The 72,089-nt window shown below is 44.9% G+C and overlaps 1 protein-coding gene across 1 annotated transcript; it reads right to left on the bottom strand.

The window, feature by feature from the left end:
• Positions 1 to 19,887: 19,887 nt before the first annotated feature.
• LOC309615294 (protein FAM135B-like) lies at positions 19,888 to 60,758 on the bottom strand (the record flags this gene model as incomplete). Its single annotated transcript, XM_082364700.1, has 5 exons — positions 19,888 to 24,406; positions 27,654 to 27,827; positions 33,206 to 33,276; positions 40,682 to 40,880; positions 60,742 to 60,758. 5 exons carry the CDS (start codon positions 60,756 to 60,758, stop codon positions 23,890 to 23,892), a joined length of 978 nt encoding a protein of 325 aa, XP_082220826.1. The 3' UTR covers positions 19,888 to 23,889.
• Positions 60,759 to 72,089: the final 11,331 nt, after the last annotated feature.

The following is a 72,089-nucleotide window of genomic DNA, read 5'->3' as shown; positions in this document are numbered from 1 at the left end:
GTTCAAGAAAGACATGGTTCCTTCCTCAGAGCTTTTGTGGTGATGGGGAGACAATGGGAATAAAACATAGGAAGTAGATGGTTACTATGAAATAACCATCAGGTAAAGACATGAAACTCACGGGCTCCTTCTAGGCAGGGTTTCAAGTTCAGGGAATTCTCGTTTCTGTGATAAAAATGATCTCTCTCTTCCAAATAATAGTGAGACTATTAATGGAAAACATACTTAACCTCCACCCCTTCATACGAAGTATAATTGATAAACTCTAATGGGTGCAAATGTATTGTTGATGGAAACATGGTAACTCAGATTACTTCCAAACATCTGAGCAATGAGACTGGGGAAAAAGAAAAACTGAATCCATGTAAGTGTAGCTCTTGAGTTAAAATTCTTTTGTGCACATGAGCAAAAATAGCAATAATTCAACTTCTATTCCTTCTAATTGTAGCTGTACTAAAAATAATGAGAAAAATAAAAACAGCAGAATGAAAATAGGAGAAGAGGTCTAGCCTTTATTCAATATTGACCATGTGCCAATCACTTTAAATACGTTAACCATGAGAACAACTCATGGGGCTAGCATTATGTTCTGCTCAGAACCACAATTTAGTTTAGTGCAATATACAAAAGAGAGCAACCGCTTCAGAACTGTATAGAAGTGCGTTAGAATTTTGGTTCAGATAAGTGCTCTTAGGAACACTGTTTGGCCTCTCAGATCCTTAGTTTCTTCATCTATAGAGTGGGTTTCATAATAAGAAATGTTCACGGATGTTAAAAAGCTCAGAAGAGATCCTGTTTGCAAAAACTGAACCTCGTGTACATCACATAGTCCTTGCTCAATAAATATCCCTCTCTAGTTTCTCTGGGTACTGGATTTCTTGCCTCCTAAAGTGTGCTACAGCTGTTGAGTCTACACTCCAGAAATCCTGTTCAATGACCTGCATCCCCCAAAGACACACACACACAAATAAAGTGTTTCCCATCAGACTAAGCAACACAGCCAAGAAATTTCTTACCAGACACTGGCAATATGCCCTTCAAAAAATTAAACTGAACCAAACTAGAAAATAAAACCCTTTATAAAATCCCAACGGCAAATATAAGTTGAAATGAGTTGAAAACATTGCAGGCGATGATAAATATCACGTGCTTACTTACCAAGCTAACTCAGCGTGCGTTATATGGGAAGATGCCATTAATAATCACACAGCTGAACACTAGTGATTTGGTCTCCAAGGGAACAGAAGGTACTATCACACCACTGTTCTTTGATGGATCTTTTATTATTTCAATATTTGAAAAGTGATTTTTTCAAGATGATAGAAACTATCAAACATATTCAATTATGCATAACACTGGAGATAGAAAGTGTGGAGTTTTGGAATATTCCATTGGTCCTGCTCATTTTTCAGCAAGGGAAAAAAGGACCCTGATTAGGAGAACTGGCTGATCTTTTTGGGGAAAAGATCACAATATTCAGTTTTCCTGTAATTTCTAGAAATGCTAAGCCTGGAACCTGCCCCTGGTGGCTTTCATCGTGGGGCTGACTTCCTGCCTTTAGTCATGTTACAAAAGCCCACCAGGTACCAGCAAATGCTCAGAGCCCTGTAAACTCGGGGAGAACACTCAGCAATCATATAGTAAAGAGTATCAAATCTGTTGAAACGTTTGAGTTGGAGATTGAGAAAATATCAAAAGAATAGTTTAAGGTAATAAGTGATGAAGACCATACCATTCCCAATTAGCCAAAAACAAACAAAAAAAACCAGAGTTGTCCTTGAAGTTCCTCTCCCTCACCCAGACCTATTTATTCTCCCTCCAAAATGCCTCTCACTCTCAACACTACTCATTTCCTGGGATCATTACCTGGGGGCAGGTTCGGTCCTGGATTACTGCAAGGGTCACCCATACCACCGCCTGTTTCCCTGTTTCCCTCCTTCCCTCTAGGAGCTATCGGGTGACAGAGACACAGGTATGCCTGTGTATGCCGGTGCTGGTGATAAGCTGTTAACAGGAGCTAGTACATGGACAGCAACTTATGCAAGGTTGACCTTGTCCCTTGAACTAAGTGACACACTTTAATATATTAATACATTGACTTCTTATCCCCAAACTACGAATTTCCCACATTAATATAATTTATTTATTTATTTATTTTTTTAAAATATAATTTATATCTTACAGATGTGTTTTACTCAGGTATAGAGAGAGTAAGAGACTTGTCTAAAATTACACACACACACACACACACATACACACACACACACTCTCTCTCACTCACTCACAGGGTCGAGAACAGAAAATTAGCAACCTAGATCCAGAGTCCAGGGTTCATGGAAGATATTGTAGACACTCAAGCAGGTATATGATTTGAAATGCTTGGGTTTCCCAAAGATGACAATATTATAACGAGAGCCCTCTGGCACATGGTTGAGTCATCCTTCTAGCCTGGAATCCGGAGAAGACTTACTGTTTCATTCAGACCGGCATTCTTACGAATGTAGTTCAAATATCACTCCAACCAGCAACTGAAGTGCTATTCTGGGACACTGTGGAAAGGCCCTACTGTGTTCAGCTGCTAGTGAGAAACACATAGCCAGTTGTTGAGCCTGGAGACTCCGGAACACTGCCTGGGTTTGTATTCTAGACCGCTGCTCACTAGCTCGTTCCTTGAGCTTTCTGTGCTTTAGTTTCCTCAACTTCAAAATGACTCCAAGAATAACCTGGTTCATAGGCTGTCATTAAATTAAATGAGTAAATAAATATAAAGAACTTAGAAGCGTGTTGGGCACATCAATTATGTTGATGGTGGTGATGGTGGTGGCGATGATGGGGATTAAAATAAGTGATGTGTTTACCCCACAAAAGACTCCTTCGGAAACTCATTTTCAAGCCTTTTATTCAAACAGCTGGTGTAGATTTCAGCTCATGGTTTACAAGGAAATAGAAAATAGAACAGCAACAACAAGAAGTACCTGCACATGTATCATTGTTTAAAGTTTCCACTAAAGGTCGGGGGGGGGGGGGGGGACGGGAATAACTGCTTCGGTCAACATTGAGTAACAGAGACCAAGTTTACTCTCCCACTTGAAATAACTAAAACTCCACATAAACTATATGAAACAACAGTTTTCAGATACTGGGCATCAGGCTGCCTAGACTAAAAGTGAGCCCTACGACTGTCCTGACAGACCGCCGGCAGGGAGTTTCCATGGCATGAGGCAGGAAAGTGGAATGCAAGTAAATCCTGGTAGACTCTCTGAGTTGAGGAGATGGAGCTGAGAGCACAAGGAGGTCAAGGGGCCCAGAGCCACAGGACAAAATACTGGAGAGGAGAGCAGAGCAAACAAGTCCCAAAGCTCCTACACAACCGAGAATAACTGGTGTAGCAACAAATCAAAGTGGAAAACCTCACTATTTACCAGACAGGTAGAAAACTCAGAAGGGCATTGTCCTAGTAGTTGGGTAAAATTGCCCTAAAGACTTAATTAAGACTTCTCTGGTCCTTCCTAACAAGGCTTAAAAGCAAGTCTTGGTGGGGGGAGGGGGTTGGTCAAACTGACTTCAAAAAACTTAAGTACATCTCATAACAAAGTTCTAAATATGCAAAATATATATAGTATTTTATATATATATATAAAGATCTATATCTATATAAAGATACAAATATCTCTATAAAGATATATCTATATAAAGATATAGATATATAAATATAGCACTGAACATGAAAAAGGTAAATTCACCATGCCTGACACTGAATTACCAGGCATACAAAGAATCAAGAAAATACAACACACAATGAGGAGAAAAATCAAGCAATAGAAACAAATGCAAAATGGCACAGATGATTAAAAAAAAAAGTTCTCAGCAAAGAGAGTTACAGCGAGGAAAAGAAGGTGAGGCAGGGAGTGGGAGGTGGAGACATGGAGGAGAGACAAGAGGAGCTGGAGAGAGAGAGAAGGGGAGTTGAGAGGTGGCAGAAGCAGGAAGACCACAGAGAGGGGGATAAACAGAGCGAGCCACCTAAGTGAGGGGGAAATGAGGGACGCGACGCCTGGCTAGAGGACAAGGCAGATTTAGGGGCAGGACCAGGAAGGGACAAAGCAGGACACAAAACGTGATGACACAGGGAGATCAGCTCGGTGCTTTGTGACCACCTAGAGCGGTGGGATAGGGAGCATGGGAGGGAGACGCAAGAGGGAGTGGATATGGGGATATATGTATATGTATAGCTGATTCACTTTGTGATACAGCAGAAACTAACACACAATTGTAAAGCAATTATACACCAATAAAGATGTTAAAAAAAAAAAAACCATGATGACAGAGTAGAAGAGCAATCACCTGCTCTACTTGTTTTTAACTCATCACAATTATAATGTATGATTTAATGATATAAGTATTTATTTAATATATACACCTCCCCCAATAAACTCCCCCAGGGCAGTATCCTGCTTGTCCATGACAGCAGGACAACACAGCTCTTACTGCAGTCTTACCAAAGCTGAACAGATACAGAAACATAGCAAGGGGGTCAAGTTACTGAATGTGTTAAAGAAGAAAAAGAGTAAGTATTGCTGGGGCTCTGAGTCTCGGAAGGTTCACTGACTTACTCAAGAACAACAAAAAAAAAAGGTCATGAAGAACCTAGTGGCAAGACGGGAATAAAGACACAGACCTACTGGAGAATGGACTTGAGGATACGGGGAGGGGGAAGAGTAAGCTGTGACAAAGTGAGAGAGTGGCATGGACATATATACACTACCAAATGTAAAATAGATAGCTAGTGGGAAGCAACCGCATAGCACAGGGAGATCAGCTCGGTGCTTTGTGACCACCTAGAGGGGTGGGATAGGGAGGGTGGGAGGGAGGGAGACACAAGAGGGAAGAGATATGGGAACATTTGTATATGTATAACTGATTCACTTTGTTATAAAGCAGAAACTAACACACCATTGTAAAGCAATTATACTCCAATAAAGATGTTAAAAAAAAAAAAGAACAAAAGCTAGTAAAGGGCAGAGTCCCATTTAAATATGGGTTTCTTTACTCCAAGTGTAGGCCACGCCTAAGAGCCAGAACATAAAATGATTCTTTTCAGTAACTCCTGCCAAGTCTTTAACTCCTCAATGAATAGTTATGCTCAAGCTACAGTTTTTATTTTCTCAGATGGAGCAGTTATGAGTACAGAGAGGGGCTCAGGGTGCATCTCTGCTATATTTAGGAGAAAGAAACATTCTATAAAGCTGCAGGTGAGGGAGAAGCAATGGGATGGACAGGGTGGGGACATGCCAAGAACGTGAGGCTCTTACACACTGTGGACCAGGTCTCTGCATAGGTAGCTTCCAAGGCCAGGCACACAGGGGTTAGACAGAGTCTGCCACACAGGGCTCTCCTCTGCAGCTTTGTACTCGTGTGATGTGAGGCAAGTTGGTCCACCTCTCTGAGCCTCAGTTTCCTTGTGTCCAAATTCCAAGTGGTGATGTTTAGCTCAGAGGGTTATCATGGGCATTAAATAGGATAAAGCACAGAGAGCATCAAGAATCGTGTAACAATGGCTGTTCACCTAGAGTCCCTTTTCGGGGGGCACCTGTTGGTCCGAAACTACACAGTGAGGAATAGTTACTGCCCTACTGCCCCCAATACTTGCAATCTAGAAACTCAAAGTCTAGCGAGAGACTGGCTAGAAAACGAGCAGTGACAGTGAAATACAAAGTTTGCGATGATAAGAATGAGCAAGAAGATACTTGGGGTCCCAAGAAGGGCCTCCTAACCCAATCTGGGGTCAGAGGAGAGGGTGGGAATTGGAGGAAAAAATGTTACAATCAACAAAGCCTAATTAGAATATGCAGAATCACATATGTTAAAGCTTGGATCGCCTTCTTCATAGACATGAAACAAATCCCCACTTAGCCAGGGATCTTACTGAGCTTTCCTCCAAGTTGAGCACCTGTATGTGTGCATTATCCCAAGCTCAGAGAGGTGATGAGCTCAAGGACTAGAGTGACAGAGCCTGGGTTTGTACCCAAGTGAGTCCAACTCCAAAGCCTGTACCTTTTGGTTCATCCAGGAGACCTCGACTCAAGGATGCTTCAGAACCACCTGGGGAGATTTTTTTTAACTACTGCTCTCTAAACCTCACTCTAGCTGGGCTGAATTGGAATCTCTGGAAATAGGGCTCAGATATGCATAATGTTTAAAAAGAAAGCTTCCCAGGAGATTCTGAGGTGCACTCCTGGTTAATAATTATCTCCAACAGCAGGGGCAGCCCCAGGGAAAGGCTCTCTCTGCCTGTGACCTGGTATCATGTTCAAGATTGTTTACTGCCAATAAGCTACTAAGAAGTGCGAATGTGTTGGACATCTGCTGTCTATGCCTATGGTAACAAATGTACTGACGGCTAAGAAGCCATGGAGCTTGACAGGCACATGTTGGCAGTGGGTAGAGTGGCCTTTGACAAGGTAGGTTTGACAGGCTGAGCTGAACTACAAACTCTCTTGAGCCAGCTTACTGGGGGTGAATGGCATGTATGTCAGCTTTTAGGTTGCCTATCTGAATTTCCCTTTCTTCCTTTTTAATACGAGTGTACCTTTAGTCCAGGATGAGACTTGGGAAAAGGAGGAAGGAAGGGAGAGGGTAGCTAGGCTTGCAAGTGCTGCCTGCAAGTGCTGCCTGTTAGTGGCCCTTCCTGGGCCAGCTAACATCTTAGACCGAAGAGAGAAGCAGGGTCCTCACGGAAATAAGTGTGCACTGCCCTGCTAGTCTGCTGATTGGGTTCAAACCAGAACACGGCTACTTTGTGGGGATTGCTTCATCTTTCCTGCAAAAACCACATTTGCCTATGTATGCGCTCACCTGTGTGTGTGTGTGTGTGTGCACACATCTCACTCACATGGGCAACAGTGTCACCAAAAAGTCAATCAGCCAGCTGCTATGTGTTTTCATTATTGGAGGAAGGCATTTAAAGGAGTATCACTGGGTTCACATCCCTAAGTGCTCTCTCCCAGCATTCCATCTGTTATGTCTTCCTTGTTGGTACCCTCGGCATGGGGCCTGCGAGAAACTGAGTCCAAAATTGTCACCACCAAGGATGCCTGGTCCTGGTACTGGAGACCTTTCATGGTCTGGCCCATCTTCCACTAAACCCTACCATGCATTCTAGATCTCAAGACCACACCACAGCCTCTAAACAGGTTTTGCATGTCAGACTTCTAGTCTTTGATAAACATAGATTCCTTCCTCCAGAGATCCATAGTTATAGTCAGGGTAGGTCAGACTGTGCTGCAGTAACAAATAACCCTGAACTCTCAGTGTGTAACGCTACCGAAGCTGAGTTATCACTTATGCAAAAGTTACTGCGGGTAAGCAGTTTTTTGTGAGCAGGTGTCCTAAAAGCAGGGACTCAGGATCCAGGGTCCTTCCATCTTCCTATGCTCCCACCTCTAACACGCATTCTCCAACATTTCCACAGAATGAATGGAAAGCATAGAGCACCATGCAAAATATTTTTAAGGTACATGCCTTATGTATTCCACTGGCTGGAATCCAGGCATATGGCCCCAAACTAACTGCAAGCAAGGCTTGGAAGGATATCTTCAAATGTGCGCATTAAGGGGAAATGAGATTGGTGAGAATACAGCTCAGCTCTACCACCACTGTCATCCATCACCAACCATCTGTTCCACTCTTCTTCCCACACCTGCAATACCTTCATACCAGCAAACAACCCTAATCTTATGGATCCACTACATCATATTCCAACTGCAGGGTTTCCTGAGTGATGGGAGGTGGTCATGACAATAGGTCTGAATCGGGCTCTTCCTGGTCCAACAACTAAACATCTAAAAATACAAATTAACTGTCCTTCATGATGCACAATAGGAGAGGGTAACTAACATGGGCACTCCCACTAGAAATGAAGAAGAACGGGAGACACAGAGCAGACATAGGTCTACAGAAATCTTGAAATCCTGCTGGGCCAACAAAGGGTAGGCCCTCTGGTTGGATGTGGGAAAGCCTTGATGATGCACACATTCTGCTACTATTTGGAACTCCTTGGTCCATTCCCCTGGATCCATGTAACTAGTGGCCCCTGGCTCTGCCTTCTGGGGCACTGAGGGGGCAGTGGGGGACATGAGCCCTTGGGGGGATACAGCATTCAAAGTCTATCTCTTGCTCTATAACATCGGAGGCCCAAGGGTTGAGATTATCTCTGAATAAAGATCGTCTTGTAGACTAAGATGGTGGTTTCTTCAACAATATAATTTTCTTAAAAACCTAGGCTGTCCAAACTTCAACACCCATTTATGATAAAAACTCTCCAGAAAGTAGGCATAGAGGGAACTTACCTCACCCTAATAAAGGCCATATATGACAAACCCACAGCCAACATCGTCCTCAATGGTGAAAAACTGAAACCATTTCCACTAAGATCAGGAACAAGACAAGGTTGCCCACTCTCACCATTATCATTCAACATAGTTTTGGAAGTTTTAGCCACAGCAATCAGAGAAGAAAAAGAAATAAAAGGAATCCAAATCGGAAAGAAGAAGTAAAGCTGTCACTGTTTGCAGATGACATGATACTATACATAGAGAATCCTAAAGATGCTACCAGAAAACTACTAGAGCTAATCAATGAATTTGGTAAAGTAGCAGGATACAAAATTAATGCACAGAAATCTCTTGCATTCCTATACACTAATGATGAAAAATCTGAAAGTGAAATTAAGAAAACACTCCCGTTTACCACTGCAACAAAAAGAATAAAATATCTAGGAATAAACCTACCTAAGGAGACAAAAGACCTGTATGCAGAAAACTGTAAGACCCTGACGAAAGAAATTAAAGATGATACAAACAGATGGAGAGATATACCATGTTCTTGGATTGGAAGAATCAACATTGTGAAAATGACTATACTACCCATAGCAATCTACAGATTCAATGCAATCCCTATCAAACTACATTTTTGGCATTTTTCACAGAACTAGAACAAAAAATTTCACAATTTGTTTGGAAACACAAAGACCCCGAATAGCCAAAGCAATCTTGAGAAAGAAAAATGGAGCTGAAGGAATCAGGCTCCCTGACTTCAGACTACACTACAAAGCTACACTAATCAAGACAGAATGGTACTGGCACAAAAACAGAAATATAGATCAATGGAACAGGATAGAAAGCCCAGAGATAAACCCACACACATATGGTCACCTTATCTTTGATAAAGGAGGCAAGAATATACAATGGAGAAAAGACAGCCTCTTCAATAAGTGGTGCTGGGAAAACTGGACAGCTACATGTAAAAGAATGAAATTAGAACACTCCCTAACACCATACACAAAAATAAACTTAAAATGGATTAAAGACCTAAATGTAAGGCCAGACACTATCAGACTCCTACAGGAAAACATAGGCAGAACACTCCATGACATAAATCACAGCAAGATCCTTTTTGACCCACCTCCTAGAGAAAGGTAAATAAAAACAAAAATAAACAAATGGGACCTAATGAAACTTAAAAGCTTTTGCATAGCAAAGGAAACCATAAACAAGACGAAAAGACAACCCTCAGAATGGGAGAAAATATTTGCAAATGAAGCAACTGACAAAGGATTAATCTCCAGAATTTACAGGCAGCTCATGCAGCTCAATATCAAAAAAACAAACAATCCAATCCAAAAATGGGCAGAAGACCTAAATAGACATTTCTCCAAAGAAGATATACAGATTGCCAACAAACACATGAAAGAATGCTCAACATCATTAATCATTAGAGAAATGCAAATCAAAACTACAATGTGATACCATCTCACACCAGTCAGAATGGCCATCATTAAAAAATCTACAAACAATAAATGCTGGAGAGGGTGTGGAGAAAAGGGAACCCTCTTGCACTGTTGGTGGGAATGTAAATTGATACAGCCACTATGGAGAACAGTATGGAGGTTCCTTAAAAAGCTAAAAATAGAATTACCATATGACCCAGCAATCCCACTACTGGGCATATGCCCTAAGAAAACCATAATTCAAAAAGAGTCCTGTACCACAATGTTCACTGCAGCTCTATTTACAATAGCCAGGACATGGAAGCAACCTAAGTGTCCATCGACAGATGAATGGATAAAGAAGATGTGGCACATATATAGAATGGAATATTACTCAGCCATAAAAAGAAACGAAATTGAGTTATTTGTAGTGAGGTGGATGGACCTAGAGTCTGTCATACAGAGTGAAGTAAGTCAGAAAGAGAAAAAGAAATACCATATGCTAACATACATATATGGAATCTAAAAAAAAAAAGGTCATGTAGAACCTAGGGGCAAGGTGGGAATAAAGACACAGACCTACTAGAGAATGGACTTGAGGACACAGGGAGGGGGAAGGGTAAGCTGGGACAAAGTGAGAGAGTGGCACGGACACATATACACTACCAAATGTAAAATAGACAGCTAGTGCGAAGCAGCCGCATAGCACAGGGAGATCAGCTCGGTGTTTTGTGACCACCTAGAGGGGTGGGAGAGGGAGGGTGGGAGGCAGGAAGATGCAAGAGGGAAGAGATATGTGGTTATATGTATATGTATAACTGATTCACTTTGTTATAAAGCAGAAACTAACACACCATTGTAAAGCAATTAAACTCCAATAAAAACGTTAAAAAAAAAAAAACCTAGGCTGTCAGTGCATTTGTTTCTAGTCTCTTCTATGAGCTCTTAAATCTGCTTCATTTCTTTGATTTTGTCTTCAGGTTTCTCCTAGAAACTGAATGGAAGCTGACTTAAAGCTTTCTGGGTCGGTATATAGGAGATTTGGGGCGTTAATCTGATTTTTGCCCCAAGTTGCTGTCACTTTATTTAACTGAGAAGTTTTCCTGGGCTCTGTCACTCAAAGTTTGTTTGTCTGTCAGTCTGTCTGTTTTTGTTTTTGTTTTTTAAAATAGTGATCTTAACACTTGTGTTCAAAAAGAAATAGGCTTGGGCTTCCCTGGTGGCGCAGTGGTTGAGAATCTGCCTGCCGGTGCAGGGGACACGGGTTCGAGCCCTGGTCTGGGAAGAGCCCACATACCGCGGAGGAACTGGGCCCGTGAGCCACAACTACTGAGCCTGCGTGTCTGGAGCCTGTGCTCCACAACAAGAGAGGCCGCGATGATGAGAGGCCCGCGCGCCACGACGAAGAGTGGCTCCCGCTTGCCGCAACTAGAGAAAGCCCTCGCACAGAAATGAAGATCAACACAGACATAAATAAATAAATAATAAATAAATTAAAAAAGAAAAAAAAGAAATAGGCTTTTCCGACTTTGCCACTCCTAGAATTTCTGCCCAGACTTTCTCTGTTCCTTTCCATGCCTGTTTGAAGGACAGCTCATTCCTTCCGGAGCTCACCTGTTTCTTGTAACATCTCACGAAACACAGCCGCACGTAGCGCAGACACACTTCTAATGTTCTGTTTTCCAACCTCTTCTCCCAGAGCAGCAGTTCTCAATTGGGAACGATTTTGTCTCCCAGGGACATCTGTCAATGTCTGGAGATATTTTTGGTTGTCACAAATGAGTAGCAGGTGCTATTGGCATCTAACGGGTAGAGACCAGGGATATTGCTAAACACCCTGCAATGCACAAGCAGCGCCCACAGCGAAGAATTACCCCACGGTGTCCCCAGATGTCCCAAAATGTCAATAGTGCTGAGTTTGAGAACCCTCCCCTTAGACATACAGCTCAGCAGGCCTGTGGTCTGCCTTCCAAGTTCTCAGAGGTAACAGTTTACCAGATGTCCTACCACCCTGGAACATAGATCCTCATGGGTCCATCTTCTGATATCAAAGTCTCCATGTCTAGATGCCTGATTGCTAAAGTCAGTGCCAGGCATTTTCTGTTTGCACTGTGCCTGACACACAGAAAGAAACACGTTTTTCTTCATTAATACTAACTTCTGTAACAAGCAACCGCTACATCTCTGTATCTTAATGTCATTTTTTTTTTCTTTTCTGTTTTCCCAAAGTCTGATACAGGTCAGTGGCTCTCCAGTGTGGCTCTCCTCCAAACAGTGTCTTCTGTTTTGTGCCACTGACATCTTAAACACATGACCCCTGGGGTCACCACTGAAAGGAAAGAAAGGCCAGAGAATCAAGCAAGATGTTTTAAGAGTGGGGGAAAGAGGCCTATATCGCTTCTCCTCCCATTTAAATGGCCAGAACCTAGTCCCAAAGACTAAACCTAAATGCGAGGAAAATAGTCCTTAGGGACACCTAAAAGAATGAAGGAGATTTGGGACCATCTCCAGTCTCTTCCACACCCACCCGAACACCAAGGTTCTGTGTGTCCTAATTTAGCGCATCTGCAGGGGGTGGTCTCTGCTGGGGTCACACAGCACCGACATTGGGGGAAATCCCTTCTAGACGCTCCAAATTCTGTCTCCTATAGCAGTGACCCTTACACTAAGACCACAGTAAAGAGAAAAGGCCTTCTCTTTGACGTCAAGACTTCCACTGGGGGATATGCGCCCAGCTAGATGTCAAGAAAGAACCAAATGAATAACCACTATTCTGGGCAAAGTCAACTACAGGCCCTCGCCATCTATCAAGAACCGGCTGAGAGATTTGGGTCCCACAAATCCATTCGCAGTGAAACACTTTAAGTTCAGTCTTTGTTTCCACATTAACACAACACTAAACATATCTTGGCAGGGTTAGAGTTAACCCCCGGCCAACTGCCTTTCTGGCTGTAACTGTGCCCCCCTCTCAAACTTGGTCATCAGTATTTACAGTGGTCAAAGCATCTGGGACACCACCCCCCGGATTCCCTCCTTTCCCTTCCCGGATTCCCTCCTTTCCCTTCACGTATGCTTAGGACACGTGGTGGACCCTCCCACAGCGCAGATCAATGCCACGGTCAATCCTACACTCTAGCCTCAAATCACCTCGAACACCTAGTTCTGGTGAAGAACCACTGTATTCTCAGGAAGCCTCATTCTCTTGCGTCTAGTCACCCACAGCTGACTTTCCTTATGAAGCCATTTTTCTTAAATAACAAATCACCTTTCTAGAAAGACTGAATGTGGGATGGAGACCGGAGACCAGCAGAGCTGCGTGGAGACGTGGATGCTAGAGGTGGGCTGTCGGGCTGCTGTGATGACAGCAACAGCGGCTTTGGTTCAAAGAGCCCAGGCTCCCTGCCAGACACTGTCTGGGTGTTTCAGATTCATGCCATGCTCGATCAGCAGTCACCCTGCGCGGTCAGCCCTGTTATCCTCTGAACAGGATGACAGGATCCCACCTGTTACCTGCAAGATCCCAGCTACCTGAGCAGCCTCACTCGTACCCCTCGCCCTCTTGGTCACTAGGTCCCAGGCTCACTGGCCAGAGCAACCTTTATCACGCCACTTTTTCTCACCTCTGGGCCTTTGTCACAGCAACACTTTTTTTTTTTTTAGCCCCACTGCGCATCTTGTGGGATCTCAGCTCCCTGACTAGGGATTGAACCTGGGCCACGGCAGTGAAAGCGCCAAATCCTAACCACTGGCCCACCAGGGAACTCCCCTGCCATAGCAAGCCTTTAGCTCAAACATTCTTCCTCCTCCAGGGCCACTGTCGGCCCACTGGATGCCTCTGTGCTATCAGAAAGAAATTTCCCTCCTAGGTGGATGAATTAGGGGAGGAAAAAGGTCCCTTGTCTGGGTGGACACAACCCTATTGATGCACAGCTTGGCAAGTGGAAAGTGGGTGGGATTTCAGCCCCAACTCACCTGCTCCACCGGGCATCTATGTACAGTGTACAACTTACACAACTGTACATGGCAGCCCTATTTCCCCCCTCACTTTTCCTGGCTACGTCTCATCCTTCACATCCCAGCCTACATTCCCTTTGCTCAGGGAAGCTGCCCTGTACCTCAGACCAGGTCAGATCCCCCCATGCGGCTTCTTTGCATTCATGACAATATTATTAAGAATTTGTATGTTTTCTCTCCTTTCTTCCCTGACAACAGGAAAAACATACCACTTGCTTCTATCTAAATTCCCAGACTTAAGTATGCAGTGCATGTTGGATATGCAATGAATGCTTATAAAATAAAGGACCAAATACAAAGTTTGCACATCCCGCCTCAATGCAGGTGTCTGGAACTAAAGCTTATGCACTTTCTCCCCTGCCACCCTCCTTCTCTTGGCAATATTACCCCACTGCTGGTTCTCAAGCAAGTGAGTGACAGAGACGATTCTCTTAACTAGTAGCCTGGCAGGCTGGTGGTGTGTTAGACATCATGTAATGGGAACCTGCCCAAGAGCCCAACTCCCTCTTTCCTGCCCAGGCAATGTACAAAGCCTCGATCTCTTTCAGCCCCTAATTTCCTTGATGTAGACTCCCCATGACCTGTCATGACATCCACAAAGAGGGCAAAGGCAGGCACATGGCAAGGAGCTCTGGACACTGTCAGCTCGCTCCTGGGTTCCTTAATTCCTTTTCACTTAAAACTCTGGTTACTGATCAAGTCTATCATCTGTCTGTTTCCTCAAGGGCATGACCTGGGTTTACCCTGGGGAAGGGGGGTAAAATGTGCTTCGAGTGATTTAACTGTGAGTGTTGAGATGAACGACTATGCCCTCACAGAATGCTTTCAAGTGGAACAAAGAGACTCATTAAACAATCATTACATTTAAGCAAAATAAGAGAAGTATGCCCAAAATACAAATATAGGACAGACAGATTAGTGGCTTAGGGTTATCTGGGGTGGTCAAAGAAGGCTTCACAAAAAAGGCAATGACTGAATTGGGTTTTGAAGGCTAAATAGGAGTTCTTTGGGTGGAAAGAGTGATGGGAGAGGGTCAGAGAAGGATATTCTGGGCAGAGAGAATCACATATATTCCCTTCTGTGAGTTAAACATTCATTTATTAAATGTAAAAGCCTAAATTAGGGTCGTCCATTAGAACCCTTGACGGACAACTAGTACATCTACTTAATTTGCAATCTCTCCATCCTACTTCAGTTGCAACTCTGACATCCATTTATCTTTCCACTCTGCTCAACTCACCTCTGCGTTGTCTAGGCAACTATTCTACTCTTTCCTGGACCACTGCAACAGCCTCCAACCTTGCCTCTCTGGCCTCAGCCCTCTCCTTCAATCAGTCCTCTGTACAGCAGCAAGAAAGATAACCCATCCTATTGTGCCAATTCCCTGCTTGTAATGTTTTTGTGGCTAACCTAGTTCACAGGGTCCCTAATGATCAGATCACTGGTGACCTTCCTGGCCCCATGTCTGTTCACAATGACCTCCCTGGAGTCCCCAGATGTGCCATGCCCCTTCACTCCCTGCCCTTGGCCCTGCTATTACCCTTCCTCACCCCTCCCCTCCCCTCAACAACTGACAATCCATTTATTAGACTCAGATCAGAGATCCTTCACTCTGAGAAGTGTTTCCTGACTGCATCCGACTCTAGGGAACCTGGCCTTCCTTTATGCTTCACTAGCAGACCCCTATCCAAAGACCGACCCCCTGCAGGGTGAGGTCCTCCTCTCTCTCCAGGCTGTGCTTGTCTAACTCATCACGAGGTCAATGAAAATAGGTGCTCTATAGAAACATGTTAAATAAAGTAATAAATCAAAGCTTCAAGCCAAGGATATTCTCTCTAAAAAAAGAAAGATGAGCCAAATGACTTCGAAGGTCCTGAAGGTACTGATGTCTAGCCCTGGAAGATGGAGGGCTTGGGAAGACACTAGCCCATGGCAAGAGATGGATCTAGACCCAGTCCTGCACCCTGTTACCTACTAGCTGAAAAATCGACTTACATTTCCTCCTGCAGAGAAGCCTGCCCTCAATCACCCTGATAATCTTGAGACCACCCTGTTACATGTTCCAGCAGTGCTACAGCACTGTAGATGATTCTTCCTTAATGTTTATCTTGCATGAAATTACTTTTTCAATATTTTTTTCTGGCAAAATTGTCAATTCCAGGAAACGAGGGATGGGGCTAATTTGTTCATGATGACTTCACTCATCCTCCCGCTTGAGTATTAACTAAAAGCATTGTCTGAAAAGGTGCAAAAGGAATGGCTTAGACTCAGGCTCCTCAAAAAAAAATTATTATTATTTGCAAAAAAGGAGCACACTTTAATATAATTATTGATTCAATAGATACCTGGGTTAAATGCTTGGTGCCGAGTGTGGCAGACACAGCCCCAACACTTACAGGAGGATTAAAGGAGGCGAGCAGGTGAGAGATGATTCCAAGTGGACAGAAAGCAGGGGTCAGACTCAGCATCCCTGGGCTCATGCCCCAGCCCTGCCAGGGACCGGCTATCTGACGCTGAGCAATTCGCTGAAGTTCTTAGAGCTTTAGTTTCCTCAACTGTATCATATGAATCTGTGCAGGGAGCTGAGAGGGACCATAATGAAAACATCCAGCGCAGAGCCTAACACGAGGAAGTGTTCAATATATCTAGCTGATATAATTATGCTAGAAGGTAACTGTGATTTGCGGTGTCACCATCACACCATCCCTGGGGTGGGGAACAGGAGGGCAGAGGAGACGGTCGGGAGAGAGGGATGCTCAAAGGGGGAACCACCTTTCCCACCTTGAATCCCAGGCACAATTCACAAAGTGAGCGGCTTTCTTCCTCTCCATTAAGACAACGAGAAGAAAACAGGCTCGGAGTGGTGAAATGACTTGTCCAAGCTCTCATAGTTCATCCATGGAAGAACCCGGCCTTAGCCCTACCAGGTCTTCTTCCTCCGAATCTGGTGATCTTGCCTGTATGCCCTGCTGTGTCTGCATCTTGTATTCACTTGGTATGTGTTTACTGAGCGTCTGCTGCACTGGAACCTGAAGATGCAGTGGGGAAACGCAGGGCAGTCTGGGAAGGGATGCACTTACCTCATCTTTGCTACCTGACATCCCCCATCCTGCCTAGACTCTCTGGAGAGGGACAAGACATCTGAAAGCAGGCAATGTGGAATAAAGGCAATTTTTCACTAATGAAAAGGGTGGTGCATAAGTAAGCAATACTATAGACTTTTGCATGAAAAGCCCATTTCCACTGATTTATATCCTCTTTTAGAAATGACCTGTGCAATCATGTTGGATCCATATGCAGACTGACGCAACCTACCACATACAGAAAGCCCATCATAGCCTGTGCACCATTTAGCAACCTGCTATTTATTGCACAGGATTTTAGTAAATGAGAAAATCACTTAAATGAGAAATTTAGAACTATTTAATTTTAATGGAGTGGGAGAACACAGCAGTGTTTGCCATCTTACTTCTCAAAATAGTAGAAGGCACTAAATACAGTTTTTGTAAAAACTGTAACACATGCTTTCCTTTAAATAACTACTGTTTTCCTGGTAGCTTCTAATCCTTCCCCAGGTAGTTAACCTTGGAGCACGGCATTCACACATTTCAGACAGCTGTTCTCCGCACCCTCTGAAACCTCTCCGATTTCATTCACGTACAAGTATCTGTGTAGCATGCTCCATGTGTAGGTATCACACTGGTGAAACGAGTCTTGACAAAGCACAGGGCCAGAGAGCTGAATTCTAGGTTTGCACTTGTCCATTTGGGAGAAGTTATCTGAGCTCACCAGACTCTGCTTTCTTATGCCCATCATCAGGAAACAAAAACCAAGGAACAATCATGGTTCTCGGGGCCAAATTATGACTTCTGTGGGCCCCAGGCACTTTCATCCACTAAAAAATAGATTTAAAATTATGTTTGTATGATTGCACTGATACGAAGATTAATATAATCCATATTGGATTACATCCATCTTTTGGTTCTGATTTTAAGTGAAATTAAAACATTTCTGTTGGCCCCTGAAAGTACTGTGGGCCCTCAGTACTGAGCCTACTGTGTCTGATGGCTAAGTCAGCTGTGGTCACATCTTATGTAAAATCAAGAATCTGATGAGATCTCATCGCACCTCATCTGTCCCTCCAACATTAACTGAGCACTTACGATGTGCCAGCAACTCAGATGGGCACCAAGGGCAACAGAAATGATAACATCCCACCAGGCAGGTCAGGCAGCCAGTTTCCTTAGTGCTACGTCACAAATTCCTTGTACAGAGCCTGAGACATAGTAGGTGCTTGATAATTATCTGATTAGCAACCAAACCAATGGCAGTGTCTCTACTTACGGAGATGTCACCATCCAGAGTCAACCTAATGATGTGTTAACAGTAATAATGAATGTCTGTGTCTTACCCTCATGACTCCAGATCCTCAAGAAAGGAAGATGTTGACAATAACAAGCGTATATTTAAAGCAAAGGGTAAAGAGCGAAGAACCCAATAAAAATGGAGCGGAAGGAAAAAGAGGAAGCACATGCCTGGGAGAGGGGAGATTTGTGCTTGGAAGTCAGGTCCGTGCCTCACTTTCCCTCCCACCTCCATGCTCACCAGACCCACGCCTCCCATCAGTGAGGGCAGGGCCATCATGCAACAAGGCTCAGCACAGAAGGGCTTGCAAAGCCAAGCCCTGTGTGTGCCTGTGCTGTGTGAGCATTATTCCCTTCAAGGAAGATGCTGTTCTTCAGTTCTCAGCAATCTGACTTAAAAGGGAGCTGACATTTCCTCTCAATGACACACGTTCCTCTGTCTGGGGAACCACCTTCTAAGGGAAGCAGAGGATAGAGGGATTTCACTTTGGTGGCCAAGGTACTCATCTCAGGCACAGTCATCTGCTCTGGCAGCACAGTTTCTGTGATCTCCACAGGAGAGCACAGGACTGGGGAGGCTCAGAGCACCGGCGGGAAACAGATCTGTTGGAAAGTTAAATGCCTAACCATCTGCATACAAGGGCTTTCGTTCTCTCGCATTCTGATGTTCTCAGATTCCACGATCTCAGACACTCGTTCATTGAACAAAGGCTTCCTGAGCATGCACACTGAGCCAAGCACCCCCCCCCGGGGAACAAAGTAGAAATGCACCTGCCCTCGCAGAGCAGACAAACCAAAGCCCCTTCTTTGGTTAACCATTAACCTAGTGGCTGATGACGGGTGGTGGGCTGGCATCGGGCTGACTGAGTTAAAACGCCAGCTTGGTCCCTGCCCAGCTGTGTGACTTTACAGATGTGGCTTAACCTCTCTCTGTCTCAGTTTCTTCAGATGTCAATGAAAATAGGAAACTTTTTTGTGGAAATTGACAGAGTCCATGCGCATCAGTGGTTTAACAGAGTACCTCATTGCAGAGCAGGTGTTCAAAAATGTGATTTCAAACGATCAGCATCACACTTTTCACACGATCGTGGAATTCAAAACTTTTCAGTTCTCCTTTGCCTCACACACTGGATCTCATGACCCATTGAGGGTAAGGACTGAGTTTTATTTGTTTTAGCCCCTGCAGCACAGAGATGCTAGCACAGAGTAGGGGCTAAGTAAAGGACTGGCAGACAGATAAACAGACAGACACACTGATGCCCCTGCCTGAAGAAGCAGGGCTCTGAGAATGAGGAGAGTTCTAAAGTCTGCACCTCTCCACCACGTGGCCATTCCTCCCCCACTTATTTCAGTGAGAAGGAAGGGGGTATGCAGCTTCCCTGGACCGAGAAAGGGATTTTCCTAATTTTGAGTCACTGGATTCCTGATCTTCAAGAAGAGTCTGTCAGACTCTGAGCATTGATTAAATGTGATGGTTAATTTCTCATGTCAGTTGGGCCCATCTATGGCACCCAGATAGGCGGTCAAGCATTATTCTAGATGTCTCTGTGAAGGTATGTTTCAGAGGAGATTAACCTTTAAATCATTACACTCTGAGTAAAGCAGATTACCCTCCACAATATGGGTGGCCCTCGTCCAATCTGTTGAAGACGTTAAAAGAAAACAACTGACGGCATGCAAGACCCGCCCTCCCCACCCTAAAGAAAGAAGTTGGTCATTTGGTCAGCAGAAGACCTTTGGACTTAAACTGTAACTCTTCCCTGGGTCTCCAGCCAGCTGGCCTGACCTGCAGATTTTGGACTTGCTGGCCTCCACATTTGCATGAGACAATTCCTTACAATAAATCTGTCTGTCTCTCTGTTTCTCTCTCTCTCTCTTTATATATATGAATATATGCACAGGCGAGATCCTATTATCCTACTGATTCTGTTTCTCTGTAGAATCTGAATGAATACATCAAGCATACGTCGTGTCCCCAGTTGTACCAGGCAGTGTCAGGGATATCACAGTTAAAACAGCATAGCAAAGACTGAAGGAGGCCTCCAGCACGATCTCATCCAATCCTCTTTCTAGACATTGAGAAACTGGGGCCCAGAGAGGGCAAGTATCTGGCTCAGGGTCACACAGCAGGGTAGAGCCAAGAACAGGAAACATCTAAGATCCTTTGTTCCATGTCCTATCCACAAGACAACGTTGTGGTTCTTGTAGTAACGTTTGATTTCATTACGTGGATAAATTCAAAGAAAAATAAGACCAGCAGAGGATTTTATTGTGCCAAGCTCTCCGCTCCAGGCTTTTATATGCTTATTTCATTTAATCTTCTCAGCAACCCTGTGAGGCAGGCATTAGTATCCTCTTTGACAGATAAGCCATGAGTGGGAGAGGGAAAATAATTCCCCTGAGGCAAAGCTGCTGGCTTTTGGGGGAAGGGGACGTAAGCTCTGGCTCCAACCCTGAATGTGAAGCTCTCGCTGCCTAAGATGCTGCAGGAAAGAGCAGAGCTGCAGGACCAGAGGGACCTGGGCTTATGGGAAAAGGGGCGTGACACGTCACAGCAACCCTCACCTCCCCATGATTTTCCATGCCAATGGGCTCATTTTGCTGTGAATCTCTAGTTTCTGCACATGTCTCTGCACAGAAAGGCTTATTTTGAAGGGAACACCTGTTCTCTAATCGCTCCAGCTGATGCTGCAATCTGCGCGGACTTCGATGTTATTTGCTACTGCGCTGGGCTTCTTGGGGATTTGGGAGGCACAGCCCCCAAGGGAGGCGGGGGAGTGGATTTTATTCTTTGCTTGGCAGCCCTTGCCAGGTGGGAAGGCACAGGATGAGCACGAGGCTCTGAGCCTGCATGACCGGATGGGACCCAAATGGAAAATGCACAGGGAAAGAATCAGGTCCTGAAAATACCCCACTGAGCTGCGAGCAAGTTCACCGCTGAGCACCCACAAATAAGCTATTTTATGTGACTCTTGTAAAAGTCAGGGATATCTTCTTTGACACACATCCCCAAAAATAGCCAAGAAAAGAACAGGGAAAAAAATTCTACTGTATTGTGTGCCCGCTATGGGTCTATTTCTATACTGTTTTTACACGTACTAAGGCCTAAAATCCCTTCTAAGATACAGGTATTATCCCATTTTAGAGTTGAGGAGCCTGAGTTTTTACAGGGTGAATAGAATCGCCCACGTCACAAAGTACTGAGCAGAGCAGGTATTCGAAACCAGAATCTTCTCTCTGCCATATCACTGCGGTGACGCTCGGCCTCTTCAGATGTCACCGAAGTAGAGATAGGCTGAAATGGTCTACAGTGTTCCCTACCCCACCCCGTGCCAGGTCCAGGGTTTCTGCCAAGGGCAGCGCCGCTTGGCGCCCATATGTCCACGGAGATGTCTCACTCTCCTGCTCTCCCGCTGCTCTCTGTCTGCTGCCATGTAAGGCAAGGAACACCTTGTGGCTCAGCCCTCTCACTGCTCAGAGTTCTATATAGACACGATCATGCACTTGGATCAATCGTTCGTCCAACACACATTTCCTGAGCACTAATTGTGTGTGCCGGACATGGTGCTGGGCCCTGAAGGTGTGGAGCTAAAGGCAATGGCCTCTGTCCCCAACCACTCAGAGCCCAGTGGAGGAAAGACAGAGATGCCTAGAGTTGACTGTGGTGAAAACATTTGGGAGAGGGAATTTCTTGCTAGGAAATCAGAGAGTGCTTCACGGAGGTGGTGGCAACGGAATGAGGCATGAGAGGCTGTGCAGACAGGAAGGAACAGAGAGTTCCTTCAGGGCAGACACCAGATCACCATCATCCCCATGTGCTCCTGTGGCCCCAGCAAAGGCCCTTGTCTTGGGATGTAAGTGTCAAAAGATGCTTTGAACTGATCTATGACCCCTGATGTTCCAAACCATGTTCCCTGGAAAATAGAGTCTGAACTGGAGATGTTCACATGGATCTACTGGGGAGGCTCTTGGAGCCAGAGGAATGAGAAGCAGGACTGGACAGACGGAGAAGCTGGGCTGTGATATGGTCACAACAAAGCCTTCCGTCAAGCTCTGGCGGGTCTGGAGCAGGGACTGACCTGAGGCAGGGGTCGGGGGTGACCTAGGGGAGGCACACATCAGGCCCCTGATGATGAAGGGTCTGCGCTTGGCCTTGGGGATACAGAGGGAGCAGGAAGTCCCTGGCTTCCATACCTCCCCATCCCATCCTGGAGCCCTGAAGCCGTCCATGCGCACAAGGTAATAAGGAAATGCCCACCCCTGCTGGCTGGGTCTCTGCCTTCCTCTCCCTTGCTACCGTCCCCAGGCCCTTTGCCAATGCTCAGGACACTGGTTCCTAAGGCTCGGGGGCTGCCCGAGGTCCTGCATCTACAGGAGCCCACCTGCACAGCAGTTCTCTTTGGCTCTAAAGTCTGTGCCCTCCTGGGCAGGGAGCTCAGTCCTGGGTTCAGGTCCCCTGTCCCTCAGGAGGGTCTTGGCAGTTTTCTTCTAAACTCCTCTCCTGAGAACAAGTGACACAGCCGCCAGGACCAGATGGAGACTTGACGGTAGGCTTTTGCGGCCAGACCTCCTGGTTGGGCTCAGAGCTGGGAAAGGTGATGTCACAGGAGAGCCAGCTGCGTGTAGGACCTGACGTGCTGGAACGTCTGAGGACAGGGCTTGGCTGCACAGGGAGACGGAGCATCTCTTTTGGGGGCTGGCGGAGTGGACAAATTTTCCCACTTACGACACGGGTTGTATGATGGTTAACTGTGTGTGTCAACCTGACTAGGACACAGGGTGCCCAGATGTTTGGTTAAACATCATTCTGGGTGTGTCTGTGAGGCTGTTTCTGGATGAGATTAACCTTTGAAAGAGTAGAATGAGTAAAGCAGATTGCCCTCCCCAGTGTGGGTGGGCAACATGCAATCCATCGAAGGTCTGAGTAGAACAAAAAGGCTGAGTGAGAGAGGGTTTCTCTCTCTTCCTGTCTTTGCACTGGGACATAGGTTTTTCTCCTGCCTTAAAACTCAGACTCAGGGACTTCCCTGGTGGTCCAGTGGTTCAGAATCCGCCTTCCAATGCAGGGGACGCAGGTTCGCTCTCTGATCGGGGAACTAAGATCCCACATGCCACAGGGCAACTAAGCCCACGGGCCCCAACTAGAGAGCCTGTGTGCCGCAACGAGGATCCCGCATGCCGCAACTAAGACCCGATGCAGCCAAAATAAACAAATAAATGTTTAAAAACAAAACAAACAAAAAAACAAAAAAACTCAGACTCAGATAGGAGTTTACACCATTGTCTCTCCCAAGTCTCTAGGGTGCAGATGTCACATCGTGGGACCTTTCATTCTCCATGATAGCATGAGACAATTTCTTATAATATAGAAGGGAGATACATAAATGTCTCCTATCTATTTATCTATCATCTCTTATTGATTCTACTTCTCTGGTGAGCCCAGAAAATACAATCTGGTTATTTCTGAGCAGGCCCCTAATAATAACAATCGTGTATTGGCTCAAAAGAAATATAGAGTAATGCTGTAGATGCCTAAAGCCCTGTGCATCATAGAAGTGTAACAATACGTATTTCTTAGGAAGAAGGACCAAGGGGAAGGACAGGGTACGCATATTTATTGAGCACCTACTGAGTACCAAGTACTGGTCTAAGCATTTTTTATCCATTACAGCAACGAATACACATATTACCCTGTGAGGTTATTAACTATTAGCAACCCCACTCTACAGGTAGGAAAACTGAGGCTCAGAGAAGTAAGCAAATGAAGGATCGAGCCAGGTTTTGAAATGAGCTCAATGCGAATGGGCTTTTGAGGTTCCACACGGTCCGGGGGAAGCCCCTCACAGCACATCCCATGACGTCCATGGAACCATATCCTTCGAGGTACCATATGGAAGAGGTGCCATGTGAAGACGCTACTCCCCGCATCAACCCTGGGGCCTGGCACTGGGAATATGTTTGATGAATGCAGCAGCCATCCAAAGAAGGGACGGATGGGTCGACGAGAGGAAGGGATGCAGGAAGCAAAGAATCTCTACCTGGACGTTTGAAAGGAGCCGAAATCTCATAGAACAGACGCAGCCTGCAAAGTGAAGTTTGCAAGGCTTGGGGCCTCTGCCCCCCGGCAGACATTACCTCTGAGGAAGTCGGCTTGCAGTACCCAGCTCCAAAGACCAGGTTTTCCAGGGAAAGGCTAGACTGTTCTGGTCCCGTGTCTGGGCCGCCTTTCCCAAGCCAGGAGCCTCTTCCTGGACGAGTAAAACTGAAAAGAAGGGAATAGAAAGAATTGCAAATTTATATAATCTTTTCTAAAAGGATGTGAAGAAAGTGATGGGGCCAATAATCCAGCCCCTTGATGCTGTTATTGGGGAGCCTATGAGATAAGCCATTTCGAAGAAGTAGCTCACCCTCGAGGGATGCTTGGGTGGGACTTTTTGATGCTGTCATGACAAGTGGGTGCAACTGGCATGTGAGCCTGGGGGCCAAGGATGACACCCATCCCACTATGTGTACAAAGAAACGCCCCCTAAATGCCCACAACCTGCCTGCTGAGACTCACTGAGGCAGAAGTTACTTAACCACCCGGGCAGGTGGGTTGGGCTTCTGGCCAGAGGCCAAGGGGAGCCTCCACCCGACCCGGTCTGAGTCCTCCCCCACCCCTTTCATTGGCATAACCCGAGTGAGATCCTTCAACCCCCGGCCCCTCCCTGAACCTCTGTTCTTCCGTGGAAGAGCGTAAAACAATATCCACCTCCATGACCCACACAGGAGTCTCATAGGATCGTGGATGTCGAAGACTCTCACGGCATCGATGCTACTTAGAAATACTGTACCTGTTCCCAGACAAAAACACAGACCCTGCCCAGCTCATCTGCAAGTCACCACAAGATCAACTGGCAGAGTGTGTCTGCAGTCGTCAATTTTAGGATCAGAGGAGATTAGAAAAGTCTGTATGAGTTGGATTCATCTGATTTGGGTTTATGATCATTTCTCTCTCCCTTAACCTTTTTGATTTTCACCAATTGATCTATCGGTAAAGTCTACTTAAACTCCTTTTCCCTTTCTTTCAGATCCCTTGTATTAAACACCCCAGTGGTTAATTGTCATGTCATATTGTGAACATTTTTTGATAGGCATGTCTAATTCCCCCAGGAAGAGTCAAAGTTTCCAATGGCCAAGAGGGTCTTGATAATACAAAGCCTCAGATGGCATTATCTCCATCCTAGGTGCTCAAGAAATACTTGTGGAAGGATTGAATTTACACCTTCCAGAGTAAAAGATTGATGGGGAAATAAAACTAATGTTATATTTTGGTTTAACTCATTTATTCAAATACTTATCGGGCCAATGCTATATGCCAGGCAGTGTGTGAGGTACTTGGGTGGCAAGATGCTTAAGGCATGGTCCTCAGTGTAAAGACATTTGGGTCTAGAGAGGGAGTCACATGTAATATATACAATGCGGGTAAACTCAGGCCAGTGAGAACAGAAGGGAAGCTTACAAACCAAGCTGGGTGAAAGGGATGAACAGCTAGAGATGATACTTAAGCAGAGTATGTATCGCCCAGTGGTTAAGAGGCAGCCGGTAGAGCTGGGCTGCCAGGGTTGAAATCCCAGCAGCAGCATCTGTCAGCTCCGTGGGGAAAGTTTTAAACTTCCCAGTGCGCCTCTGTTTCCTCATAAGTCAGAAGAATTGATACCAGCACCTTAACAGTGGGGTTGTTTGAGGATTCCATGAGCTTAGCCACATACGCCTTTAAGTACCATGTCAGGCAAAGAGTAATGATTCAATAAATGCTAGAAGTTATTGTCAATAATACCACAAAAATAATAAAATCTAATATAACCATTATATTTATATAGCTATTTTGAAAATACCACAAATACAATCAACTCTAATAAAATCATTTCTCCCATTTGTTTAGAACTGAGATTCGAAGCAAGTCTACAGTTTAGCTAGAAAACGGGTAAAAGGAACATTGCAGAAGAAATGCAGAATATGTGTATGAGCAGAAATGCTCATGGCACATTCACGGGACCGACTGCAAATTAGTCACTAGAATAACTCGCTATTTGTCTTCGGTGTGGCCTTGTGTAGCTGAAGCTCTCAAGTGAAATCAAACTGTACCCATTTGAGAGTTAAACATTGAGGGTTAAACAGACCTCAGTCTGTTTCAGGGAAGGTGAAGGATTTTTTGAGGTTAAATTTTCATTTCACACCTGCTTCTTCCTGGCTGGATTTAACAGTTGCTGCTGAAACTGCTTTTCTGGAAAAACTGGAGCTTGCCCTACTCGACAGGTATTTCCCATAACCTTAAAGTGTTCCCAGCCACTGTGAGCGAACTCACAGAAATCCTTCCTGCAAAATCCAGAGAACAGAAGGCAGTTCTATTTTTACCCCCATCCCTGGAGAAGCCTCAACTCTCATGGTGAATTTCTATCTGCACTGCTCTCCGGCAAGGTGGTTGCAGACAAACCTGTAAAGCACTGTGTCTGCCAGGAGGTTCACCTTTCTATGCAGAGTGTCTGAAATAGCCCCGTTAGCGAGCAGAGCCTGGGATGCAGCTCAGCAAGCAGATGGGCGCAGTGAACGGCAGAAGCACATCCTGGTCACCTCGCCCGGCCAAGATCTCATTTCCTACCCTTTGACCCCAGCAGGGGATCGGGACAGGGACCCCTACCCAACAGTGAGTGGGGACTGGAGTCTCCCCCACGTGCATTTCAACCCCCAGCACTGAAAAGGGACCTTGGGAAAGTTCCCTTCCAGAAACCCCATGCTGCAAGATTCCATCCCCGGATATCCCTTTGCCCACGTGGGCAACCCGTGCCCCCATGCGTGTGGGAGGTTTGAAGTGAGTTGATGTCCACATCTGGTGGTTCCAGGTGCTTGGAGGAAGACACCCGGGCACAGTATGATGTGCTCATTGTTGTCGGCTCTGTCCCTCTGCTTAAGTCATTCATAGAACCTCAGTGCTTCGTGGGACCACGGAGATGCTCTGGGACAGTTCACTGAAGGGCGAGCACGGGGCCACTCAGGTGGTCCTATCGTTGAACAAACAGTTACTGGAGGAAGGGGCAGAAAATCGTGTGCCTGACACTGTCCTCGTGTGACAGTCACTAAAACCTTAAATGGACGGGACCCATGAGCGTCCCTGGTTTAGGGATGAAGCCTGTGTGTCTCAGGGATGTTAGGTGACTTTTCAAATAAGACAGGGTTAGAAAAAAGCCAGTTCAGGTGAAGGCAGCAGGTGTCACCCATTCAGCCCCAAGCTTCCCTGCCGGTGTCCTCCTGACTCCAGAGGCACCCGCTCCAACATCCCTGCCCATCTCTCCCCTGCCCTGCAGTGAGGCTCAGAGCCTAAACCTGCAGCCTGGGGGAAGCCTCTGGCCTGAGCTGATCTCTCCTGGGCAACTCTCAGCATCTCAGCCACACGGGACACTCAAGCGTAACACGAAACCCACGGCGCGCCCCTCCGCCTCCCCGTAACAGCAGGGCTTGTAACCTCGTACCTGATCAGGGGCTGTTGCAGGGCCACCAGGGCAGCGTGGATGGTCACTGAGATCACCGACAGGTGGAAATAGTCGAACATGACGGGGACCTGGTGATGCAGGCCTCTCCGGGGGTGGAAGTGCAGGCCCAGCGCACGGCTGCTGATCACGGGGACCCCGGCCAAGTCCCGCAGCCTGGAAGGCAAGCGAGTGACTCACCTGAGTGGTGGCAGGTTGTCCCTGCTGCCAGCCAGGTGGGTCCACGAGGCAACCTCGCCCATGCACAAGCACTGCGCCTGCATCGGCTTATCCAACTCCTGCAGATACTCTGCTAGGTAGAAACTGTTCTCCCCGTGATGGGCAAATGAAGCAACCGAGGCTCAGAGAGGGAAGAGAACTCATGGGACACCACACAGCTGCTATGCAGCAGAGCTGGGGCTCACACTCCGCTAATACCGACACGGAGCTCATCTGCCAGTGACGGAAAGATGCCCAGACGCTTTCCCAGGCTCAACGGGGAAGCCCTCCCAGACCCCCATTCCCTGCTTGCTCTTGTATTTCCCCCCCAGATGCCCAGCACAGCACTTCCTTTGTACCTCTGTGTTTTCTACTAGACTCTTACCTCTTAAGGGCAAGAACTGTCACTACTTCATTTCTGTATCCCTAACACCAAGCTTAGAATCTGGCATATTGTAGAAGTCGGTCAAATATTTCCTTATTAAAAGGGATATGTGACTGAATGAATAAATGAATGACCCCCAAAGAATAATAAAGAGTCTGATCAGTTTCATCAAGGACTCCGTTACCTTCTCTCTAGCGTTTTGTGATTGGTATGTGTCTGATGCCCAAGAGATAAACCAGCTGGTAAGCAAAGCCTAACAGAGTCTTTGGTTGTAAAAATGGGGCAGATCTTTCTCTAAATAAAAGCCATCCAGGGCTCATCTCCTCCTCTGCACACCAATCACTCAGGCCCTCTGGGCGTCTCTGAACCAGAGCCCTTGGGAAACCTGGATGGAGCATCTTCTGTGAGCAGAGCAGAGAGCTCGGAGGATGTGCAGATGAGAAGCTTCTTCTTCCTCCACAGATGAGGAAAAGAGACACAGAGAGAAGACAGTGAGGGGAGCAAACTCCCAAGACCCCACCCAATGGGCTTTGCTTTCTGGAAATCCTTGTCGCTTAGAGCTTGGGTGCAAATGAATGCCAGGTAACAGAGCCAACTAAATCAGCAGAGCCCAGTGTGACTCCAAAATAGCCCACAAATGATGACCTCCTCTCTTACCAGGAAGAAGCCTGATGGGGAGGGGGCACAGAGTGTCCTCTCCTGAGTCTCAGGAAGTCATTAACATTCATATTCACTATCATTCTGACAACTGTTTATTGCGGCCTTACTGTGAACTGAACATGGTGTTTTTTCCCTTAATGTGCTTGACAATCATATGAGGTATTAACTGATGTTATTCAGTTTATCGATGAGGAGGTAAAGCCAACGTGAGTTAACTGATTTGTTCAAAGTCACAAGGCCAAACCGAAAAGCTGAGCCCAGGTCTGTCTGACTCCACAGTCTGTTCTGCACTACTGCACATAATTACTTTGAATCCATTCAGACACAGTCTCCTGCAAATCATAGGACTATCCTTAGGGCTTGAACGACAGGGGGTGAAATACATGTCAGGGTAGCAAAGATGTCAAAAATGTTAACAAGAATTTAAGCCACTTTAATAGGAGTAAAGAATTCAGAATGAGGGAGGTGATAGCTCTTCTGTGCCCTGAAAAGAATAGAGCTAATTAATGGAGATAAAATACCAAATGTAAAATAGCTAGCTAGTGGGAAGCAGCCACATAGCACAGGGAGATCAGCTTGGTGCTTTGTGACCACCTAGAGGGGTGGGATAGGGAGGGAGACGCAAGAGGGAGGGTATATGGGAATATATGTATACGTACAGCTGATTCACTTTGTTATACAGCAGAAACTAACACACCATTGTAAAGCAATTATACTCCAATAAAGATGTTTAAAAAAAAGAAAAACTCAGTTCTGGGGGAGGGGGAGTTCTCAATTTAGAAAAAAAAACATAGAGGTAAACAGGATAGCACTGAGAGGAAAATGCCTGGGTTCTTATAAAGGAACTAGAACCAGCAAAAAAATCAAACAAAACAAAAAATGCAAAGCACAGAGAAAGAGCCCTGGTGTTCAACTGAAGGGGAAGAGATGACTTAATGACTTGTGTATCTGAACTGCGATCCAGACTGAGAATTTTGATGTGTGATTCCAAGGACTGAACTTGAGGGCAACTGAAGGAAGGCACAGAAGGATGACGTGTCCGTTGAAGTAAAGAGGAATTTCCTGACAAGCAGAACTGTCCAGGGACAGAATGGGATATAATGGGGAGACGTGAGCGCCTGTCTCTGTGCAAGCACATGGGCATGGGTCTTTGCAGAGTAGCAGGTTCACATGTGAGGTCAGACTAGAGCACTGTTTCTCACCCTCGGTGACATTGATCTTGGGGACTGAGTGGTGCTTTGTTGGGGAGCCGGGGTGCAGTCCTGTGCACTGTGGGATGTCTGGCAGCAGCCCTGGGCTCTACTCACTAGAAGCCAGTAGCACCCACCCACCCCCACCTTTGTAACAATTAAAAGTGTCCCCAGATGTGGCCCAATTTCCCTGGGGGACAGAACTGTCCCACCCACATCGAGAGCCACTGGACGAGATAGAGCCCTTCTGCCCCTGATGTTAGATGCCATGCTTCTCTATTTGGATCCTGCTCAAGCCTAAATGGTTACAAAGAAGCTGACTGCCTGGGTCATGTTTCAAAGCCTGAAGTCTGTCCCCAGGATGTGCTACAGATGTCTTGTCATCCTTAAACCCAATTTATGAAAATGAAAAACTACGGCATTTTCAATTCTTCCCCAGCCTCTGGCTTCCTGTTCCTGTTAGCTAATCGCATACTCCATGAAAACTCTCTGCTCTGATTGTTGTTAAGTGCTTTGTACTATAGGGAGGAAGTGACACGTGGAAACTGGCCCCACCTGCATCTAGGAAGCCACGAAGAGGAAGAAGACACTGATCCGTGCCCTTGGCCTGGCTTAGGTGTTACCTCTCTTAATCTTCATAACAGACCTATGAAGTACAGAACCTATAATGATGCCCATTTTATAAATGAGGCCACTGAGATTTAGAGAAGTGCAGGGATGCACTCACTGTCTCATAGTCAATGAGCACAGAGCCTGTTGCTGAACTCCATACACTTTGTTTGGGCCAATCTCCTGTACACAGCCTCTCCATTAACTACTGTTTTGATGGTAAGAAGGCCACATTTATTGTGTCCACCATAACTTATCATTGAGGCTGCCTGGAGAGCTGGGTAGGGAATGACTTCCAGGCTGGGTTTGGGATCAATGGCAGGGTTCTGTGATCAAATGGAAATGTCTACCATGGAGCTATGGATGAATACCTCTGAATGAAGGGGCATAGGAAGATAGGGCAGGAGGTGTTAATAAAATTAATAAAATGAGTGAATGATAGAAATCCTAAATAGTTGAGAGGGAATATGAGAGCAATAGAGACGGGGACTTCATTTCTGAGTTTATAGCTTAGCAAGAAGGTCAGCCTCTTATGGGGCTTCCGAGTTCAATATGGTGCTAGAACAATAAGTCCTGGAGATGGTGTGAGGAAGATAAGATTTCTCAAGCATCCACCATCCCACCAAGAGGTAAGCAGAAGTGATGAGAGAAGCAGGTGTCCAGAGGGGCTTGGGGTCCAGATAAAGACCACCAGAGTGAGGGATCTGTGATGTTGAGCCCAGACACAGTGGCAGGACTTTGGACAGATCCTCCTGCCAGCCCAGAGATGAGGCGTGACCATCTACAATGCATACACATCAGCAGATGTCTATTCTCAAAGCACAGACACAATCAGGTTTCTGACACTTTAGTAGTGGTCCATCTGTGGTTCAGATCCCCTCTGATTCAATGCCCCGTGTTATGAAAACTCCCATAACAATCAGACACATCTCGGGGATGGGACAGTCCTTGGGGAGGGAGCCAAAGTGCTAACAGTGACTCTGAAATTTGAAGGGGTCGGGGAACCATTCCGCCAGCACTAGCCCGTTGGCCACCTGGTCTCCCATTCTCCACTGGAGAAGGTGAAGCATTTGCTGAAGAGTTTGTAGAGATCAGAAGTGAGGATTAATTTCCCAAAAGTGGTCAGACTGTGCTGAGATTCTGCTAATAGAACAGATGGAAAAGAAGGGCCTCCATTTTCACCTTAAGCTTAATGAGGGGAGTCTTCACTTGAGCCTGCTCTGTGTCCCCTGGGGGAACACAGGCCCTGGTGCCTGACTTATCCTGCAAAGGCCCTCAGGAGAGAAGCTGAGGGTGGCTGGATTGGCCAAAGAAGAGTCAGCAGCACTGGGGCGGGGGTCCCCACCAGTGTGAGATGAGGATGAAAGTGCTTGTGTCCATTATCCAAGAGCCAGATGTGCATTCCTCGGAGAAGAATCTGCCAAAAGAGCTTCCTGCAAGGAGTGAATGACGCAACCACAGGAGGCATCATTACATCAAAGAACAGCAGAGGCTGGGGGAGAGGGAGACCGCCTAACGGGTATAGCTCCAAGGAAGGCACAAGGACACCCCAAGAGCAGAGAAAGCGGTGATTCAGCATCTACCATGTTAAGAGCCCTGCTTGCAACTGAACCCATCACGTATGACTCCCTGCCCCACCTGCAATCTCCTCCCTCCTCCTTGTGCCTGACCCTGCAAGACCCACACGCCCCAGGGGGAAGACAGGAAGCTGTACCAAGCTGCTCACCATACCCAGTTGCTGCAGCGGGAGTTTCCTACCCCGAGAACGCCCAGAACAGGGGTGCAGTGGAGCCAAGGGGCAGTGTCAATGCAAAGAAGTTATAAATTGGATGAGAGTCTGGAGTTTTGGTAATACATTCGACTGGACTTTTTCATACCTGAAAAAAGGACTATCTATTTATGACATGAAAGAACAGCCTGTGACACGACTGTTCACCCCAGGGTAGGAGGAAGAGGCCACCGAACCAGCTTAAAGGGGGAAGTTGTGAGAAGGAGGAGGGTTGCTTCCTGTTTGTTGAATCTGATAAGCAGGAAGCTGATGGATTTTCAATGTACGTCAATGGATTTTCAATATTCAGAAAGTTGAAACATCATAGCAGACATTCAGTGTAAAGATGAGGATCCCGGCCGGATCTCCTCTGATTCAGAAGGGGGCCTTGAGATCTGCAGCCTCATATGGTCATTAATCTAAAGAGCTAATTAATACTGCATTGCAAGTGTACAGAGGTGAGTTTGGATATAAGAAGGTGCCAGTTCATGAAGGAGGAAGTCAGGAGTTCTCTGTGCCTGCAGCCTCTGAGCTGCCTGCCTAAAATGCATGCAGCTCTAAATGACCACGTAGATATTCCTTGCCCTCGTTTCTGTAGCTGATCAAGAACCGGGTTTCTAAGGGATGTTCTGAGGTTCATGGCCATCAGGATACCTCAGGGCTGGAAAAGTGTTGGGCAAAGGAAACTGTATTATCATGATTCAAGGATTCCAAGGACACTCACTGTTGTTCACTGTCTGTAAAGTGCAAATCCACCTTGAGTTGGAAATCGACTTCACTTAGTGCCTCTTCCACCTAGAAGAGAAACAAAGTTTAAGGACTGCAGGAGTCATACCTGGTCCAAATGAAACATGTAGCCGGCCGGTTTCCCAAAGTTTAGAAGAAGAAGCTCACAGCAAAATTAATGTCATTTATATGTAAAGCAGAATTTCCATGCATGTTCTGTGGCATTCTAGTTGAATGCGGTGCCTGTACTACATGGAAAGTAGAAGGAAGGGATTTATGTCAAATTTGGGGAAAAGCCAATTTGCAGGAAAAAAATGTTAAGTGAGTTTTCTAGATTGCAGGACTTTTGAGCACCTTATTTCCAAAACAGATTTGATCTGGAATCCTCTGAAGCAGCAGTGAAGTGTTCTGTGGCACCTGCTTTGGAAAGGTTGGAGCAGTGAATCTGCAGAGAGGAAACCCCACTTGGCTAGAGACGGGAAAACATTGGAGGTGGTGTTACTGCTGGCACCTTCGAGGGGCTGGCGCAATCCTTCAGGTTCATAGAAGAGGAAGCTGACGCTCAGAAAAGTCAAGTCACTTCCCAAGGCAGCTCAGCTTTACACGAAAGCGTATCCTTCACTTTTGTCTTGAGATCCATTACATCTAACCATTTATGCTTTCAGACACTTTAGCATTTCATGTCCTACCCATGACTGTTTCCATTCTTAGCTTTTAAAAAAAAAATCAGTTTTCATTAATTAGCATGGGAATCTATTTGTTCTACCTGCCAGCTTCTCAGGTACATCTAAAAGATGGTAACCCACGCCTCTTCTTTTCCCAAACTTAACACCTTATCCCCACCTCCAGGAGAGTCACTTGCTAAGTACCGGATCTCGCTGATGTCCCTACTCAGGAAACCCAGATAAGTACTGCACGCCTGTGACAGGGCGTCGTCTCCTCCCCACGCCGGATGGACCCCTTCTCCTCTGTGACCCACAAAACCCTGTTGTTTTCCTATCTCAGCATTCAACACTTCCTATAAAATTGTCTCAGCTTTACAACTTTTGCGTTATAAGCCCATGAGACGAATATTAGCTGCAGACACCTTTTGTTTAGTCCTGATAGTGGTTTTTACAATGTTTTGAACAAGTAGAAAACATTTAAAAATCAGGCAATTTCACGTTTCCATTGCAGGTTTCCAGCTTCTGAAAAAACAGTCCATGGATGTGGCCGTGCTGGGCTGGCGTTCAGAAGTTCCATTTGGATCGGGCTCAGGGGACACTGACAAAATCCATCCGACTGCGGCGAAATCCCTCCGGGCCATTTTCTTACCCAGCATCCTCTGTAATCTGGTATCATTAAGGGAAGGACTAGTCTTAATCCATTCTGGATCCCCAGCTCCAGGGACAGGGTCCGGCCCACGGAAAGTATTCGTGTATCTTAAAGGATAAATAAAGCTCTTCTCCATCCCCACCTCTTGGTTCTTGTTTCTTTGCAAGAATATCCTCATTCTGTAGGGATGGAAATCTCTTACCCAAAAGGCCTCTTTGGAAGCATGTTCCTGAAGCATAACTCAGGCAGAGACATATGGATGGAATTTATCTTTAGCTCCCCAGGGTTTTAAAATTTGTTAAAAAAAATTTTTTTTAAGCATTTAAAAGTTAACATTTTGCTCAATCCAAGCGCTATGAATAACTTCCTCTCCTAGCTTTGTTTTGCATAATCACTCACCCCGCTTCATACACACAACCCAAGCACCACAGCCTCTTGTCACCAGTTCCTGGGAAATGAGACTGGCAGAGCAAGTCCTCCTAACCACCTCCAAGCATGCATTTGCCTACTTGACAAAAATTCGCTGTAAGCTCCAGTTTTAAACTTGCTGCAATTTCTTTGGAACAAGGAGAGAAATCCAGGCCCAAGATCAGCTGTGGCTAGATGGAGCCTGGCTATGACTTCACTGATGTCTCAATAAATCTTTAATTGCAAGATGCCCCAGAATGCAGTCACTGGTTTCTCTAACCACTCATTTTTCTTCATTGGCTGTTGGCTACCTGCCCCTTCCTCCAAACACACACATTCACACGTGCACGCACACACACGCACACACTCATGCCCTTCCATTGCCCTACCTTATTTTCATTAAAAGGATTGTTTCCTTTCAAGGGTGATTTTTTTTAATTGGAGTATAGTTGATTTACAGTGTTAATTTCTGCTGTACAGCAAAGTGATTCTGTTATGCATATATATGCATTCCTTTTTCATATTCTTTTCCATCGTGGTTTATCACAAGTTATTGAATAAAGTTCCCTGTGCTCTACAGTACGACCTTGTTGTTTATCCATCCTATATACATCAGCTAACCTCAACCTCCCAGGTAGATGACTTTTTTAGCGTCGGGCATCAGTTTCATATAGTAGTGGAAATAAGAACAGCAGCTAGGATTTACAGAAGAGCTACTGTGTAGCAGATACTACATAGGACAGCTACCACTGTCATATACTATCTTATTTAATGTGGATAAAACTGTGAATTAAGACATATTGGCCTCACTTATAAATGAAGAAATTGAGACTTGCTGTAGGAAAGTCACTTCCAAGGCTTAACTAGTTAGTGGCTCCAAAGCCCAGATTCAGTCAAGGGTTCCTCACTTCTTCAGCCTTTTCCCAGGGTCTCATCTGTGTTGTGGGTTGTACAGTCTCACGCTAGCTGATTTCAACTCTGCTCATAACAGTAGTAACTCTTGTATCTTCTCCTCCTTTATGAACTTCTCTCCTGAGCTGCATCATAGCTGGGGAGGTAAGAAAGCAGCTTTGGAAGTCAAGCTACATGGGTACAAAGCTTGGCTCTCCATTTATTAAGTATCTGTGTGACCCTGGGCCAATCAACCTCTCTAGGTATGTTTGTTTTTTCATCTGTAAAATGGGGGTGAAATGATTACACTTACCCCTTAGATCACTGCTATTGTGCGATTATGTAAGAAAATGCACATAAACGGCTTAACACAGTGTGTGAACAAAGGCCATTCTCAACAAATATTAGTTACAATAGTTATTTCCAACTTACTATGGGCCTGACCACCTAAAGGACCCCTTCGTCCACTAACTCCATCCCCAGGCCTGCATACAGGTCACAAACACAGGCTTTGCGGTCAGATTGCCTGGGCTAGGTCTGGGCTGGGCTTAAGAATCTGCATTTTAAAAAAGTACTGCCAGGGGACTAGGACACAGTGCATCTAGGAATCATACTTTGAGAAATGCTTTTCTTTTTGGAGCCCATAAAAATGCAACCATCCCACTCCTTGGCATATATCCGGAGAAAACTCTTATTCGAAAAGATACATGCACCCCAATGTTCACAGCAGCACTATTCACAATAGCCAAGACATGGAAGCAATCTACATGTCCATCGACAGGTGAATGGATAAAGATGTGCTATATATATATATGTGTGTGTATATATATATATATATATATATATATATATATACACAATGGAATGTTACTCAGCCATAAAAAAGAATGAAATATTGCCATTCGCAGCAACATGAATGCACCTAGGGATTATCATACTAAGTGAAGTAAGTCAGACAGAGAAAGACAAATACCCTAAGATATCACTTACATGTGGAATCTAAAATATGACTCAAGTGAATTTATTTACAAAACAGAAACAGAGTCACAGACATAGAAAACAAACTTATGGTTACCAAAAGGGAAAGGGGGTGGAGGAGGGATAAACTGAGAGTTTGGGATTAGCAGATGCAAACTGCTATATATAAAATAGATAAACAACAAGGTCCTACTGTATAGTCCAGGGAACTATATTCAGTCTCCTGTAATAAATCATAATGGTAAGGAGTATGAAAAAGAATATATATATAACTGAATCACTTTGCTGTACACCAGAAATTAACACAACATTGTAAATCAATTATACTTCAATTTAAAAATGCAACTTTGCCCACAAAGATTATTTTATGTAACCTGTCCCTCTTCCTCTTCAGGACATTAAGCATCTCGTTGCTGATAATTGTATCTTCTCTGCCTTGTCTGCTGGGAAGCTCTGAACGTGTGGGCCAACATCTGCAAAGGTCCAGAACTATGCTTGTGCATTTTGGTCTGTTACATTTAACTCAGGCTTTAGTTCCCTTTTGTGTTTTTCCTCTACTTTGGCTCACTCTATTGCTATTTTTTCCCTTTTACTACTCTGTGTATTTTGTCAGCCTTCCCAAATCTTCTGGGGGGGTGTTACACAAAGTGTATATAAATAATATACCTATCCTACTCCACACTCCCTGATTCTTTGCAACTTTTATGAAAACATTAGTGCCTTAAGCTGAGATTAGTTCTGTCCATGGTCATCTCTTACATTTACTTGTGCACTAACTGTGTGGACTGAATCTTCTCCGTGTCTGCACTTCCCATAGCACAGGAGACGGTACGCTTGATGTGTTGGCATTGTATATGCCTGCCACTCACATTGATGGCTACGTACATGCAAGACCGTGAACTCTGGCCAACTGGCTATACGGTGTTTTGGCTGCCATAAACAGATATTCACTAGAGCTAATGCATGTATTCCAGAGATACAGCTTTTATGAACTTATCCAATTAACTTTAATTGCCACTGATTTGGATGTAATGATTAATGATAACGTTGTTTGCTGCCAAATAGATTACTCCCAACACAATAATAAATTATTAGCTTGTAGAGATAAGTGATTTTATATGCAGAAGAAAACAATATGTACCATAAGAACAAAGTCTTGTACAAAATATGTACAAGACTACAACCCATGCTGGCAAACACACTCCCTGTTCAACCTCTGAACTATGGCTTGTTGCAAACTCGCGTGAGGCTGAACTTGAGTGTTGGGAAACATTAACCTTGAAAAGCTTTAAACTGTTAGGGGCAGGAGGAAGAGTCTGATGGAATTAAGATGGAATAATGACCAAGAGACCTGAGTCATGTCCAAACCCAGCCTCCAGTCACAACCGTTCTGCCCAGGAAGGTCTTTGAGATCAACGCGCCAAAGGACAACGGCCCATGAGAAATCAAGTGACTTTCTCTTAGTAGAATTCGGGGAAGCTGAGCTTGTGCATGAAGCCCAACTGGGAGTCCCTTAACCCTCAAAACCAGCTCCAGTATCTTCTCCTAATCTACCTGTGTCCACCAGAGTCCAGTAAAGAAGTAGATGATGCACTCAGTTCAATAAAAAGAGTTGATTTACGAAGGTGTGGGGAGAACTTAGGGAAAGCAACCAATGATGATGGCTGGGTACCTTGGGGTTAGTCACTGCAGGACTCCTCACCACCTCCTCGTTCCCACCTCAGGGCCTTTGTCCTAGCTGTGCCCTCCTCCCGGGATGCCTGGCCCCTCTTCAGCATGTGGTCTCAGCTCAGTGTTGGCTGCTCAGGGAGCTCTCCTGTCTGTCACTTCCCTTCCAGGAAGTAATCGCCATCTCGCCATCTCGTGTGAAGATTGTGTTGAAGCTGAGCTCTTGGAAATCTGAGTATCCATCAGGAGGCAGCATCAAGTCTCGCAGAGTGGGCCTGTCATGAGTTCTCTTCCACTTTGGGCCCAGCTGTAGTTTCACAGGACCTCCAACAGGGGTGAAAATTCCTACTCTTATTACCTTTGTGAGTATATCTCATGGATGAGAGAGCTGAGCGAGAAGCAGTGGGAAGGCTCAGCGATAGAATATACAGGATGTATTTATTTGATTGCATGGTGATGTATTGATCTCACGTTAAAACATAAGCTCTCAGACACCAGGGATATTTTCTTGTTCATGATTTTTATCTCTAGCCCATAGTAGGTGTTCAACAGATCTTTGATGAATGGATGGATTCATAAATGAAGAATCAGTGACAGCTTTTCACATGTAGCCACACAGGGGCACTCATCACTACCTCAAGCATAAAAGATGTGGACAAAAAGCCATGGGAGGGACTTCCCTGGCGGTCCAGTGGTTAAGACTCCGTGCTCCCAATGCAGGGGGCCTGGGTTCGATCCCTGGTCAGGGAACTAGATCTCGCATGCTGCAACTAAAAGATCCTGCATGCTGCAATTAAAGATCCCCTGCGTGGCAACAAAGATCCCAGATGCCGCAACTAAGACCTGGCTCAGCCAAATAAATAAATAAATATATATTTTTTAAAAGTCAGCTGAATACGAAACTTAAAAAAAAAAAAAAAAAGCCATAGGACATGAGAAGAGTATTAGATGGCCAGTAGGAGTCGTTATGCATGCTGTAATGCCTGTAGGGGATGCCCGAAGGGGACACGTCTCTGATTAGGCTCTCCTAAAGTAGGAGTATACTTCCACATCTTTAAAGATACTCTAGCAGGGAATGACCAGCTGGAATGCGGTAATGGGGATTCGAGGTGGGGCTGGGGGAGTGAGAAAAACGGTTTAGACTTCAGATATTCTTTTGAAACATCTGATTTTTTTTAAAGGTACAAGTGATTTTTTTAATTTTTAATTTTTTGAATTTTTTTGGAGTCTAGTTGATTTACAATGTTGTGTTAGTTTCAGGTGTACAGCAAAGTGAATCAGTTATACATATACATATAGCCACTCTTTTTTAGATTCTTTTCCCATATAGGCCATTACGGAGTATTGAGTAGAGTTCCCTGTGCTATACAGTAGGTCCTTATTAGTTATCTATTTTATATATAGTAGTGTGTATATGTCAATCCCAACCTCCCAGTTTGTCCCTCCCTCCCCTTTCCCCCCAGTAACCATAAATTTTGAAACATCTGATGTTAATATCAGGTTACTATCAGATGTTAATCTCATAAATAGGAAATGTTCAATCAACTTTCTCCAAGGCCTCTGGGCCTTGACTCATGCCTCTGGGCCTTGACTCATTCCCCCTGTATGGGATGCCCTTCCTCTTTCTTAGTCTGGTGAACTCTTAGTCCCAGCATCTCAAAGCCAGCTCCTTTGTGAAGCCGTTGATGTCCTCCCACAGAGCTCATCTCCAACCTTGGTGCCCCGTGTTCTTTTGCACATGCAGCCGGCACAGTGCATTTCAGCTACCAGTGCCTATCTGTATATCTGTTTTTCTGATGAAGGATCCATCCTTTGAGGGATCGGTCCTGCTGCCTTCTTCAGCTTTGTCCATCATCCGAGGGCCCGCCCCAAGCCCTGCACAAAGCAGATGCTCAGCAAACACCTGCTGATTGACCTGTTGACGGAGGCCCAGAAAGACGAGCAAATGGGCAAAGGAGGAATGAGTCAGACGGTCAGCAAGTTAGTCAATGGGACCCGCTTGGAACATGAAACAAGCAAGTATATGAACGAAAGCATGAGTACAAAAAGGAATAAATCAGGAAGTGCAGGAATGCTCTGAAATCACCAGTCCCGATCTGTCAGATTTCAGAGCAAATGTACAACATCTCCTTCATGTCCCATTCTCCTCGCACTGGATACAAAAGGTACAGGAGGGAACGGCCATTTGTGGCTGGTGGAAGATTCCGGGACTTACCCTTTCACCATCTAAGAGCAAATGAGCTCGGAAGATCACGGCATCGCCGATGGGCACCTCTTCGTTCCTGTATAATATCTGAAAGACTCGGCTGTGCACGGTGCTCTCATGGACACAGGCGGAGCGCAGGCTGCCGCTGTCTGCAAAACAAGAACCAGTAGGAGCGCATGACTTCCGTCCTGCCCTGATTGGCAGCCTCCTTGGGGGTCAGTCCAGCTCAAGAAAAACAGTGGCCCCAAACTGCACTCCAATTCCCAAAGACCAAAAGCCACAGATGAATGTGATTCCATCACAGAAGATTTATGGTCACTGAATCGGGCTGGCATCTCAGAAAGAACCTTCTTCAGTCCTTTTATAAGTCATAGGATCTTGGCTAAATCACTTGTCATGCAATGGGCAGTGCTCCTTGGCTGGAAGTTAGTATCTGCTAAATTCTTTACCTGCTCACATATCCCCTCCTTCATAAAGCCTTCCATAATCCCCCTGTCCTGAAAATAATGAGGAGAAAAGCAGAGAGATAAAAACAGAAATTGGCCTTCTACAAGGATATCCTAGCGTCCACAGAATCTCTCTCTCCTGAAAGTGTTGTTTGCACAGCACATAGGAAGGATGCTCTGTCTTGAGTTTTAGATAAATGTGCTAATTCTAATTACATTAGATATCCAGTTTTTTAAGCAACTTGTTCAATCCGATGTCTTCCAGTGCATTCTAGATGTACCCTAATCCCTAAACATTGTCTCAAAGTTAAGTTGAATTCCAGGAAGATAAACCTACTCAAGGAGGTTAAGAGATCTTCCTGCATCCACTGACCAGGGTTACTATGAAGAGAAAATGGGTGAATTCTTCCAAATCACTTAACACACAAACTGCAGAGTTGGAAAAATATAGAAACCTTCTAAAATAAATAATGGTACTATTTATATAATATAAAGCAAAGATAACTCATTCATAATAATGGCCAAGTGGTATTTCACAGCTTCCAAAGTGCTTTTCAAATGTGTTTCTTTCCTTAATCCTCACAGAAAATTGCTAGGGTAAGTTTTCACCACAGATGAAGAGACCAAGCCTCAAAGAAGAGGAGGGAGGTGTCATGACAGTCGCTATACGAGGAGGCGCTGTGTGGATTCATCCTCACATCCACCTACTTAACAACTGAGAAAAGACGTCTTGGGTGAATGAATTAAAATGCACCCATTTCCTAGCAAAAGACAGGTATGCTATAAAGCTCTACTGAAAAACGGAAACAGTGTGATTGCAAAGGGAAGCAAGAAAATTTTTAAAAAGCCCAACCAGCAAAGGAAAACGGCTTGAGTGCCTTGTGCAGTGTCCCTAGCTGGCTGGAACAGTCCCTTGGAAACAGGGACAAAGGGTTACTGTCACCTCCCCACGCACAGTGACACTTAACACCTGCATTGTAGCTTCAGAGTAGGGAAAAAGAAATGTAAAATCCCAGGTCGTTTCCAAGGCTGCACAGATGTTCATGCTCCAATTTGCACTTCATCGTGAAGGAAATAAAATTTCTGGCCTGACACAGCCCTACTTAGACCTGTTGGATTCAAATTGATGTGGCTTTTCCACAGAAGTGATCCTTGCGTGCAAATGCCCTTCTGTTTTTATTTGTTGCACCAGCCCTTTTTCTATCACTGTCAAGGCCTGGTTGATCTATAAGCCAGACTGACAACGTGGCAGAGGATGGATGGGGTAAATACTCTGAAGGTCAGAGCAACACTGAGCCGTCTAGGACCTGGAGGGACAGCCAGCAAAACAGTTCAATCACTTGCCTTCTTGGGCAAGTGACATCACTCCTTGTAACAGCAGCTTTCCATGTGAAAAACGGGCATCTCCACACACTGACCTTCTGGGATCAGCGTAGACAGAAGAGGATAAAATAAATCAAGATCTGAAGATCAAGCATGTCCTAGGCATGCAAAATGCAGTAGGATGACTTTTTCATTGTGTTTCGAGAAAGGTCGTAGCACTTTCTGTTGAATACATTTCCACCGGCTACATATCTATGGGAGACTGGGCTCCTCTGATTTTGAGCAGATTGACAAACTAGACCACAGGACTCAGCAGTATTTACAGAAGATCGTGGCATCCCAAGGTGCCCCATTAAGCCCAGGATAAGGCATTTCTGATGCCCTGTGGGACTTTCTGTGGCATTTTCTCATCACTAGTAAGTAGGGCGCAAAGGAAGGTTCACTGATCACAAGACACCCTCTGGGGTTGTGGGCATCACTGAGACAGCACCTGCCTGCTTTGTTCCCACTGGGATTCTCCCTTCTTCAACAATGACAGCCCACACTTGGACACCTTGCTCATTATCCTGGCTCTCTTCCTGACATTCTGAAGGAAAGCTTCCTTTCTTCCCCTCAGCAAGGCCACTTCCTGAACTTTCTATGACTGGCTCATTTGCAGGACCTTCCTTGGCAGACAGAGGGCGCTGGTTCACACCTTGTTCTCCTCACCCTCTTAGGCACCAGGTTCTGGGCACCTAGAGGTGAGGGCAGTGCCTGCTGTCTCTACTCTGAAAGACCTTGCTCATACCTTGGGAGGCTGCCGCTTCCTAGCACTGGGGTAAAAAGCCACTTTTCTCTTTAGACTTTTTTGTTGTTGTTGAAATCACAAACTCATCTTTTTTTTTTTTGTTTTATCCTTTTGTAATTTTACATTGGTGAGAAGAACATGTCTTGGTATATCCCAAGTGTTATTTCAAATATTCTGACACTTTTTTTTTCTTAATGTTATTGGAGTATGGTTGATTTACAATGTTGTGTTAGTTTCAGGTGTATAGCAAAGTGATTCAGTCATATATACACATACATTCCTTCTTTTTCAGATTCTTTTCCCATATAGGTTATTATAGAACACTGAGTTCCTTGTGCTATACTGTAGGTTCCCACTGGTTATCCACTCTATATATAGTAGTGTGTGTAAATTAATCCCAAGCTCTTAATTTATCCCCCCCTTTGTTTCCCCTTTGGTAACCATAAGTTTTTGAAATCTGTGAGTCTGTTTCTGTTTTGTAAATAAGTTCATTTATATCATTTTTAATTAGATTCCACATATGAGTGATATGATATATTTGTCTTTACCTGTCTGACTTACTTCACTATTTACAATAGCCAAGTCACAGAAACAACCTAAATGTCCACTGACAGAGGAATGGATAAAGAAGATGTGGTATATATATATATATATATATATATATATATATATATATATAATATATACATATATATATAATGAAATATTACTCAGCCATTAAAAAAGAATGAAATGATGCCATTTGCAGCAACACGGATAGACCTCGAGATTATCTTTAGACTGTTTTTACTTATTGTTTGGAGACCAGACCAGTGGTCCAATGAGAAGGTGTAGATTAGTCTTCCTAAATATCTGTCTTCTTTTGTAGGTGTCAGGGTTGATACCATGGATGAGTATCTGAAAGGAGAGTTAGAGCTTTGAGGGAAAACAAGTCTGATGGAAAGAAGGTGGGAGGGGCAAGAGAAGGGGATAGAAGGAAGAGGAGGGGAGTAGGAAAAAGGGAGCAGAGCAGATGAGAGAGAGGAGCTCTTCAATGGCTCCCATTGTCCAAACAGTTTAATCTGGAACTTCAAACCAGAAAGCAAGAGTAAAAAAACTTCTAGGTTCTGCTGCTTCTTTCCCCCCAAATGAGTGATACCAATACTTTGCATATCTATGTGCCTCTAAATGCTTACAACTCGAGTTACCTTCCCTCTGCTGAGAGCCCCCAGAGGGCTCCGTGAGCACAGATTACAAAGCACAGGTGCAGCTTCTCTGACATGGGCCCTCTACCTCAGAGTCCAAGCCAGGGAGCTCTCATGGGCATTGACTTGTAGACTGAATCTCACTCCCACTCTGGGAACATAGTCGTGGCTCTGCCAGTACACAGGAGCTCCCCAGAGAATCAGGTTTGTGCTAAGCAGTCAAAACTCTGGGGGACCCCTTCCAGCCCTCCAGGCCTGAGGATGGCTGGGTGAGGTCTGGGCTATTTGAAAACAAAGATTCTAAGAAGCTATCATAGCATTTCTTCGAACCCAGGCCACATTCATATGGGAGAACCTTCCAAAACATTAGAGTTTATGGAAGTTAAAAAAGCCAAATCAGATTATGAGCAACTCAAGGTCAGAACCTTGGAGTTTCTATGGTTTAGAACAGGATCTCCTTCAGCACAGCAAAAATAGGTGTCCTAGACTTGCCCCACTACTTTCTCGCTATGTGGCCTTGGGCAGGACAGTAAATAGGAGCTTAAGTGAAGCAAGAGTCACGCCCAGCTTATTTTACGTGATGAATGTCAGGCTCAGATGAGATGAGAACTAAAGAGGTGTATGTATAACTATGAAATTCTCAAAACCCAAGCAGATTTCCTGGTAAGATGAAGATGATAATGATGATGACTCTTTACACTAGATAATTGTCTGGCTATTTCTAGGAACAGGAAGGACAGAAAGTCACCTTGAAGCCAAGGTTTATTATTGTTTCTAACTGTTTCAAAGAGTAGGCAGAAGAGAAAAGCCACCAGAAGCAGGTGTTCACTGTTTTTCCAGGGAATGAGCAGAGTGACCTTCAGTATCATGTAAGCTTTGTCAGACTGGTAAGGCCACTGCACGCTCACTGCCAGGGCAGAGAGGTGTGGCATGACCTTCTGTGATTCCATCAAGGCGGCTACCTTCCCTGGAGACCCTATCACAGGAGTACAAGTGGAACAGTCTGCTTCGAGAGAGGAGGAAATTCTGGGAGCAAAGAGACCAAGATCTTGATGACTTTTTCTGGAGTTTGGAAGTTGGGGAGGTTTGTTACACTGGGACAGACTTTTCCTGATGTAGGAGGTATTAACATACTGTGTGGATCAGGCGTGGAAAACTTGTTCCTGGAAGTAGAAGGACTTTGAAGAAAGCTGGGGCCTGAAATGATGCCTCTGGATGTTGCCCACGGGCAAGGGGTTTATAAGCAGCAGGTTGATTTTGTTACATGGGGACCTGAAAAGCTCTGTGGACCCATCTATCCCGGCACAAAGGCTGGGCTTTGTAGAGCAATGCCATTGGGGTTCCGAGGCTTGTGCCCACGAGGTCTGTAGGGATGCTTGTGGAAGCAAGTTCACCATTGAGAGGACGAGCCTTCTCAGAACTCTAGAGAATCACCTTCAACGGAGCTCTGGCACGGCCACGAGAAGCCCAGAGGAAGGGACCAAGCAACCCAGTTTTCTCCTAGCCTGGCATTCAGAAAAGGACCCTGGTCCACTGTGGAATCTCAGAGCTTCTTGGACAATTTGAGACGGGGGAGGCATGCTGGCACGTCTGCCAACAGGGCATTTAGAGACACAAGCCTGTTTGTGGAATATCCAAAGAGTTGTGAACATACTGGCACCTTCAATTTTTGAAGCGTATCAGATGGATGATACATCAATAAAGGGCTGCATTTTAGTTGTCATTTTTATTGCCATCTGAAAGAAAGCAAATGTTTTTCTTACTTTCTACTTGACCCTTCTGTACATGGAATATTGAATATTTTGTTTTAGTGCCCACAGAGATGAGTGTAAGCCTTAACCATAACTCCAGATTAATATGTTTCTATGGGTTTTGCTATAAAATATATTAATTCATTCATTAAATTCTTATGAATCACCTGCTATGCATCAAGTCATAGGCAAAAAAAAAAAAAAAACACAGATTCAGTAATCAACAATCATAGGGTTCCTTCATAGAGAACAGACCTGTGGTTGCTAAGGGGGAGGGGGAGTGGGGAAGGGATGTACTGGGAGTTTGAGACTGGCAGATGCAAACTATTGTATATAGAATGGATAAACAACAAGGTCCTACTGTATGGCACAGGGAACTATATTCAATATCCTGTGATAAACCATAATGGAAAAGAATACGAAAAAGAATGTATGTATGTATGTATGTATACATAGATATATACACACACACACACACACACACACATATAAACTGAATCACTTTGCTGTACAGCAGAAATTAACACAACATTGTAAATCAACTATACTTCAATAAAACAAAGTAAAACGAAAACAAAACAAAAACAATCATAGGGTTCCTTGTGGGGTGCTCCTGTCTGGAACATCTATCCGTGGAATAGGGATGAGTAGTCCCTTAGTTGTTCACCTCCACAGACTTCTCCTTGTCTGAACGAATTTCTCATCTTTCCAGATACATTGCATTATTTGAAACATCTTATATAGGCTACTTTAACACTTTTAATTGAGGGAGCAAATTATGTACAACAAACTGGGTTTGGGCACAGATGTTGTTACTTATAACTCTATGGTTTGAAAAAGTCACTTCTCTGTAAGATGTAACAGACTCAAAACCGTTTTGCTCATTTCACGTTGCTCTACAAAAGTTAGCCTGGGATTGGTTGGTCTGAGCTCCAGGCACTTTATATTCCTCATCTCACTTGACCTTGGGTATGAGAGTCTTCATTTCCCTCATGAGGGAACTCAGGATCATTGGGTTAAGTTACGTCCTCTGCAGCAAATGTATCAATAGTAGATGGTAGAATGGTGACTCCAAATCATGTGCTTCTTTTCATTTTTTCATCTCTGAGTTTGTTTACTCATTTATTATTTAACTAAACGACCCCAGAGACAATGTTAGACATAATACCAGTCACTGGTGATGGTACAGCAACGATAAGGACTAGCCTGCAATGTTTAGTGCAATACTTCCAAACTTTTTTCTCTCCTCACCGCACTCACGTTACTCCATCACTTCTGTTTCGCAGAAAAAGAACTGAAGTCCTAGCATGATGGAACAGCAGGCCTTACGTATTATTCTCACTCAAATATGCACTGAATCAATCAATTAATTAGTTATTAATGAAGGCAGGGATACAAAGGGATGATTTTTGGAAGGTTCCCTATGTTGGGGGAAGCTCCAGTTCCCAGGACGTCTGACTCCTATCTTAATCTGCAAGAAAACTCGAGTTTACAAAGGAGAGACCGTGGCCTGGCAGAAATTCATACTTGCAGAAGGAGGGCAACTAAACCAAAGAACACAGGAAAGAAAAAAATACCCTTTAAATTCCTGAAAATGAACAGGGGCTGCTGATGTAATTTAGCCGTGAGCAGCCTCCCATCAACACTGAGTGGCCTTCATTACTTAATTATAAACCCTTCTCACCTACCTATTAGAATGAGCCCAGTCAGGCTAGCACTTGGTAACACTTTATTAGCCAATAATGTGCACTGCTATGTAATTTCAAAAGTAAAAGGCCAGAGGGCCGCCTCTAATACACTCCAGTCACCCAAGACTGGGGTCCTAACCCCTGTGCAGTCTCAGGTGTTTCCATTTGTATTCTAATTACAGAGTCCAGTCCATGGCCTTGCTCCTCATGCTTCTATAAGGACAAGAAATGGATTGGAGTTCAAAGACATGGATTTCCTCCAGGCTCTGCCATTTGTACACCGCGCACCTGTGAACAGGGAACTTACCTGGTCTGAACCTCGGTTTCCGCCCCTGTGACCTGGGAATGGGAGTTCAAGGGTTGGGAGGGTTGAATGAGATGACCTAGGAGTGTACCGGGCACAGAGTCTAACATTTAACAGGTGCTCTCAGAGAAACGGCAGTGAATATACTACTGGATGGGGAGAAGCGGGCAGCTGATGTGACGATGAAACGTTACCCACAGTGGAATTCTAGCAGCTGCTAGCAGAACTCTCGAGGGAAGTGGAAAGGGAATCCTCGATTGTTTCTTGATCCTGGGAAGACAGCGGGCTTGGAGCAGGGCAGTGGGCACTGCCTGGAAAGACAGAGTTTCAGGAATCTCCCTGTTTACAGCTGGGAGTCTTCGAGTGAGACGTTAACTCTCCCAGCCTTACTTCATTCACAGACGAAAATGGCAATAATGATTTGACTCACCAGGGTGGCAAGAAGAAGATTCCTTTTTTGTTTGTTTCTTTTTGTTTTTTGTTTTTCTTTTTTACACTGTATATCTTAATTTTATTTTTTTAAACATCTTTATTGGAGTATAATTGCTGTACAATGGTGTGTTAATTTCTGCTGTGTAACAAAGTGAATCAGCTACACATATACATATGTTCCCATATCTCTTCCCTCTTGCATCTCCCTCCCTCCTACCCTCCCTATCCCACCCCTCTAGGTGGTCACAAAGCACCAAGCTGATCTCCCTGTGCTATGTGGCTGCTTCCCACTAGCTATCTATTTCACATTTGGTAGCGTATATATGTCCATGTCACTCTCTCACTTCATCCCAGCTTCCCCTTCCCCCTCCCCACCCGCCTGCTGATGGAAAGTAGCTAAGTTCATGATTTCCCTCTCCTCTCCCTGCTCCCCCTGGGGTGATTCCTCCTGCCCTTCCCGCCTCTGTGTTGGAGACCTCCATCTAAGTCTTGCTGTTTCCAAGACTTTATACGCCACTCACAAGCTGAGAACCCTCAAATGCCTGACTCCAGCTGCACCTCTCTCCTGAGTGGACCTGATCCCTCGCCGGCTCGACATTACTCCTTTGATGTCAAATCTACACCATAAACTTACATACCCAATATAGAACCTTTGGTTGTGTCCCTCCCCCAATCTCTCTCTCTTTTTTTTTTTTTAATCAAGTACTTCTTGTTATTTTATTATTGGTAAATAATGGAAGAAAAAAATGGTCCTCATTTTTATATCATTTTTTTTTACATTATCATTCTTACAGTACTCTTTCCTTTTTGGCTAATTTTGTTGTTGTTCAGTCTCCTGTTGCTTTTAGGTTTTATAAAAATTTTTTTAACATCCTTATTGGAGTATAATTCCTTTACAATGGTGTGTTAGTTTCTGCTTTATAACATTGTTTCTGCTTTATAACAAAGTGAATCAAAAACATGGAACGCTTCACGGATTTGCGTGTCATCCTTGCACAAGGGCCATGCTAATGTCGTTCCAATTTTAGCATATGTGCTGCCGAAGCAAGCACCCTCCCCCAATCTCTCAACCACAAAGAGTAAAATACTTCCTTGTCATCTTTTTTTTTTTTTTTTAGGGCTTGGCCTAGGTGATTTTATTTTTTTAATTAATTTATTTATTTTGGCTGTGTTGGGTCTTCGTTTCTGTGCGAGGGCTTTCTCCAGTTGCGGCAAGCGGGGGCCACTCTTCACCGCAGTGCGCGGGCCTCTCACTGTCGCCACCTCTCCCGTTGTAGAGCACAGGCTCCAGACGCGCAGGCTCAGTAGTTGTGGCGCACGGGCTTAGTTGCTCCGCGGCATGTGGGATCTTCCCAGACCAGGGCTCGAACCCGTGTCCCCTGCATTGGCAGGCGGATTCCTAACCACTGCACCACCAGGGAAGCCCTTCCTGGTCATCTTTGATTCCTCTTTCTCCCTTACCCTCTCACCCAATCCTCCATAAATCCTGTGGGTTTACATTCAAAATGTGGTTCTGATGAATCCCTTCTGGGTCACTTCATAATCTTCTCTCAATAGAGAATATGGAAAACTTTATTTCTACTTCTACTATTACTACTCTTTAGTCTATTCATATAAAATATAAACCAGACTTCATCACCGCCCTCCCCCCATTGCATTTAGAATAAAATCTAAATTACCTACTATGGTTGAATTGGCCCTAAATGACCAGTTTGGAAGCTGTAGCCCAGGTGAGGGTTTAGCACAGAGCCAGGTCTTTTCCTGAAGTCTAGGTCAGGCAAATATTTATAAAACGCATGACTGACCAAGGCTCCAAGTCGTCCCATCACTGAGAATTTGGCAACAACGTTTAATAACATTTGTGGAACTGAACTGAATCTGGGCTCAAGCAGCTTGCTGCTAGGAATCTGTTTGCTGCTATGTCCTCAAGACGACCCGGAATCCACACCTATCCCGTTCCCTTACAAAGAGCCAGTGCTAAGTATGCCTGAAACATACAGCCTGGGGTTTTCTGAGAGGGCTATAACCAAGGCTCCACCTTCTAATTCTGAAACCCATTCTGTTAAAAAGTCATCAGACCCAGCAAATGGGAGGCAAAGAGCCCTGTTTATGTGATTCAGACTTTACCGAGCCATCTGCCTCGGCCATATGCTTCCCAAGGAGAACTAAGTATAGCACGATTGCAGCTAATCAAATCTTTGTAAGAGCTGCAGCATCCCCGCCCAGTCATGGGCCTGGCATGTTCCAAGGAGCACAGAGCCCTTCCCCAGCCCAAGGCGACCTTGGCCTTAATGGGAGACCACAGAATGTAGGGGGCAGTTGTGACTTGCTAGGAAAATATCCCGGAGTGCCGAGAGGCACTGCTGAGTAGGTAAGAACAGGTGGTCACTCTGCCTTTCTCTTCCACAGAGATGGAAGTCCCCTCCAGAAGATCAGCCCCATGGCCATGGCTGAGCCAAGACTGACCAGTCCAGAGAGAGAGCTGCGCCCCAGGCCCCAACTCTCTCCAAGAGCTGAAGCCACCACTGTCCCCTCCCCAAGCCGTGAATGAGGGGAGCTCCCCCTAGTCAAGGCCATTCTCACCTGGACTCTCCTCCAATGCCTCACCTTCCTCTATTACACCCCTGTCTGTTAGGGCACATACCCCAAATGGTTAGCACAGGTACCAACCAATCAGAATGCGTGCCAGGCACAGGGACGAGCAGGGTCCTGTAGGCCATCTGCTGTGCCAGGCACAAATCCTTTATTTATGGACTACAGGGAATGCGAGGGTTTGGGAGAGGGACCAGGCTAACTGGCCAGTGGAGGGGGGGCGGCTTAGGCATTTGAGGGCAGTGGCTACCCCGACAACTGCTCCTACCAGATGCACTGGCTGAACATCGCCCCTCGTTAAAATGAACATGTTTTCTCCAAACCACGTGCAGGTCAGCCCAGCCGCTCTGCTGAGACCTGTCCCCGCAGCTAGAGGAGTTATTTTTTTGCTTCTCAGAGTCCCATGCTTTCGTCTCACTCCTTCTCCCTCTAAACTCAGTGTCAGCCCAGAGGAACCTGAGCGCCCGTCCTCCAGGACATGGGTGGCCTTGCAGCCGCTACTTCTCCCTTCCCTGCATCAGTATCTTTTCCTTCTGCTGTGCATCTGCAGCAAGTGCCACAGAAGCATCTGTGCGTGGACCTGGAAATTACCCCAGGGCCAGCTCTCCTCTCTCCAACACAAACCATCTCCATCACTAGATACCCCCAGGCTCTCAAAGTTGGTCTGCATGCCTTAGAGTCCTAGACTCTGATGGGTCCCTCTGACTCAGACCTGGCAGTGGCTGAACCTAGCAATTGACCTTCAACTTCCCACCCAGCAAATGCAGGACACAAGGGTGTCTACCCCATGCCCTGACCCAACTCTGAGATATTTCTTGATCTGAACTTCTTAGCTCCAGCCTACAACCGGACCAGTCTCAGCACAGCTGGAGTGTCTGGTAACCACCCACTCATGTGGTGCTGACACCTCAGGGAGTAGGACCCTGAGGAACTGAGCTGGGATCTGATCCCTCCCCATCTTCCTGGCCGACTTCACTCTCCCCTTCAGCAGCTTTCTCTGACCGTCGCAGCCTAGAGGGAATGTGGATCCTACACGTTCACTCAGCATTCGGAAGATGCTCCATTCCTGACTGTACCCCCTCAACACACTTACACCCCATTCATCAAAAATATTGAGAATTCCAGGGTCCGTGACGGATCTGCGGACATGAGACAGTCCCTGTTCTTGAAGAAGGCCATTATCAGTCTCTTCCCATGAATAAATGTCATGATTTCCCCCAACAGTTTCACCTTTTGACTCGTGCACTTATAACCCATCACAGGTGATCAATGGGTGTTTGGTCAATTACAGAGCTATGGCAAGATGGCGTGAGGAATGTCAGAGAACTTTTTAGGCCACTGGGACTTGGGGGGGAGGGGCATTGCTAAGAGGTCTGGGTTAGTGTCTCGATTTTTCCCTATTACAAGCACGTGATGTTCCTTTCATCACTTTGCTTTCTGTAAAATGCAGCTATAATCTCTAATTATGGTATTGTCATGATTACCAAATTAGATCACAGGAAGCAATGTCTATGGTTCGCTAAAATGAACACTACTTTTCAATGTTCTAATTACTTTCTTAATTATTTTTGGGGGAGGGAGTTACTGGCTGAGAGTGACTTCTACCATGTCAAATACAAGTTTATTTCTGATTAGACATAAAAGCTAATAAAACTAATACAAATTATGTCATCGATAATTTTCAGAGGTCCTAGCATAGCGCTTGCTCAAAGTCGGTAATCTATAAATATTTTTTGAATATTCTTTTTCCTATGACCTTTTCCCCACTAAGCTTTCTTCTTTTCATTCACCATAGACCCTGCTTGTCTTGTCCCTTCTTCAGACATCCTCTCAATGTCCCAGGCAGAGATCATTGCTCCCTCTCCTGACCTCAGAGCAGTTTGCGGCAGCTGACTTAGACCACCTGTCGTGCAGTTACAGTTCTGTGTGACTCTCCTCTGAGACTGCAGAATACATCACTCACCACTGCATTCTTAGCTTCTAGCAAGGAGCCTGGCGTAAAAGAACACAATTAATTTTTTTTTTAATTAATTGATGGCCTCATCCTCATCTCAAAGATCTGTGTCTCCTTGCAAACGTCACCTCTTCATGGAGATTTTCCCATTCATTGTAGTTACAAGTAGCCCAGGCTCTGAAATCAGCTCTGCATTCAAGTTCAGACTCTCCATTCACTTGTAATTTTTTTTTACATTTTTTCATTTAGTCTTCTTAAAAAAAGTTATTGAAGTATAGCATATAGTATATACTCCATTATAGGTTATTACAAGATAATGGGTATAATTCCTTTGCTTTATACAGCATATTTTTGTTACTTATCTATTTATATATAATAGTTTGTATCTGTTAATCCCATACCCCTATCTTGCCCCTTCCCCTTCCCTCTCCCCTCTGGTAACTACTAGTTTATTTTCTATACCTGTGAATCTGTTTCTGTTTTGCTATATACATTTGTTTGTATTATTTTTTTTAGAGTCCACATATAAGTGATATAGTACAGTATTTGTCTGCCTCTAACTAATCTCACTAAGCATAATATTTTCTAGGTTCATCCACATTGCTGCAAATGGCAGAATTTCATTCTTTTTATGGCCGAATAATATTCCATTATATATATATATAATCTCACATTTTCTTCATCCATTCATCTGTCCATGGACACCTGGGTTGTTGCCATCTCTTGGCTATTGTAAACAGTGTTGCTATGAACATTAGGGTGCATGCATCTTTTCAAATTAGCATTTTTGATTTTTCTTACAAATTACTTATGCTTTTTGAGCCTAATGTCCTTCATGTGTAAACTAACCATAAAAACCTCTTCTTCTAAACCTCTACTTCTAAAGTTATTGTGAAAGTTAGATAAGACAGTGATTGGCGTCATTATTTTTATTAACAGTGTGCTTTATCCATGTTCACACCTTTGTTGTGTATGTTCCACCTTCTACTTTATTCAGCTTGGAATCACCTTATCCTCACCCACATGCCCCCCCCACATCGTCCTACAAGCTACTTGAAAGCACAGACAATAGGATGGTCATTTGAGTGTCTTCCCTGTGACCTAGGTGAGTGCTTTGAATAAACGAGGTGCTCAATAAGACTCTGGCAAAGTAATAGGTAGAGCATTAGCCTGGTTATCTCCAAAGGTAGACTGAGTCCTCAGTGAGGAAGACAAATTTTCCTTTTTCATCTGAGCCGCTATCCTAAGTCTGAGAATCCACACATCCATGTGGGGACTACTAGCTAAAAGGAAATCACATAGTTCTGTAAACCCATTTCACAGATAGGAACTGGGAGGCTCAAGAAGATGGAGAATCCAGCCCAAGGGCAGAACTAGCAGTGGAACCTAGAATCCAGCCTCCAAGTCCAGGGCTTTTCCTCCTGCCCCTCAACGCCCTCCCTTGGTGCTCAGTGGGGCACTGAAGGACTGTCTGCAAGGCTGTTTCAGTGCCTTTGTGTCCGAGCAAATTCTATAAACAGCATCGGAAAGTCGCAGCAGCACCTGCCTGGGTGTCAGCCAAGGCTTGGCCAGTGGGCTCCAAAATCAATGCATACCTAGGCCTGTGTCCTCAGAATCAATTATTGCAGATTTAGATTCAATTACCAGATGGCCTCTTCTCTCAGGCTCATTTTTCTGCACGTCTCCACTCTGGCGCAGAGGTGATCGTGCAACCTTGCTGATGTGCACCACAACCGCCATCACCCACCTGGCATGAGCTGGGGGCAGGAGATGCGGGCAGCTCTCCTCTGGGACATCCCGGCAGAGGCGGCCTCCCCCAGTGCATGCTGGGTGCCACGGCATCACATGCCTCGCAATCACACCTCACCTCCTCATTATTTAATGTCTGTTTGAGTTTCCTGGGGTTCAGTCATGTAGTTCATCTCAGCAGCCATAGGACTGGGACTGAGAAAAAGTAAACTTTTAATGACTGTAATGATTTTCCCTTCTTTATTTTACGTATTTAACTTCTAAACTAGATCCTTCCCAACGGCTTTTTTTTTTTAACATCTTTACTGGAGTATAATTGCTTTACAATGGTGTGTTAGTTTCTGCTGTACAACAAAGTGAATCAGCTATATGCATACGTATATCCCCACATCTCCTCCCTCTTGCGTCTCCCTCCCTCCCACCCTCCCTATCCCACCCCTCTAGGTCGTCACAAAGCACTGAGCTGATCTCCCTGTGCTATGCGGCTGCTTCCCACTAGCTATCTATTTTACATTTGGTAGTGTATATATGTCCATGCCACTCCCTCACTTTGTCCCAGCTTACCCTTCCCCCTCCCCGTGTCCTCAAGTCCATTCTCTACATCTGCATCTTTATTCCTGTCCTGCCCCTAGGTTCTTCAGAACCTTTTTTTTTTTTTTTTTAAGATTCCATATATATCCAATGGCTTTTAAGCGAGGTCAACTTTCTCTCGTTAGAACTAAAATACATACAAAAGGCAAAACTCTCAGCCCTCCTGGCTACCACTCTCTTTCCCTCCTTGCCTGAGCAGTGACGCTTACCCAAAGAATGCCTCTACTGGCTGTCTCCATTTCTTCATCATTTTACTCACGCTTCAGTGCCCCCAAAATCTAGTTTCTGGACCCTTACAACCACCCAAAGAGCTCCTATCAAGGTGATGAATGCGCTAGCTGTCACTAAGATGTCCAGGAAAGTTTTAATGCACGTTGTACTTGAATTCTCAAAAACTTTCTGCAATGTCGGTCAATGCTTCCTCCTTGAACTATCCTCTCCCCATGGCCTCTGTGAAATCAAGTTCCACTAGTTTCCTCTTGACTCTAGGGTAGCTTTCGTCTGCCTCCTTATCAAAGTCACCTCCCTGCTGCCCTCAGTGTCACTCCCCACCTCCCTTACAATGGTTTGTTTTACTTAAGTTACTGCTGGAGTCATATTGACTGTCTTCTCTTCCAACCAGAATGTAAGCCCTATGAGAGCACTAAATTGGCCTATTTTATGCATTCTCCAAGTCCTGTACGTAAAACGGAATGCAGTACATAGCCAATCAATGAAATCCATGTGTCTAACCCAGACTTCTCCTCTACGTTCAAGACCTTGAAGTCCAGTCGCCTACTTGAGATCTTCTGTTTGGATTTTCAAAGGCAGCACATACTTAACATGTTTCAAACCACCACTAGAGGGGGGAAAAAAAAGCTAAAATGCTGGTTTCTCTTCCAACGTTCCTTATCTGAGTAAATGGCTCTATGAGCCACCTTGCCGTGTAAACCAGAAATCTGAGAGTCACTGTCTCCCTCCAGCTTCTGAGTGTGAGCCCTCATCTCTCCATCTCAACCACCAACCAACCTGCCCAGGCTCACCTGGCTTCTCACCTGGACGGCTCAATGGCCTTTGTTCTGCTCAACCTTGCTTCTGGTCTGTCTCTCTACAATATTTCCAAGGAAGCATATTTTCAGTACACAAATAGAATCAAGCTGCTCCCCTGCTCAAAATCCTTCAGTATCTTTCCATTCCTTTTAGGATAAAGGAAACATTTTTTGCCCTAATACAGTCCTCAAAGCCAATTTGCCCCCATTTATCCTCATCTCGTTCCAGGCTCCCTTGTTCACTCTTCCGCAGCCACAGTGGCCTGCCGTCCCCCTTTGTCACTGCATCACCTTTGCCCATGCCGCTCCTTCTACCTGGAGTGGCCCTTCCCTTCCCTGTGGCTCACGCCAACTTCTGCTCACCCATCTCTTTCCCCAGAGAATGTTCTCTCATCGCCCTAAACCTTGTCAAACCCATGATTACAAGCCCTCTTAACACAACGCATTTCTCTGAGTACTGTGATATTAGTTGGTGTAAAAATGACTTTGACTGTTTGAATAATCTCCTACGTTAGACCAAGTCTTCTGTGAAAGACAGGCCCTTTTTGCTCAAACAGAACTATCTGCTTGATAGATATTTGTTGAATGTGAAATTTTAAAGTATATATTTTTAGGTTTGAAAAAATAGATAAAGACTCTAACCTACTGACTTTTTAATATCTTTTAAAAAATCATTTCCTTCTCATCTGATCATTACAAAAAATCATCAAACGAGTTATCCACTTGAAACAACACTAGCACTGCAACTGTGGCAATGATTCAGAAACGCCCAACTCCTTGACTCCACTGATTTATAAACTCTCTGAGACGGTTTCCTCCTTTGAAAATGGAAACAGAGATACTTTTCTCCAAAGACTGCTATGAGAATTGATACAACAGTATTTACAAAATACGTAGCACAGTGCCTGGTATAGTCAGTTGCAACATCAATAGAAATTTATTAGCACCATTGCTACCAATCCATGAAAATATGGGTCACCCACCGGCACGTATTTCAGAAGGCTGAGGCAAAGTGCATTGACTTCAACGAAGATAAACAAGAACGTTCATTTTCAGGAGTCATGACTTTTCTCGCGCTTTAAACTTTAACAATATTGACCCAAACTGCTCTAAACCAAGGCAATCAATACTGGAGAACGTGTGCTCAGGTGAAGCTTTCAAACAGAATTTAGATGAAAGGGAACGCATCTTTCAATGAGGCCTGGAAGTGATGTGAAATTCTTGTCATCCACCTACTCATTCTTTCATCCATCCATCAGTCCACGGACTCCACACCTCAGTGCTGAGGGACAAAGCTGTGATAGCAGGTGTGTGAGTCATGGCAGTAAGCAAGTTTCTGTCCTCCTAGGACTTACACTGTGGTAAGGGTGGGGGGGAAAGAAATGCTCGAGTAATCATTCAGTTATGACATCATAAATGCTACAAAAAGAGAAACGGAAGGGAATATGGCACACTTAATTTGGGGTGCGGGAAGCGTATGACCTAAAGGTGAAAAGAGGCATCTTACGGGCTATTAAAACTGAAGTTTGACAGTGGCCACAACGGACCCTACAAACCAATGTGAAGGGCTAGACTCAAAAGCAAGGCTCACAAAGGGAGTGGATGAGAATCAAGACTCTAAATTCCTCAGTTAGATTAGAGGAGTGACGTGGCATCAGGTAGAGAGGGAAGAAAGGATTTTAGAGAGAACAAACATACAGATGTTTGGAGAAAGCTGTTGCTACGAAGTCAGTCTCTATTTACACCACCTCCAATGGAGGAGAGAAAAGAGGTGTCACCTCCTTTCATCCAAGCACGGAGGGCCTACCCAAACAGCTTAATACAGACCCCTCCGGTTCGGGGACCAGAGGACCAGTGCATGTTTGACTCCTCAGAAATTAAGGCCACTCCACGCAGCAGGAGAGAGGTTAATGCATTGGGATAAGCTTAGACATTCAGAATTTGTTGAGGCAAAGGAGACATTATTTATGGACCAGACATGAGATCTGTAGGGAGAGCTGACCTGGTGCCATTTTAAGGGCAGCTCAGGGGAACCACGTGTGTGACAAGAAGATCCCGGCAGGGAAAGTCTATGTGAGTGAAACACATCCAATTACAAGATGGAGATCCAGGGCAGGCTGATTGAGCAGGGAGGTCTGTGGAGTTGCTGATACAGGATCCCTGAGGTTGCACCCCATTAGCAGCATGGAACACCAGCTCACATGAAAATGATGGTGAAGCCAAACAGACCCAGATACAAATCCCAATCCCACCATGTTCCTCCCTAAGCCTCAGTTTCCCCAGCTATTAACTGGGAATAATGTTGATTATAACCATAGATTGTTCGGAAGAATACATCCCTATTTGTAGGATTGACAGGAAAGCTCAACTTAAGCTGAGAAGCAAAAGCTTTGAAACATCAGACTCCAAAGGTTAGCATGACTTTGTCTAAAACAAAGATAAAGGACAAGCTACAGACTAGGAGAAGATATTTTCTACACGATACATCGAGGAATCGTGAGCAAAGCTGTGTTTGGCAGGAGGCAGGAGACAAAATTACATCAATAAGGAGCAAATTATCCAAAAAAAGCAGCAAAGGTTGTAAATGGGAAACTCATAAAAGGGAAAATAAGAATAGCTCATAAACACATGAAAGGAAAGTGATTAGGGAAACGCAGACAAAACAAGATACTAGATTTGTGCAGGGAAATATCCTCATGAACTGCTGGTGGAAGTTTGAACTGGAACTTTGAAACGCCTTCCGGCAGTTTTCTTTCATTTAAATCTGCACGCCCGATGGATGCTTTAGCAACGGGGCTTTTTGTCATCTAGAGCAGGTCCTCACACATTCGCACAAGGAGGCGTGCACAGCAATGCTGTCTGAGGCGTCATTGTGTACAAATGGCCCCCGAACAGTGGCGTGCCAGCACAAGTCTAAAAACTGGCTTCCAAACAGAACTGATTTGTAATGTCTGCTGATTTCCTGGTGCAAACAGTCCTCCACCCCCTCCATGGCCAGTTTCAAGCTACCCACATGAAGTCACCAAACCTGGGAAGAGCTGAACACAATCAACTCTCAGGCGCAGGTGTGAGATGACCACCGCACACCTTGGTCTCCAACTGCATATGTGAACAGACTTTGTCAAAGTAAGAAAAAAAAAAAATCTACCCATTATCTCTTGGTGAGTAGAACATGAAATGAAATGCAGAGAATGTATACCCGCAAGTTAGCCATGGTTTCTTTGGGGATGGGTGGGGTCTCGCATTTGGATAGTGGCTACAAAAAATATTTGTAGCCTGATTTGTAACATGCTCAAGGAGAATTTAGTCATAGATCACTTATGTAATCCAATTCATAAAATACTGAAATTTTTAAAATGACAGAGTGGTGTTACTTATGCAGCAAATTAATGAGATGGCCAATTAATGTTGATTCCTTTATTATTCTCTCTTCTACCATTAGCTCCTGTGAACCTTGTGCAAAACAAATTAAGTTTGTGCATTCATCCATTAAATGCACTGTTATTGGGTGCCTACTTGTGCCGAGTGCTGTAGGAGAATATGGACGCGACCAAGACTTACATCAAATTCCCCAACCTGGAGGGGTTATAATCTTCTTGGTGGAGAAACCTGTGTCTGGCAGGTCCTTACGGAACTAAACCAGTGATTCTTAAAGTAAGGTGGACTATGGGACATCACACTGTCTACTCTAGTCTTCAAAGACATTTACTTTAAATTAAGAGGAATTAAGGACATTCTTATTAAACATCTGTATTCATGAAACAGCTGTTCCAAGGGCCAGAAAGTTCAAACTGTCTTCAACAAGAAAGAAAACTTCTCAATCCAATAGTAGCTCTAGCTTCAGGTATGGCTTGATTCCTTGGCCAAGGGATGAAACTCAAAACGCTGAATCCCTCTCTGCTTTCTCTTTCTCCGCATCCCTTTGACTGTACAGTGGACATCCCAAGGCTGTTCATACAATGGGACCATGGGCACAGCAATCTCAGAATTATCATCCTAGCACCCCAATAACCAGGAGGCTAGAGAGAGAAGACAAGTCCCTCCCTGGAAGTCCTTGTCCAGGACCCAGGCATATATTGATTGCTTGAGTCCATCAAAGCCAGGCCTGGAGCTGGGAATCAATAGGCCACACCGCTGAGAAGACGGAAGAGGGACACTTCCCTAGGAAAATTAGGTCACTGTTGACAGAGAAAGGGAGTATAGAATCCAAAAAGTCAACTGCTTCAAGAGTGCCACTTACCATGCTAGGAGCTTCATGCCGTTTGAGCCATTTGGTTGAACAACAAAAAACAGGACATGTATACACTACCAAACGTAAAATAGATAGCTAGTGGGAAGCAACCGCATAGCCCAGGGAGATCAGCTCAGTGCTTTGTGACCACCTAGAGGGGTGGGATAGGGAGGGTGGGAGGGAGGGAGATGCAAGAGGGAAGAGATATGGGGACATATGTATATGTATAACTGATTCACTTTGTTATAAAGCAGAAACTAACACACCATTGTAAAGCAATTATACTTCAATAAAGATGTTAAAAATAAATAAATAAAAATAAATAAATAAATAAATAAATTCAAACTTAAACAGTTAAAAAAAAAAACAAAACAGGCCTCTTCTTCCCCAGGGGAAGTTAAAACTCAGGAATTTTAAATGAATTTCTGACTCTTCAAACTGCAAATGGAGGGCCTTTTTCATAATGGAGCAAAAACAATCATTTATGGTGAAAATGTTCATTAGATTTCAAGTTCTTGAATTAAAATAGCAGCTTTTCCATTGACTAGCGACCTCGGTCAATTCATTTAATGACTCTGGGTCTGTAAGGTTTCCACTTAATCTTTCTTCTTTTTTTATTTTTTTTTATTTTTTGCATGTTGCCTACTGGTACCTTCTTTTTTTTTTTTAACATCTTTATTGGAGTATAATTGTTTTACAATGTTGTGTTAGTTTCTGCTGTATAACAAAGTGAATCAGCTATACATATACATATATCCCCATATCCCCTCTCTCTTGCATCTCCCTCCCACCCTCCCTATCCCACCCCTCTAGAGTGAAGTAAGTCAGAAAGAGAAAAACAAATACTGTATGCTAACACATATATATGGAATCTAAAAAAAAAAAAAAAAGTGGTTATGAAGAACCTAGAGGCAAGACAGGAATAAAGATGCAGACGTAGAGAATGGACTTGAGGACACAGGGAGGGGGAAGGGTAAGCTGGGATGAAGTGAGAGAGTGGCATGGACATATATACACTACCAAACGTAAAATAGATAGCTAGTGGGGGGCTTCCCTGGTGGTGCAGTGGTTGAGAATCCGCCTGCCAATGCAGGGGACACGGGTTCGAGCCCTGGTCTGGGAAGATCCCACATGCCATGGAGCAACTGGGCCCGTGAGCCACAACTACTGAGCCTGCGTGTCTGGAGCCTGTGCTCCGCAATAAGAGAGGCCGCGATAGTGAGAGGCCCGCGCACCGCGATGAAGAGTGGCCCCCGCTCGCCGCAACTAGAGAAAGCCCTCGCACAGAAACGAAGACCCAACACAACCAAAAATAAATAAATTAATTAATAAATTAAAAAAAAAAAAAAAAAATAGATAGCTAGTGGGAAGCAGCCGCATAGCACAGGGAGATCAGCTCGGTGCTTTGTGTCCGCTTACTTTTTAAAGTTCCTTTTGGCCCTAAAACTCTGATGTATTTTGCACTTAAGTCTATTTTCTCTGGTTCCTATTTCAATGACTTCAAGGCAATGATCTTTGGAGTCTTTTCTCAATGAAAGTGAACTAACCAGAAAGATTTAGATCACAACAGTTCCTCACAACTCCTGATGCAACTCTACAATCCCAGGATGGCTGGTTCATCACTTTGGTTAGAATCCCTTTGCCCAGGCTCCTCAAATGCACAAGCCCAAGGAAGACTGACACCCCAAAACAGTAAAGGCTCCCAGGGGATGGGTTTCTCAGACTGTGCTCCAAGGTGAGAACAGTCTAGTCTAGCAGGAAGGGTACTGGTCTAGGAACCTGGCATGCAGGTTCCCATGGTGGCTTTGACACTGAATCTTCAGGGCTACAATTTCATAGAGGCAATGTCTCCTTATCTATAGCACATGAGTGCTGTCCCTAACGGACACCACGCATTGGGTACTGGGCCACACGCTAAGAATGGAAAGGAGTCATAACAGCGTGGTCCTCACCTTCACTGAGCTCTAGGCTGCAGGGACCAAGAGAGGAGTCAAGTGGTTTTCACAGGAATACATGCACACCATGACGACTGCCACGAGCCAAAAGCACCAGCACTCAGCCAGTTCAGGGGGGGGGCTTCCTGGGGGAAATGGACTTCAAGAAAAGTACTAAAGGAGAAGTAGGAGCAAAGAAGCAAAGGCGAGGACAGACAAAGGGAGATGCATAAAATGTCCTACCTCTAGGTGCCTGCACACTAGTGGGAACGCTGGTGCACGTGCAACATGAATACATGGTAATCAGCAGTAAGAATTACAAAGAATGTTCAGATAAAATATGGGAAGATTCTAAGAAGCAAGGTCACTCTTACGTGGAAGATAAAAAGCTTGTGTAAATAGGAAGAGGAATGTGATGATCTGGTAATATAGTAGGACATAAACAAGAAAAGACAGAGTGGGTGGGCTAAGCACATCTGGTAGGTATCACAGAACAAGCAAAGGCAACTACTTCCTGAAGGAAATGGGAAATAGCCCAGGCTGAGCCAGGGCGTGTGTCAGGGGAAAACTTGAACAGTTTTATTTCAAAGACCTTGAAGATAAAGCTTAGAAATGTCCAGCTACTGGATGCTTCCTACTCTGTATCAAAAACCTCTCTCTAATTATCATACTAAATGAAGTTAGAAAGAGAAAGACAAACACCATATGATACCACTTATACGTGGAATCTAAAATGTGACACAAATGAACTTACCTACTAAACAGAAACAGACTCACAGACATAGAGAACAGACTTGTGGTTGCCAAGGGGGAGGAGGGGGTGGGGGAGGGATGGAGTGGGAGTTTGCGGTTAGCAGATGCAAACTAGTATATACAGAATGGATAAACAAGGTCCTACTGTATAGCACAGGGAACTATATTCAGAATCCTGTGATAAACCATAATGGAAAAGAATATGAAAAAGAATATGTATGCGTATATGTATATATATATATATATATACTGAATCACTATGCTGTACAGCAGAAATTAACATAACATTGTAAATCAACTATACTTCAATTAAGAAAAAAGAAATACTCTCTCTAAACGTTTGGCACTATGGACTGAGATTCCCTCTTTCAAATCCAATCCCATCCTTGTTTTTTCTCTCAGTTCTCTGGCTGCCCTCCTCAGGCATCTTCATGAGCTTCTTTTCATCTGCTCAGCCTAGGTGTTCATGGGGCCCCAGCCATCCTTGGCTGCCTTCTCTTCAAAACCCACAGAACCTCCACATGTAAACTTATCCCCAGTGCTGACATTAACCTCTGGGTATTTGCTGGTGACTCTGCATGAATGAACCTCAGCTTAAATCTTCCCTGGAACCAGCTCTGAGTTTCCTGTGTGGAGCCATGTTTGAATTTTATCACACTGAATTATTTTTAGGCAGTGGAGCCCCATCTTCCCCTGGCCCCAATCCCCTCCACTCAATCTTACACAGAAGGCAAGTCGGTAACATATGTAAGCATGATTTTGTTAATATAATATAGCTTATGTATTTCAAGTGTATAACATGTGCTAAAGAAAATCCATGAAACCAGAAACCATGTCAAGCTATGATTGACATGCAGGATTGAAATAGGAGCTACAGAGGCTTAGATAAGCTTTTTTTTCTGATTGCACAAGATACTGAACATTTCCAATACCCATCGTTTGTATCTGTGTGATAAATACTTGGTTGCCCCTACCCACCCCCCTAACATTGCCTTTGGTGCTGTTTTTATTTTAATCCCCCCATGATCACCATTTGCCTTGATATTGCTCAGAGTTCTAAAATTGATTCCACAAGAAAAGTTCGGGATCAGTTTTAGTTTCTAAGCTCCGTCTCTAATTATATTGAACACATGCTCTTCCTCATGCATATTAAAGCCAACTGTGAAGCATGGGGAGCTGGAGCAGTGCTGAAATCACACACAACCGGATTATCATGACCTGGGATGCGGTCTGTTCTCATGTCACACCACAACCCTGTGCTGAGTGACACAGCAGCCCCACCTGGCAGCCAGGCCCCTGGCCACGGTGCTACGAGGGGTGCCTGTGGGCACAGTGTCATGTGATCAGCTCTGTGCCTGCCAGGCCGGATTAAAGACGGGTACATCTGCTAAGTCAGTCCCGCAACGGTGCACAGTTGAAACATGGGCACAGAGAACAGGCAACGCCGGCACAAGTTGAGGATGGGGATGGATGAGGAGGAGAGGAGCTGATATTTGAACACTACTACTGCTGGTAGGGGACTTGCATCACTGAACTGAATCTTCAAGGGGACCCTGTGAGAGCCATTCCGTTCTTGCTGTCGTTTTCGTATGTGGAAACGGAGGCACCGGGCACTTGTTTCAGTTTCAAAGATGTGGAACCAGGGTTGAACCCAGACAGACTGTAGATGCCATTTTGTGCTCTTCGATGGGTCTTCCATGTGTAAACACTCATTGAAACAATGGCATGAACATGTGGTTCATTGCCTCTTTTAAAAAAGCTTGAAAATATTTAAATAGTAAAGTTGGGATGACGTGCAGTATCCTAAAAGCACATCCGTGGGACACCGGCGGGGCAGCCCCTGAAGGTCTGATTTTGCTACTACAGTGTCCACGGGAGTGATGAGGGCTGGAGCGTGAAGCGAGTGAGGCTGGAGAGGAGGCTGAGCCCAGGAAAGAAGACTGAGCCTGACCACAGTGATGTCAGTGGGCTTGGAGAGGACCCAAAGGACCCGAGGAGGGGGAGAAAGTCCCAATTGATAGGACTTGAAATTTGACGCAGTGTGGAGGGGGCGCTGGTGAAGGGGTTCAAGGAGTAATTCTGGCCCATCTTGCAGGACCGGGTGGGTAGCAGGGCCATTTATCAACACAGCTGATTTATCCCTCCAGCTGACATTCAGCACAAGTCCGTCCTTAGCACTGCGGGTGGGGGAGGGACCTGCCAGACCCTGGAGCCCGCCTCACTGGGGTTCAATCCTCACTGCAAGACTCACTACCCGGGAGGCCTTGAGCCAGTCCGTGAGCTCTCCATGCCTAAATTTCCTCTTCTATACAATGGGACCTATTCCTGTAAATTATCACTTAGGGAAGGTGTGATAATAAAGTAAATCCATACACGTAAATACGTAACATATTTGAAATATTCTATTTCGTGGCACATAGAAAACCCTCAGTGATGATTTACTGAAAGTAGCATTATTATCAAATTTTAGAGGAGACACAGACAATAAATACATATGTAATAAAACGAGCTGAAGTGGTACGAAGAAAAATAAAGCAGAATAAGAAATTGTTATAACAGGAAATCTATTTTTTTTTTTAAATAACTGGGCAAGAAGCCTCTCTGAGGAGGTGACATCTGAGCAGAGACCTGACCTGGATTCACTGAGAAAACAAGCAAGGTGTAGACTGCGAGAGGAACGACCCACTTCACAGTGGAAGGACCCCCTAAGTTCAGAAGCTCTGAGTCGGGAATGAGCTTGGTGATTCAAGGAAGAGTAAGAGTGATGCGGAAGAAGGCAGAAGATGAGTTTAAGGGGAAAGTCAAGGATCAGACCATACAGGGGCCCATCAGGACCTGCTAAGGACTTTGTATTTTGTTCGAAGGTCTGCAAGAAGCAATGTGATGCAGTAGATAAGAGCCAGACTGCCTGAATGGGACCCTAACCCCGCCTCTTCCCAGATGTGCACATCAGTACCTTCATCTATAAAGTGGGGATAATAATAGCACCTACCCTAGGGAGTTGTGAGAAGTGAGAAAATTTAATATATGCAAAGAATATAGAACAGTGCCTGGTGTATATTAAGCATTCTGTGTCATCATCATCATCATTAGAAGACCTTCAGTAGCGGTCCAACATAATCCACATTATCTGTAAAAAGCACTACCCTGGCTTTTGTGTGAAGGTGATGCAGGTCATGGAGAAAGATCACTGCATTGGATATGGACTGAAAACTTCTCAGGCTGATGTGCAACAACATGGACGGACCTAGAGATGATCATGCTAAGTGAAGTCAGTCAGACAGAGAAAGACAAATACCATATGATATCGCTTACATGTGGAATCTAAAATACGACACGAATGAACTTATCTACAAAACAGATTCACAGACATGGAGAACAGACTAGTGGTTGCCAAGGGGGAGGTGAGGTGGGGAAGGGATGGGCTGGGAATGTGGGGTTAGCAGATGCAAACTATGATATGTAGGATGGATAAACAACAAGGTCCTACTGCGCGGCACAGGGAACTATAGTCAATATCCTGGCATAAACCATAATGGAAAAGAATATGAAAAAGAATGTATAGATATGTAAAACTGAATCACTTTGCTGAACAGCAGGAATTAACAACAGTGTAAATCAACTATACTGCAGTAAAATAAATTGTTTTTAAAAATTCTCAGGCTGGATGGCTCTGTGCATCTATATTACCAAGTTTCCCTGAGAATATGTGCGTGCTGGGTCACGCTAAGTAAAGTCTTTTAAAAATCATTGTCTACTTAAAGTGGATGTATTATTACAAAACAAGTTAATGGAATAAAAAGAAACAAAACTCTCATGCTTTTCTTTCAAGAACATTCTGAGTAAAAGCCATGCTCTTCAGAGATTATGTGTTCCTCACAGCCTCTCCTTGGGATCTTCAGAATTAGCTACCAAGACAAAGTGGGAAATCCTGTTTCTGTAACTGTCCAAATACCCTACGGATATGTAAAGGTAACAGGAATTTTCTGTTAATTTTCCAGCATGAGCAGTTTTAACATAAATCCATCCTCTTATCTTGGGCTGTCCTTAGAAAGAAAGGGTTATTTGATAGATGCATGGAAAGCCAATCTGTGAGAAAGCCTGATCCAGTAACCCCACTCTCCAGGACAACCCTACTCTGCTTTAAAATGGATCTTGTTCAAATCACTGGGCAGCTGTTGGGGAATTTTGCTCTGAGTGAAGCCTCAAGTAATATTTCCCTCATTTTTTACTGGGCGCACATAAATAGCACCATGAATCAAAGACACTCTATAAAAAGGCAAGAGCAAGACTTGATAGCGGTTTTGAAATGGCTCTGGCGCCCAGTGTGGGGAGTACAGAATCTCTAATAGCAGGACTTTTACCCTTAAATATGTTCCTCCTCCCTCTATTCCAAAGGTTCTGATACACCTGACCCTTCCTCTGTGTGCTCCCTTAAATTAAAAAAAATCCACATGTGAATGGGGATGCAGACTCCCTCATTTTACATGTGAGAATATTGGACAAGATAGACTTTATCATTCCTCACAGTGAAAAAAGAGCTTATGCCCAAGTCAGGGTAAATATCCAGGAGAGTTTGGACAAAACAGGAGCAGGCTTTCTGCAGTTTATGGCAGTTACTATTATCACCCTCAGCCAGCTCAGAAGAAAATATTTCTTTTCATTTCATGACTGCACTGTTTTCCAGAGGCACTGGATAAAAACGCACCTGTCAGCAGATCGGGAATAAAGACCCTCTGCCGCATAGGACCATCCTCAGGGACCTGTCTTTTACATGAAGGTGTTAAGACTTCAGAATCTCTTACTGTAACTGTAAGTCACTGAGGGGAGAAGACTAAATCATCCAATTATCCATCGTTAGCATCAGCTTATTAGCTGCAATTACAGAATTCCAAGGTTCTGTTCTTGTGCGTCCCTGTGTGAATTTCCTCTTTGGTATTTTATCCAGGTATATCTCGTCTCGCTCTTAAGAGTCTGACTTAGGAGGCGTGGGAGGAGGGATCAAGAAACTGGCTGCTTGCTAGTCCCTAGGGTGTCCTGTGAGGGGAGGTCCTTGCACCACATTGGGAGAAACTCTGCTGTGGTTTGAGGGGGTCCTGAACAGCTCTCCCCACCACTTCCTGGACACCTTCCGTGTTGTTACTCCAAATTCCACACAGCATGGTCCATTCTTAGATTCTCTGTGACCACTTGGCCAAATCAGGAAGAAGTTAGCCTGCCTCTTTTGGATACTTTGTTTTTTTCTAAATAATCATCAGCTTTTTTTTTTTAACAACTATTTGACTGTTGAGAACTCGAAACAGCATCCTTTCCCACTGAAGTGCTTCCCCGCAAAACAACCTGTTCGCTGAGCCTTCAAAAGCTTGCTATATGGGATTCAGCCTCCCTCTTCCTTTCATTCTGGCCCAAGCTCTGCCCTCTGGTCTTGTATTCACTAATGCAGTAAACAAGCCTGTGAAGCCAGCTGTGCCCCAGGTACTCTGGCAGGCACCAGGGAGCCAGAACTGAATAAAGCAACATGACCAGCACTTTGGTGTGTAAATGGAAGCATCAACTTCCACATTGAGGATTAATTTATATCCCTAAGTATATAATAATGATAATGATAATAATAATAACCATAATAATGTCTCTTCATTTAAAAAAAAACTAGAATGACTCTGCCTATATGTACACTCTCATACCATGTTCTTTTCATTGGCCACTGTCTCGTACCATGTGAAAACTTCTGCTTGAAACCTCCAGCGATGGGAAGTTCACTGCTTCTGAGGAAAACATCTGTAGCTGGGCATCTGGGGGCTCAAGAGCTCCAGAAACAGTGCCAGACACATGGGAGGCACCCAAGAAACATTTTACTGAATGAGCAAAACCCATCAGGACTAACATTTCAGTTCATGTAAATTTCACCCAAGTCTGCTCATTCTGGCTTTTGTAATAAAACTAAAAATAGCCAGGATTTATTGAGGGCTTAGGATGTCAGGCTCCCCTCTACGTGCTTATGTGCATTAATATTTTAAATTCTTACAACCCTATGAAGAAGGGATTATTATTATTACTATTATTATTGTTATTGTTATCATTATTCCCATGTTACAGAGAAGGAAAATGAGGCACAGCAAGGTTAGAAACAAGCCCAAGGTCACCCAGAGTGACTGGCACTCAGCCGCCTGGTTCTGGAGCCCGTGTGTAGTGCCCTAGAGATAAAGACTGTTCTCTCCCATCCGCAAGGGAAGCGGCTCTGATGTGTGTGTTATCTTCTCTGGCCTATGCTTCAGGGAGCCTGTGCTCTCCCTCGCCTTTTTCTCTAGGTGTGTTTCCCTGAAATGCGGTTCCCCAGGTGCAGCTTTGCTGTGCAGGTGCACGCTGGTGGTGCTGTTGTCTGAGTGAAGAGCAGGCAGGGGGCCCAGGAGCCTTGCTCAGCGTGGAGGGAAGCACCAGGGCAGGTGTGCCGACGGCAGGGCAGCTGAGGCTGTGAAGACCCGATGGCGGGACTCTGCTCACTTTCTGAGCACAGAGAGATTTGCACTGATGACCTGGACCTACAGTCGGGACACCTGGAGGTCAGGTGTGCTCACAGAAGACAGACTGAGGAAGACAGCAGTCAGGCCTTCCAGGGAAGGCTGTCCTGAGCCCTGGGCGCCCAGGGCCTCCCTCCTCCTGAGCCCTTGTCACTCGCCCCGGGGTTCCCCACCCCAGTCCCTGAGCTCCAGGACAGCAGGGTCAGCCATCAAGCTCTGGGTCAACTGTGCCTCATACACAGCCGGCTTTAGAATCTGGGATTTGATGCTGTGTAAGTATCCCCACAGAAAGTGCATTAAATGTGGGATAGATTAGGGGACCATCCTTGAAATATGTGGCAGGAGGGTGATCAAGGAAGTCACGCTTTGATGTGTAGGTGTACATGCAGGTGTACATGTACATGCAGGTGTACATGTCCCAATGCGACAGGAAGTCCATTCACTACCCATATACAGTACTTTAACTGATCCCCAAAACAGCCCTTCAGGGTCATTTCTATAGGGGACTAAACCCAAAGGTTACTGGCTCAGGGTCACAAGGAACCCAGGTGAACGCAGGTCTGGCTAACTTCACACCACACCTCCTATATGATGGTTTCTGGATACAGATGATAAAGAGCAGATCCAGAGGAGAGGACCTGTGTGCAGGTGGTTTAGCACAGGTGTGCCCAGTGAGACCACCTGGGACGTGGGGACACAGGGCAGGGAAAGGAAGGAAGACAGGCAAGGGTGCATTTCAGCAAAGGTCCCCAAGAAGGCAGCGCCAGCCTGATCCTGCAGGGGGCTCTGGAGGGTGAGCTACATCTCAGTCTGTCCCATCGTGAGACAGGAGATGGGCTTCTGTATCCCTGCGCTAATAATCACTGGTTCATGGCAGGGGTTGGGGGGGGAGGGGATGGGGGACGGTGGGCTTCAAACTCCCAGGCAAGTTCAGATCTTGGGCAGAGTGCTTCTGGGAGCCTGGGGCGGTCCTCCAAAGCAAAGTCCCAGGTGCAGGTACTGAGAGCAAAGGGGCAGGAGAAGCACACAAATGGGTGAGGGGCACTTGCTGTGTGCGTACAGGTAGTGAAGAGGATGTTCAGACAGGGCATGAGCAATTCTGCCAGGGGCAAGGGATCACCCTTGGAGAACCGGCATAAATCCTTTCTGCCAGCCTAGTGGGCTAGCGGGGTGAAAGGGTGAGGAAGGGAGGGATAGGCATTAAAAGCAAAAGCAGAGGCAGAGAGGCATGAACCATGGTACAAGAGACTGAAGAGAGCTTCCCAAAGGAGAACCTTGGAGGTCAAGCAGACTTTAAGATTTCATCTCAAGGACAAAGGATAGGCAACAATTCTGACTTGGACCCCCGGGGAGCTGGGTCACCGGACCAGCTGGCAGAGCAGATTCCCAGCTTGCACTGGGAGTCCAAGGTGAGGGGCCCTGGCTTCGGTGTCTCTCAGGGGACCGCTGCGAGCAGCAGAGGGGAGAGCATCCTTCAGGCCTGGGCTCACCCAGGCACATCCTTCCTGACAGCCCTGAGCGGCACTCTCCTCCGGCCCCAGGTGGGCACACAGAGCCTGGGAGCTGGAGTGTTTTACCTGCTTAATATCCGCCATGAAAACAAGCATATTTGATAAGTAGGGGTACTTTAATGGACCCTGAAAAGAAGTTAGTTTGATTCATTTGAAGAATAAATGTCTCTCCCCACCCCTTAACACGGTGAAACTCTTAAAAGCTTCTGCTTAATGGAAAGGGAAATTACCTCTCAAAACATTACTAAAACTAATCATGGCAATTTTTACACGTTTCCACAATTTACTGCTCACCCTTTCTCCTGCTTTGATGAGCGGTGACTAGCAGATGCCTGTTTGTGCCGAATCACCTAGCACAGCCTCAATCGGCTTAAGCAGTATCCCTCCCCCTCCCCCTATTTTCCCTTAAGTGATCATACCTCTAAGGGAAAATAATATTTTTTTTAACATCTCCAGGTAGGAAGAACTGCAAAATCTATTAAATAGCATCATTTTGGTGGAAGGAAATAGCCAAGGCTAAGTATCCGTAACATTCATTCACAGGTGCAGACATGCCAATTACCTGTAACCCTGAACTCAGAAGAAAAGAGAGAACAAATCTGTGAGACCCACAAAATGTAAGCCTTTGAAGCAAGCAGAAT

The sequence above is a fragment of the Balaenoptera borealis genome, assembly GCF_965194805.1.
Source record: "Balaenoptera borealis genome assembly, chromosome: 17".
Taxonomy (NCBI): Eukaryota; Metazoa; Chordata; class Mammalia; order Artiodactyla; family Balaenopteridae; genus Balaenoptera; species Balaenoptera borealis.
This window is presented reverse-complemented; position numbering and strand designations above follow the sequence as displayed.